This window comes from Silene latifolia, chromosome 1, assembly GCF_048544455.1.
Source record: "Silene latifolia isolate original U9 population chromosome 1, ASM4854445v1, whole genome shotgun sequence".
Classification (NCBI taxonomy): domain Eukaryota; kingdom Viridiplantae; phylum Streptophyta; class Magnoliopsida; order Caryophyllales; family Caryophyllaceae; genus Silene; species Silene latifolia.
In genome coordinates this window covers 8,024,878-8,090,945 of record NC_133526.1, presented here as the reverse complement: position 1 = coordinate 8,090,945, position 66,068 = coordinate 8,024,878, and the positions used below count along the sequence as shown (strand labels likewise).

The following is a 66,068-nucleotide window of genomic DNA, read 5'->3' as shown; positions in this document are numbered from 1 at the left end:
ACCCAATATATAAAAAGCCTTGATTTCTTTTGATAATGGAGATGATCTTTAACAACAAACTCTAGTTTTTTTTTTTTTTTTTTTTTTTTTTTTTTTTTTTTTTTTTGACAGTTGGATAATTAAGAAAGGTACCTATTACAACAGACGAACCCTTCTTGCAATGTTGTGTGCAAGACGGTTCAAAGATCTAGGAATGAACACCCATATTAAAACATGAGATCATCGCACATATTTTTCTACATGGTAACCCTATATATCTAATGAACTAAACTCGGCTTCTGAAAGTTTATTAACCACCTTTCGATATGATCAACTTCACTTAATAATCAATCATTTCTGAGCAGAAGAAATAACAAGCAGATTAATCCGTAAAGATGTGCAACTTTGTTAACGAGATTCATTGCTGAATTTGATGGTCCGATACCAAACACTGTCGAACCGTTCTGGTTTGCTGTGTCTAGCACTGATGAACTTATGCTGCATTACCCAAAAAAAAAAAAAAAACAAGCATTAGGATCATTAATACAGCAACAATCGATTTTCAGACGATAATTTGTTATGATGTTTTATATATACCTTGTCGGGGGATACTCGCATGCTCGAGAACCTGAAATATCAGAACAGAAAAAAAAATTACAACTGTTAGGGATTTTCAGACGATTTTCAGGAAAGCTAAAAAGTGAAACATACTTGGATCAATGGTGGTAATGACAGCAGTTCCGCCAAAATTACAACTGTTAGGGATTGGATTCTTCTGGTAGTAATCGTTGAAAGCGTAAGAAGCGTGATCATAAAGACTACTCGGATTGTAACATCTACCGCCTGGCTGTATGGCAGTACAGTCCGCACCACCTTTTCCACAAGCGTAATCCAATGCTGTCTGCAATGCTGCCTGACCTGCAGTTTCACTGGCAATGCACCAGCTTGTACCAGAAGACGGGGTTGGAGTCGTGAATGGGTCCCATGTTTCTGGTTTTTCAGGAATGGGATTCGAGTTCAGGGTTGGAGATGTTGTTAAAGGCGTAGTGATGTCTCTTTGGACAGTTGCTGTTGAACAGAAGAAAAGACCGAGAAACAGTGAAGTAGAGAAGTGAAGTAAAAAAAGATTTCTACCCATCACAAGTAGTTTGTGACGGATATGCTCGTCACAAATAAGAATTTGTATTCAACGAACCCCTGAACTATAAGTTGATATTCATAGGTAAGAACACAAAATGTGATAGTAAAAAAATGTGGTAATTTTTGATGTAATTATGTTTAATTTTTTTTGAAGAAGAATCATTAATGTAGAGCATCCATATGCTGTATATAAGGCTCCATTTTTATCCCTACTCAAATCTATAATTTTTGTGTTTTGAAATTCTTTTAACTGTAACCGTTGCTTTTTACTATAGTATTTTATTATTATTATTATTATTATTAGTTAATAAAGATGGCAAGACAAAATTTTCTTTAAAGCTAGAATCTTTTGACAATTGAATAAAGATGGATTGACCGTTACAAACTTTGATTGAAATTTCAATTGCCAAAGAAGAAAAAAAGGGTAAAAGCATATGCAAACATTCTTATTTTTTTTTTTTTGACAGCAACATTCTTATTTAAGAGGGTCACAAGACCAGTGAAATATAAGGGGGAGGGGAATTCGAATTGGTGGCCTATTGTCAAGACTCACGATATCTCAATACTTAACCACTATACTAAGACCTCTTCGAATTAGAGCTAGAGGGGAACCTAGTTAGTAGCAAAGGGTAGCACTCGCATCCCAAAATTTCAAAAGATTAAAATTATCGATTTTTGCTACCCAAAATTCTTATACATGGACTTTAACATGAGTATAAAACAATACTCGTATTAGAAAAATTCGCTATTCTAAAATTTTATTCCTATATTCGCCCCTATTTAGAGCACTATACTTGTGAAACCGATTTAAAACATCTCTATTCTATTCGGTGACCTACACAATAATGAGTTAATTGCAATTTTAAGTGATGTTAGTAATGATGACAATGATAAGAATAAGGGGCTCTTTTTATCTTCTTTTTTTCCACTCTTTTTTGCTTTATTTGGAAATATTCATATAAAATAACGAAGTTACAGGAGAGCACAAGTCAGATTCAAAATCTGGGATAAGCTTTGGGCAATTGCTGAGTTGAATAGTGTCAATGTTTTGTCTTTTGAAGTTTAGTTTTGTTTTACAGTAGGTCTTGGTATAGACGGGTGGAGCGAACAGACGGGTAAAGACCTCTAATAAAATGGGTAGGGGGACAAGGTGGGGCACCCCATGTGCTTTCCACTTTATGGCAAAATGGGTATTTTGTGAGGAAAAGTGGTATCCGTCTATACGTATAGACGGATAGTGTCCGTCTATAATGAGAATTTGTGTTTGTTTTAATGTTTTGTCTGAAGTGTTTTTCATTTTTAATAGTGAGTAAAAACTAAAAAGCACTAAAATAGTGAATAGCCACCAGCCGGTGCCGCAGACCGCAGTCTCATGACACGGGACTCAAGAATTCTCACGTAAAGTCCCAAATAATAGGGGGTAATGGTCAAGACTCAAAAGCCTTTCATTCCTTTCAAAATTTAATTCACAAATTCTCATTATAGACGGACACTATTTGTCTATAGTTATAGACAAATTGTGTCCTGTCACAAATATTGAAAGTGGGTAGTGTAAGTGGGTGGGAAATGAATACCGCCACTGACCCTCCCAATTTATTTTTGTGAAAGAGTCACTATCCGTCTATAGCTTATCCGTCTATAGCTATAGACGGATAGTGACTGTCTATAATGAGACGGATTGAATTCCATTTTGATAGAAAAATTATTATCCTTTCTATTAATCCACGGTAAATCTCTTAAAATACATTTTCTCACAAACTTAATAATGAGAAGTCGCGCAAATTAGGCCCAAATCATTGGACCCAAAGCCCATAGGACTCCTACCATGGCCCAAGAGCTCAAGACAAGGTATCCAAATAGCTAAGGAATGCTCGACGCCATGAGCAGCCGAGGCCTAGACCCATGACGAGCTAAGGACGGAGATGGAATTCAGCCACAACCGATGTCCAGAATTCCTGCTCCATGACAAGTCAGCAGTAAAGACGAGGTCACGTGGAACCTCCACGTAGGCACCCTCAGTCCGTACATTTGCTTTCTATAAAAAAGAATCATTATTCACCTTACAAGGTATTTAATCTCTAACCACTTTCTCTCACTATAATAATCGCCTCAATATAAGTCACACCTGGTTGCCCTAGTGAACCCAAAAACTGAATTAGACATCAGAGGGGCTTTCCTCATAACCGCCGAGGTTAGGTTTATTCCCAGTCTTAGGTGCAGGCCGAAAATGTGTAAGTTCTTTTGGCGTGCATTTCCCAAAGATGAGACCTCAATATTCATAATTTCACCAGAATGGCAAAAAGTTAAGTTTTTTTTTTGTTTTTTTTTTTAAACACGACCTTTAAAAAAAAATTCTAACACCACCTTTAAAAAAAAAGTTTGTCAAACACAACCTTTAATAAAATTTTTTTTGTCAAACACGACTTTATAGCAGGATTCCGACAACCTAAATCATTTCCTGACTACTTGCAATGTGGTGACTTTCAGTCGATGTTTGAGATACCTAACGAGGTCGGTTTGAGGTGTTCTTGGACTCGTTGGAAAGGTGAGAGTACAGGCTTTCCAGGGGTTGTCAACACAGAGGTCAAAGGTGGCCTTATGTGGAGCATTTCCGGTCACTTAAGTGTTCCGCACGTGAAAACCTACTTGGACTTTTCAGTTTTGTTTTTCCCTCCAATTCAATTTCCCTCGAACCACCACTTCCAACTTGCAAATAACAACCACCACAAACAACAATGCTACCACTTACGTTGCACTCCCCTCTACCTACACACCAAATTTCAGATCAAACAAACCATTATAACTCTATTAAAAGACTCACGAAAAACCATTGACCACGCGCTGTAAACTCAACCCTTTTTGACCAGCCTTACTTTACGCACCAATGAACCTCAATCAATAATATTATGATTTGGAACTAAGCTAATATGGTATTAAGCATAGTCGATCCACAATCAACCCCAAATGAAATCGAACTGAAATCAAAATTAATACTGGGTATTAAACCAAATGAAATTCATCCAATTTAACCCATCCAAATTCAATTTAACCCATCCATAAAAGTGTAAAGTTTATAGTAAGTTGGAGCAGTCCGTTTTGGAAAGAGTAAACATTAATTTTTGTAAGAGTTAGCATTGACCTTATGAGTTATGTTAACTTTTCGTTCCACATAATCTATGAACTTTACGAAAGAAGTCAACGCAACTTCTGAGAACACAGCCTCAAAACATCTGCTGCTGAATGCTGAATATTGCTGATACTCCAAGTCCATCATTAAATTGTGAATCAAGTCAGCTCAGTTTTCTAAACAAAATGTCAACGTAGATGACCCATAGATGAACCTCAATCCTGCTCATCTCTACACTCTCTTTAATAACACTACCCCCCACTACGCACGCATTTCAATAAATAACCCTTGCATTTTATTTTTCACTATTGTAACCCTAATTTAAGGTAATAATAGTTCACAAATTTTCATTTGTCACGGTTGATATTCGTCACAAGCTTGTGACGGGCCAAATAAAATTCATATGAGAGGATAAAGACAAGTCATTTGTGATTCTCTATGCATATTTATCCATGTGGTTGATACTTGACCCGTCACAAGTGAGACATATTGATAATAGTTTAAAGCCATCCTATGGTGCAGCGTATAAAAAAAATGACCATTTTATTATAAATGGTGATAATCATTTTACAATAATAAAACATGCTCACATATGAAGTAACAAAAATAGCCGCTTTTTAACTGGTCGCACCGTATGACGGTCTTATACTCTAATTTGCGTTAAGGTAATTATTTCAATTATTATTTACATATACGAGTAGCAAGGATGGGAATTTCTGACAATATATGGTCCTAATTAAGCTCACAAATTTTAGATCTTAGATCTTCTGCACGGCTGACATAAACCTACCCTTGCAAATTGGCTCTATAATACACTTCTGGTTTTCATTTTTTTTTGTCCAAATTCCAGTCTATGTGCTATTTTTCTTCGGTAATTCTGAGGTACAACCGTTGTACCGTGCAATTTCATAAAAAGTGACCATTTTATGCAGAGTAACAAATAGTGACCACTATATATTAAAAAGTGATCACTTTAAAAAGGGGGCTGATTTATATCGACGACGTTTTAGTAAATATCGACGACGTTTTTCATAAAAAAAACGATGAATGCCCTTTTGACTTTATCTCTCTAAAAAAAATTCTCTCAAATTCAACTAAATAAAAAACAAAAAACAACAACAACAACAACAACAACAATTAACAATATGTCGGATCTCGATTCAACGGTATGTAAACAACTTAATCATTTGCTTAATTTTTCAATTTTTTTTTCCGCATCGTTCATTCTATTCGATAGTTGAATTAATTGACGTATTAACTTAATAGTAGCGAATTTTAGAATTTGTTGCGTAATCTGAAAAATGTCCCCCGAAAGATGAACCATGGCCAAAGTTGGAAACCAAGCGTTGGACCACGGTCCAAACGTTGGAAACCAACGTTTGCCACGGACCAAACATTGATTTCCAACGTTTGGCCATGGTCCAACATTGGATTTCAACGTTTGGCCATGGTCCAACGTTGGAATTCAATGTTTGGTCGTGGTCAAACGTTGGAAATCAATGTTTGGCCGTGGTCAAACGTTGGATTTCGTTGTTTGGCCGTGGTCAAATGTTGATTTTCATTGTTTGGCCGCGGATTAAAGTTGTATTTCGTTGTTCGTCCGCGGTTGATCGATGGAAAGTAATGTTTTGCCGCGGTCGTTTATTGAGTCTCGTTGGAATTCAATGTTTTAGGCATGAATTACTCGTTTTTACATGTTTTTCTTTCGTTTTACGCAACTTATGTTGTTTATTAATCCTTTTTATTGTCTTACTATAGTCCTTATTGCTTGTAACAGGAATCGTGGGAGGATTTTGGCGAGAATCCAATTGATTACAACCCGTTGTTCGAGACTACTATAGATTTCGAAACGCGTGACGATGCTTTCAATTGGGCTCAGAAAATCGCATTCGCGAATGGGTTTGCTTTGGTTAAAGCAAATAACGGAGCTAAAAATAGGAAAAAGAACGGGTTGTTGGCAAGTTATTTTCGATGTAAAAGACATGGTAAACCAAAAGAAACGGACGATCTTGAAAAGCCAAGGAGGTCGCAGAAGTGTTCATGCAAGTTTCGTATTCGTGCCGTTCAAAATTTCGTGTCTAAAAATGATAAAGAGACGATGGTGTGGAACATTCTAACCTCCGAGGGTGGTGGACTACACAACCACAACGTAGCCGTTTATAAGGACGGGGATCGGCACTTTGCGGGATTGGACGCGGAAGAGAAGGCATATGTTAGGCAACAAACATTGGCCGGGGTTCAACCGAGGGATATTAAAAATGGTCTTCATTTGAGATCTCCCGATAAACCTCAACCGTCAAGCACCCAACTGTATAATGAAACAAGGAAAATTAAGAAAGAAGAAATGGGTGAAAGAAACACCGCTCAGCAAATGTTGGCTCTAGCGGTGGCAAATAAATACGTCCACTTCTACGAGATTTCTTCCGAGGAGTCAAAAGAGTTGACTCACATTTTCATGGCTCATCCTGAAGCGATTAAGTTGTTAGGGCTTATCCTTATGTGGTCCTCATGGATTCGACTTATAAAACCAACATTTACCAGAATCCACTCATTGAGATGGTTGGTGTGACACCGACGGGATCGTCCTTCTTAATTGCATGTGCGATGATTCCTAAGGAGAATGACGTGAATTACCGTGGTCGTTGAGAAAGTTAGTGCGATTTTAGATGCCACCGGAGTTGCGTCCCCTATTTGTATTTGTCACCGACCAAGGGGAATTGGGTTTGATCAGCGCTCTTGAGCAAGTATTTCCCGGGCTGAGCATTTGTTGTGTAGATGGCATGTGAACAAAGCCGTCAATGCAAAAGCCTTGACAACATACCAAATCGAAAGTATGAGGAAATTTGTCATCTCAAATGATGAATCCGGTTGGTTTAAGGTGATCAATTCAACCACCGAGGAATCGTTTCGGCGTGCGTGGCGGTGTTTCCAACGTAAGTGGCCAAAAATGGTGGATTATGTACGGACGGCATGGGGTCCACACGCAGGGAAGTTCGTTTTATGCTATACAAACGAGGTCTTACATTTTGGTAACACGGCAACTTCCCGTGTTGAGTCAACACATTCTCTATTGAAGGCTTGGTTGAAGTCAAAGCATCTCACACTTGACTCCATGTGGTCCCGTATCCACGGCATGCTTGAAAGTCAACACTCGAAGATTAAGAAAGAACTCGAAGATGAAATGAGTAAACCTAGGAGAACATCTCGTACTTTCTCCTTATTGCAAGGAAACGTGTCTACTAAGGCCATAGAGTTAATGGAGAAAGAACTTACTAGAGGCCTTGGTTTGGGTATCGGATTGAATAATCGTTGCCGACACGTGATGCGAACGACTCATGGATTACCTTGTGCATGCAATTTGGTATCTTTGCACGGAAAAGGTAGGAGGGTCCATCTCGAGGATATTCATGTTTTTTGGAAGACATTGGTGTATGATATTCCTCAACAAATGCCGAAAAATGACGGTGATTTATGGGATGAATTAGCGAATGATATGAGGCACAAATGACCCGGTTAAACTAAGGGCGGCCATAGACTTGTTGCGTGATTTCCAAAGACCGGAGGACCAAGAGATTTTGCCACCCCTATTAATGAGCACCGAAAGGTCGTCCAAGAGGTTCAACCACTAGAAACAGGTCGGGTTTTGAGCATGCAGAAAGGAAGTTCGGGACACCAAGTACTCACTGTTCAACAAATGCAGAGGTTCAACAAAGAATTGGTGATTTCGAATCGGGAACTCCGGTGCTCCTTTGGGAATGAACTTTACCATTGGCTTTATATCAACATGGGTCAAACGGTGGGGTATACCTGAGGTTTTGTGGGGCCACTTCGATGGTTGGGTGGATGTTGGAGATGACGGTCATTGTGGATTCCGGGTAATATCGCACGCCCAGCGAGGCCGAGAGACAGATTATATAGTTATGCGGGAATGGTGTTCGAGGGAGATGAGGTCCGACTCTATCTACGCAGAGTTATATGGAGGTTTTCTATCACCACTCAGCGGTATGTCGGGGTTAGATTTAGCGATTCGACGAGTTGAGTTTTTTCAAACAGATTGGTTGTGGCAGGACCATTGGATGTGTAGCGACGATTTGCTAGTTTTTGCAACGATGTTCAATCGGACGATATGTGTGATTGGTCATACACTGCGAGACGGGAAGAATGTTTGGGAAGGAAGTTGCAAAACTATCATGCCATTGAAGACCCGAGTTGAAGGCCGACTACCGTGTGGTATTTTGTGGTTTGTCCTACATCATAGCCATTAGATGCGGTTGCATTCTAGCAGCCCCCTTGAGAGTCTCCCTATGCCGCCACTTGATCCCGCTTGGTTGACCTTCCGAGATCCCAGCGTCGTTCACCTAGAGACTTTGTACCAACATAACATTGAGATTTGGCAAGCGTTCATGTTAGAAACTCCGAGAACACGTCGTAGAAGTCGTGTCCGATAGTGCGACGATTATCTCGATTAGTAGTTGTTCGCATTGAAAAAACTATTAAGTTACCGTTATAATTCAAATGTTACCGTTATAATTCAAATGTTACCGTTATAATTCAAAATAACCGTTATAATTCAAATGTTACCGTTATAATTCAAATGTTACCGTTATAATTCAAATGTTGCCGTTATAATTCAAAATAACCGTTATAATTCAAAAATAGCCGTTATAATTCAAATGTTACCGTTATAATTCAAAATAACCGTTATAATTCAAAAATAGCCGTTATAATTCAAATGTTACCGTTATAATTCAAAATAACCGTTATAATTCAAAAATAGCCGTTACAATTACTAGCTTATAAATAGGCCGTTCTATTTCAATTTCAATCACAACATCCAATTCTAATCACAACATCCAATTCTATTCACAACATACAATTCTAAAATGGATCTCACAAATGCACAAAAAACCAGAGTTTATCAAATAAGAATCGACTTAATTGTTCAAAATTTACCAATTCTAATTGAGCGTCTTGAATCAGTGGTTCCCAGTGCCACTGTATGGCACATGCTTGAAGAGCCTCCAATTGGTAGCCTTTGTATAATTTTACAAGAAAACCGAGAAGATGTGCTAACTCCAGCAATTACAGATGAGGTTGTCTCTGATGAAGCATTAACCGAGAAGATGTGGGAGTTTCGTAGGTTAAAAAGTGACATCTTAACATATTTTGAGCGCATTCTCACCGTGATCGATTACCCAAGACTATCAGACTTATGTGCTGGTAGAATGCCGGGCCAAGGAATTCTATATCTCTACTTGAATGATTTGTTGACTGAATATATGTCTACCCAACCTGAAGAAATTGAGGTTCATGACCATGAAGAAGATAAGGAATCGTCGTCTTCATCATCGGAAGATAATTAAGTTCGATAGTTATTTAATTATGTTATGTTTTAAGTAATAATCGTTTATGGTTTGGGGTTTAGGGTTTAGGGTATGAGGTTTAGGGTTTAGGGTATGGGGTTTAGGGTATGGGGTTTAGGGTTTAGGGTATGGGGTGTTGTTGTTAGTTTTAAATTTATGTTTTAAGTGGTTTATGTTTTAATCATATTTTAAGTGCTTTATGTAATGTCCTTGTATTTCAATTAATGAATGTTTTAATTAAATTATGTTTAAAGTCATTTAATTAAATATCGTTGCATTTACTTAAATACCGTCTCCAAACAATAATAAAAATAAAACATAAAAATTATCCATACAAAGATACTAAAAAAACCATACAAACATCATCCAAACATACATAATCCAACGAAATAGAAAAACATAAGAAAATGAAAAGAAACTAGTCATCATACACGTCTGCATAGTAAGGACGCATCCCCTCAAACAAATCCTCTAGAGTCTCTCTCTCGGTCTCCTCATCATCTTGCTGGAAGACCGTCTTCAACTTACGACTAACAACTAGGGCGACTTAGGCTCCTCATGAAACTCGACAGCCGAAAATGGACGCGGTGTGAGGGGGATAAAAGTAGGGTGTGAATGCTCTACATACCAAGCCATGTATCCCTTAGTACACTCGAAAGGCATATATGCCTTCTTTGACAGGTGTCGGAGGTGTATGATGGATATCTCGGACATCCATGTCCTATCGGGCTCTTGCCCGAAATCCAGCCTGTAAGTCCCGTTCGCGGGCCGAGACTCCTTCACCGCAATAGGCATCGAGGCCGGGACATCCTGACGGTACCCAAACTGACGCATGCATCGATCCGGCTGGTACGGCTCTACTATATCAAGATGTCTGATAAAACCCGAGTAAAGCGATACTCTGCAAGCTCCCTGAGGACGGTTCCCGTAAGGCAACCATCGGACATGCTCTGCCGTAAGATCGTCCAAACTATGACGATACAACTGAAAAGTACGAGACTCGCCCTTACTCCGAGGCAAGTTGGCCCAACCCTCAACAAGAGGACGGTTCTCAAAAGAATCCAAAGACCGGTCGGAACCTGGGAAAGTACTCGTATATCCACGCCTGGAGTAACGGTAGACACCCACTAACACCCAAACTATCTCGGCGCGATGCAATCCCTAGCTGTCGGTACAAGTAAGCCAAACAAGCCGCACCCCAAGCATATGAACCAACCCGCTCAAGACTATCAAACAAGGGCAACAACTGAGCGGACACCCTATCACCACTCTTATCCATGAAAAGAGTGTGACCAAAGAACATCAAGAGGTAAGCCCGTAACGAGTCATGCTCGTTCCCTAGGTAAACAACACGACTCAACTCCGATGTTAGTAAACCGCCATTCTTGTAGAGCGGTGGTACAACATCGGACTCAGGAACTCCATAAAACCTCGCAATCTTGCCCCGCAAACCACTGTCATCATCCTCGCCCGAACCGGCCACAAGAACCCGATCACCACTAACAGGTATCCCAAGAATATGCTGGACATCATGGAGCATGATACTAATCTCTCCAAAAGGCATATGGAAAGTGTTAGTATCCGGGTGCCACCTCTCGATAAAAGCACTAAGGAGGTTATCATCTAAACCGGTGGTAAAACACCCCTTCAAAACCCCAAGCCCGCCGCCTCTACCCTAGCCGCAACACCCTCGGTGAGAACCATGTGCCTAATCTCCTCCCGACTTTCGGCCTCTCGTAGAGCTTGATCCACGACCTCATATTCTCCGGGTTAGGGTCCGACCAACTGTTGAACGCAACGTGACCACCAAAACTCCGTAGGGTGCTAATGTTCCTAGGACCACCAGGAACGGGCTCTCTCAGGACCCAAGAACTATCCCTACTCGGCCTCCTCGACCTATCGGTGCTAGAGGACTCTCTAACACTCGAATAACGTCCTCTACTATCCCGGCCCAACTTCAGACTCAACACTCTCGGCGGTGCCGGGTTCGGTTGGACCACATACTCTCCAGCGTCCTCCTCCTCCTCCCCAGAACCGTCATCCGACGGCTCATCATCTCTATCATCTTTGGTAACTACCAAAGAACCTCCCGAGACCTCGCCTCCTCCGACTCGCTAACGACGTGACCGGGAGTAGGCATCATAACCATACCAGACGTCTCTCGAAGTGGGGGTGGCTGCTTGTGGGCCTCGCTTAACTCAGAACGACGCTGAGCTCGTAACATAACGCCCAAAGAAGACGGTCGTGTATGTTAGGCGGAAAGGAGCATTCATGATTGCCTTTCCTCTCTCATTTCGATCTGCCATCTGCATTAGGAAATTGGAAGTTGTTAGAAAACACGTTAATCGACTAAATATCATATAAAGTAAAAAAAATCGGCAAATAATAGCATAAAACACGGTTTTTTTAAAAAAAAAATTAATTTACCGCGGACAAACATTTTTTTTTTTTTTTGACCGCGGTTGAACAAAAAAATCCCTTAGTTGACGGTGGCTAAACATTTTTTTTTTTTAACCGCGGGCAAACATTTTTTTTTTTTTTTAACCGCGACCAAACAACGAAAATGGATGTTTGACCACGGCCAAACAATTTTTTCCAACGTTTGACCACGGTCAAACGTGAGAATTAAACGTTTGACCGCGGCCAAACCTCCAAATCCCACGTTGCTCTGCCCTTAAACGTTGGAATGCAACGTTTCACCACGGCCCAAACGTCCATTTCCCACGTTTGGCCGTGGTTTCGACCACAAAACGCAACAAATTCACTCCCAATCCGATTAACAACAACAAATTTCGACTCAAAAATCAATCCCAATCAACTATATTTCGCAAACAACATAGTTTGGCCATGAATTTACATAATAACAACTAATTAACATGAATTTTAATAGAAAAACTATCAATTTCTAAACTAATTCAATTAATTTTAATAAAAACCTAACACATAACCTAATTTCAATTCTAAAACAAAACCCAATCAATTTAATCGATTAACAAAAACAATAAAGGAAAGAAAACTATTTAATTTCATAGTTTAATTCAATTACTTTCAATTTTCTAAACTAATTTAACCAAAAAAAAAAAAAACGCCACTTACCTTTCTATGTAGCAGCGGCGGCAGGGGCGTGGTGTCGGCGGCAGGGGGTGGTGTCGGCGGCAGGGCCGTGGTGGTAGCAAAGTGGTGGTGTGGTGGTTGCGGCGGGGTGTGGTAGTGGTGTTGGTGGAAGGTTGATTTTTAGTTGTTTTGAGTTAGAGAGAATAAAGAGAGAATTGGTGAAAGGTTAGTGAGATAGTAGGGGCATTCATCGTCTTTTTTTAAAAAAACGTCGTCGACGTTTACTAAAACGTCGTCGATATAAACGAATCCGGTTTAAAAAGTGATTATTTTGTAATTAATAACAGAAATTCGGAAAGTGATCATTATTTATAGTAAAATGATTACTTTTTGTCTTGTGTCTTAGTGTGGAATTTGTGATTTTTCTTGGTTTTTATTCATATAATTTGGATTTTGAGAAGAAGATAGATCATGTTTTTCCAAACAACTAACAAATTGGATTAATTTGATGAGCTAATAATGTTAATGCATGTGCCATTTCACATGCATTTAGCAATAAAGAGTAGTACCTATAAAGGAAATAACAGTCTTTACTCATTCAATATGATGTATTGTTTGTTTTTCAGCAGTTTCATCATAAAACTAACGTCTTCACAAGTTGTTTGATGAGTTGAAATTATTACAATTGCATGATCACTCAGACTCTACACTGTTTCCATGCATGCACTCAATTCTAACCACAAAAAAAATGGACATGTTGTGTTAATAATACAACATGTTACTAATAATAATTCAAATATCGTTTCATTTTAGTCGGTGTCATGCCCGATTTCGCTTTTTTTATGGACTTAAGTGTTATGAACTACGCTGAATTAAATTTAATGAATCTGTCGTAACCTAATTTAACTAAACTTATTCTTAATTGAACTTATGGGACCTAATTTGAAGTGAGCTTATAAAAAATGAAATTTAGTCGAAAAAAAAAGAACCGTAGCGATTTCCATATAATTTGTGTAATGAATATCAAGTCATTAGTCATGCTCTACCTACCCATCTTGCACAGGAATCTAACCAAAGAAAAAGTACTGTTACTAGTAATTAGTATTGACTAAGAAAAATTTCAAATTAAGAGTGTTTCTTGAAATTCATCGAATTGTAATCTTGTTTAACCCAAATGTTGAATAATTACCTCAATGCGTTTGGCATGTCGAATTAGCACATTACTACTTTCGTCACCACAGATAGTCATCCGATCATTTGTTTATCTTTAATTAAAACATTACTCCAAGATAAGATAAACATGACCGGTGTAGCCAAGATTCAACACGAGATATTCACGTTTTTGCACAATAGTACCTTATTAATAATAAAATGCAATCAATTAAAGTGAAGGATCTGTGCAAGTAGAATAAGTGATTAGAAACAAGATTGTTCCAACTTTTTGCATGGAAGACTTAATGACACAGCCACTAGAAATTGTTAAGACTAGCTGGATGTTTGGTTGGTAGTTGAAACTTCAAAAATAACAATAACGTTATGATTATAAGTTCCTGGAAATTTACTCAAAAAAAAACTTTGTGGAAATGATCACTGTTGGAAATAGGGGCTACTATTTGCATAGTCTTTTTTCCATTTTGTCCCACATTGGTGAGGAATAGTGTTTGTGTTGTGTTTATATATGACCACACTCCTTACCATATCACTAGTGGGTCATGGGAGGCTTTTGTGGAAGCTTTGCGAGGTCTTAATTCCTCGACACGATCGCGCGCGTCGTCGCGTTCGAGCCCGGCCCCGGCCCGGATCCGGATTCGGGATTTGGGATTCGGGATTCGGGATTTGGCAATCGCCTGCGGCGGGCTTTGCCTATCTTTTTGGGCTAGAACCGAACCGTTTGTTTTTGTTTTGGACTGGAGTGTCCAAAGTGCTGTTGGTGGAAGACTGTCTGATGGGATGCTATAGTGCTGCGCTCCTTTAATCCCTACCACTGACTGCTGGTGGGATGCTAGTGCTGCTCTAAATGCTCCTTTATTCCCTCCACTTCGCCCTTCAGTGGAGCTTACCATCAAGTGCAGACTCCCTTCCACTAATGCTTGTTGATCTATTTTGCTATAAATAGATCACTCTTCAAACATTCAACAACACAACAAACACTCTCCCTTCTCTCTAATCTCTTCTTCTCTTATCTTTCTCGCTACGAATTTTCGGGTGAAGTAAAACTTTCGTTGTTCCAAGTCTCACGAGCCCGAGTGGGCGAAACCGAGTTGGAGGCGTAGTGTTATCCTTGGGAACTACAGGCACTAGCCGATCGCCACCACGGTCGTACCGGAATATAGTTTTCAAGGCAGTGACTTCCATACCACGTCACTACAAATCGGTTATCTCTAATCTTTCTCATTGTTACTGCAGTTTACGACTAACAATTTGAAAACTATATTATTGTTGCTGTAACAATGTCGATTATGTCTAAGAATGCTCCTGATTTGTCTAAAGTCGAACCCTTAAATGGTCGAATTATAAACGTTGGGCTCAAAAATTACCGATGTTTTTGAACAGATGAAATTGATTACGTTCTTTTTCGACCCGCTGCTATGTAAACGAAATTATCGATGATGTTCGCTTACACCTCCCGGAATTTCGTAGTAAAGTCAAATGCGAGAGGCTATTATAAAGCATGAAAAGGATAATAAAACAGTTAGGTTTCACCTCCTTAATCTTATGCATAATACCCTATTTGACTTATTTATGGTTTACAAATCTGCTAAAACCATGTGGGAATTACTAGAGAAAAATATGGGGTGATGATCTTTGGTAAAAAGAAGTATGTCGTTGGGAAATGGTGGGGTTCCGGATGGTAGATGACAAACCTATAATGGATCAAGTACATGTCTATGAGAATTTATGTCTTTGACTAGTGAATGAAGGGATGAAGCTAGATGAGATTTTTCTAGCAAATGTGTTATTGGAAAAATTCCCCCTTCCGGTCCGACTATAGAAACCATCTTAAGCATAAGAAAAAGACTTGTCTCTCCAAGAACTAGTAGGACACATGAGGACCGAAGAGGCAAATCGCCTTAAAGACAAACCTGTTAGTCAATCTATTAAATCTTCTAATGCTAATGTTGATGCTAATTTGGTTGAGTCGGTGGTCCGTCCTATCTTGAGAAGTTCAAGGGTAAGGGTAAGGCTAAATTTGGTCGGGGTAAGAACCAGGTCGGGCCAAGAAGAATGGTCCGGGAAGCACACCAAACCGGTTCCTAAGATTCAAAACTCGCTAAGGGTCCTTTTTCTGCTATGTTTGCGGAAAACTGGGCACAAAGCCTACCAATGCTCGAAAAGAAAATCGATGAAGCCAATGTCAGAATCGGATGACATCATTCTTCTTTGTGGTTGTGGAAGCTAATATGGTGGGTAATGTTCTTTGAATGGGTCTTGGACACTGGCGCTTCCCGACACCTCTGTGCTGATAAGGGGTTATTTACTGAGTTCGAGGAAGTAGCTGATGGGGGTTGCGTTTTTATGGGTAACTCTTCATCCGCACCGATCAAAGGCAAAGGCAAGATCTTTCTCAAACTCACCTCGGGAAAAACACTTGCTCTAAATAATGTTTTGTATGTACCCTCGTTACGTCGAAACCTTGTGTCTGGTGCCTTATTAAACAAAGCTGGGTTGAAGCTTGTGTTTGAGGCTGACAAGGTGGTAATGTCGCGTAATGGGGAATTTGTGGGCAAGGGTTATCTGTCTGGGGGTCTTTTTGTGTTGAACTCGATTCGATTTTTAATAATATTGCATCTACTTTCGCTTATATCACGAGTCTATTGATGTTTGGCATGGTAGATTAGGTCATGTGAATGTTGACTATATTAAAAAACTTAGAACTATGAGTTTAATTCCAAGTTTGACGAGTCAAGAATTCTCTAAATGTGTTAGCTGTGTTGAAGCTAAATTCACAAAGAAACCTAGTAAACCTGTCACAACTAGGAATACGAGTCTTCTTGAGTTAATTCACTCCGACCTGGCTGACTTCAAAAATATTGCAAGCAGAGGTGGAAAGAATTATTATGTCACCTTTATAGACGACTGTTCAAGGTACACCCGTGTCTATCTGCTTAAGACTAAAGATGAAGCAGAACAATCGTTTATAAACTTTAAAAATGAAGTCGAAAATCAACTCGACAGGAAAATTAAAAGGGTAAGGTCTGATAGAGGTGGTGAGTATAAATCTACTTATCTAGCCGACTTTTGTCCGCTAATGGTTTAATACATGAGACTAGTCCACCTTACTTACCTCGGTCTAACGGTGTAGTGAACGGAAAAATAGAACCTTAAAAGAGATGATGAATGCTATGCTTTTAAGTTCTGGCCTATCTGACGACATGTGGGGGAAGCTATACTTTCGCTTGTCACATTCTTAACCGTGTACCTCATAAGAAAATTGACAAGACACCCTATGAGATGTGGAAGGGCTATCCTCCTAACCTAAGTTACCTTAGAGTGTGGGGGTGTTTGGCTAAAGTGGGTTTACCGATTTTAGGAAACCTCTTTGTTGGACCAAAGACCTATGATTGTGTTTTTATAGGTTATGCTCAAAATAGTTCTGCTTATAGATTCATGTCTTTAAGTGATCGTTCTATATCCGAAGCAAGAGATCTTTGTGTTTTTTGAGCATGTTTTTCCATTACTGAGAAGAATGTTGATTCATCTCCTAGTTTGCCTGTTACATCTATTGATATCTCTTCACTTGCTAGTAGTAGCACTTCTACTAATCATGATCTTTGAACCTAGAAGGAGTAAGAGACCTAGATGTCCAAAGAACTTTGAGCCGATTTTGTTTCAACTTTCTTTGTCGAACATGGATACACTGTTTGTGCTAGTGATGAATTTGTTTCACCTTTTTAATAGAAGATGACCCAAAACGTATAGTGAGGCAATGAAATCCATTGATGCTAATTTTTGGAAAGATGCTATTAAAAATGAACTTGACTCTATTATGTCAAATCAAACTTGGAAGTTGAGTGACTTACCTAAAGGTAGTAAACCCATTACAAGTAAATGGATCTTTAAAAGAAAATGAGACCTGACGGTACAATAGAGAGGTTCAAAGCTAGACTTGTAGTTAGAGGCTTTACACAAAAGAAGGGTATTGATTATTTTGATACTTACTCTCCTGTGACCAAAATCTCGACTATTAGGACTCTTGTCGCCTTAGTCGCTATTCATAACCTTATTATACATCGGATGGATGTTAAAACCGCTTTTTTGAATGGTGAACTAAGGGAAGAGATCTATATGTCTCAACCTCGAAGGTTTTTTGATTGAGGGTCAAGAGAGTAAAGTGTGTAAACCGAACAAGTCTCTTTATGGATCGAAACAAGCACCTAAACAGTGGTATGAGAAATTTAACAACACTTTAATAAGTAATGGCTATGAGGTTAATCATTTCGATTCATGTGTTTATTCAAAGGTAATAGAATCGATTGTGTGCTCATATGCCTTTATGTTGATGACATGTTAATACTTGGTAATAATTTAGAGGTAATAATTAGAACCAAAGATTTTTTGTCATCACAGTTTGAGATGAAGGACTTAGGAGAAGCTGATGTTATCCTAGGAGTTAAGGTCATCCGAAACTCCAATGGAATCTGTCTAAGTCAATCTCATTATGTTGAAAAAGTGTTGAGAAAGTTTAATTGCTTTGATGATGTGCCCGCGTAACACCATATGATCCTAGTGTAGCATTGTGTAAAAACTTGGGCAAGAGTGTTTCCCAAGAAGAGTATGCTAAAATCCTAGGTAGTGTGATGTTTTTGATGAACTGTACTCGACCAGATATTGCTTATGCAGTTAGTAGATCGAAGTCGTTATACACATAACCCTAGTAATGAACACACTGGAATGCTCTTCGTCGTTTACTAAAATACCTGAAAGGAACAATTGACTTATGTTTGCATTATAGTAAAAATCCTGCTGTGTTAGAGGGATACTGTGATGCTAACTGGGTTGCAGGTAACGATGAGATCTGTTCTACTAGTGGTTATGTCTTTACCATGGGTGGAGGTGCTATATCGTGGAAGTCTTCTAAACAGACTTGCATTGCACGCTCTACCATGGAATCTGAGTTCATAGCTCTTGAGTTGGCAGGGCAAGAGGCTGAATGGTTGAAAAACCTTTTAGCTGATATACCAGTGTGGGGCGGACGGCTAACACCGGTCTCCCTGCACTGTGACTCGCAGGCAGCAATTGGTGTTGCAAAGAACAGTGTCTACAACTCGAAAAAGAGACATATTCGAATAAGACACGCTGCAGTTAAACAACTCCAAAACAATGGAGTGATTGCTTTGGACTATGTGAAGTCCGAAAACAATCTTCTTTGATCCCTTTACTAAAGGGTCGACTAGGAGACTAGTCGTTGATACGCCGAGGGGAATGGGGCTTAAGTCCTTAGGTCAAGAGTGAGACTTGACTAAGTCTAAAGCTTCTATTCCTATGACATTGTATGATTCATAGCCTTAATGGTAATGCTTTTGAGACGCACTTGATGAATCATACACCAGGTTGGACTTAGATCCTTAATGACTCATGTGAGAAGTGCTATTGAGGAGCACTTGAGTCACCTACGTAGGTGTAACGATCATTAGACTATGAGAAGTCTTCAACACATCTATCGATCGAGGTAAACGCATAACTCTAAAAAGAGCGCGTTGCACTTTCGCTGAACGACCTTAATCAAGGTATGATATGTGTTGTGGGGGTATCGACCGAAGCTCACTAGGAATTCAAATCGTAAGATATTCTCTCATTGTAAGTAAGTTGTTTCCTCATTTCACTAAAGTGTCAATTCAAATCGAAAGATATTGATACCTAAGTATCCAATCCTTCCTTTACCCAGGAATTCTTCTTTTTCCCTCTGGCCGCCCCTAGTGGGGGATTGTTGGAAATAGGGGCTACTATTTGCATAGTCTTTTTTCCATTTTGTCCCACATTGGTGAGGAATAGTGTTTGTGTTGTGTTTATATATGACCACACTCCTTACCATATCACTAGTGGGTCATGGGAGGCTTTTGTGGAAGCTTTGCGAGGTGCTTAATTCAGCTCGCACACGCGCGCGCGTGCCCGTGCCCGAGCCCGGCCCCGGATCCGGATTCGGGATTCGGGATTCGGGATTTGGGATTCGGGATTTGGCAATCGCCTGCGGCGGGCTTTGCCTATCTTTTTGGGCCAGAACCGAACCGTTTGTTTTTGTTTTGGACTGGAGTGTCCAAAGTGCTGTTGGTGGAAGACTGTCTGATGGGATGCTATAGTGCTGCGCTCCTTTAATCCCTACCACTGACTGCTGGTGGGATGCTAGTGCTGCTCTAAATGCTCCTTTATTCCCTCCACTTCTGCTTCAGTGGAGCTTACCATCAAGTGCAGCAGCTCCCTTCCACTAATGCTGTTGATCTATTTTGCTATAAATAGATCACTCTTCAGCATTCAACAACACAACAAACACTCTCCCTTCTCTCTAATCTCTTCTTCTCTTATCTTCTCTGCTACGAATTTCTGGGTGAAGTAAAACTTTCTGTTGTTCCAAGTCTCACAGTTCCGAGTGGGCGAAACTGAGTTGGAGACTGTAGTGTTATCCTTGGGGAACTACCGGCACTAGCTGATCGCCACCACGGTCGTACCGGAATATAGTTTTCAAGGCAGTGGCTTCCATACCACGTCACTACAAATCGGTTATCTCTAATCTTTCTCATTGTTACTGCAGTTTACGACTAACAATCACTTGATATGTTATTTGATCTTGGAAATAAGAACACGGTTAGAATTTCCTAAGAATTTAAAGTTTGTGATACGTTCTTCAATTTGTACATGTATATTTTGATTTTTTCTGAAGATGGTTGGACTTTTAGGTTATAAATATGGAAAATAAGACGGTGCTATCGAATTGTACTTAATTTGAGTATCACCCAGGATAAATAGTGAAGGGTAATATAAAAACTCCATTTATTGTTGTTTATATAATTACACAGATTATTTTTTAATAGAAAAATAACTAAAAGATTCAAAATCGTAACAAGGCCAATTTTCTTGGCACTCACTTAATACTCCATCATCATCATCGATAGTTAACAATCATTAAGCACTCCATAGGGGATGTTTGGTTCGAACACCTTTCGCAATCAAGTATGGGTTTGGAATGGGTGAAGCCCATACAATAATGTGTTTGGTCGGAGATTTTTTAACTTTAATATCCATACCTCAAATCTATAAAATATGGGCACGAATTTCAAACCCTCAGATATCAAAAGAAAGTTTTAAATCAAATTAAAAACGTCATTGAAGTTGCAATTCTTCATCGAAGTAATTCGTAGTTTCATACTCTAATCTTTCCAAACACATGCACAATTAACCAAAGTTGCTCTGCCATTGAGCGCGCACTACCTTTGCTCCAAACTCAATTCTTTCTTTGTTTTTCTATTTATTTGTAAGTTACTAAGGCCACTGAAGGGGAAACTAGCTAGTAGCAAAGAGTAATAATCGCTACCCCAAATTTCAAAAAAAACGTTAAAATTATCGATTTTTGCTATCTCAAAATTCTTAAATATGAACCTTAAAAAAAGTACTCGTATAAAACAACATGAGTAAAATTCGCTACCCCAAAATTTTATTTCTAGGTTCGTCCCTGAGTCCCCAAGTCGCTTAGTCAACTAAGCAACGTACTCCATGGCATAATTTCATGCATTCATATACTATGTGAACCCATTTTCGATAATAAATTTCATCTTAATACTACTTTGATAAATTTGTTGCCCTTAAACCCATTAAGTCATTTACCCTGTAAATAAAGCAATTAGAGGTAATACTCGTTAACACTAAAAACATTCATACATTATACCTTATTCCTTGACCTCAGATAAAGTTGAACAGAGGTCAGAGTGAATAAGCTCATTTGGGAAGAACAAATGAAAAAAAACAGAACAAACAAAAAGAGAAGCTAAGCATGAAAAATAAACATTCCAAAATAGAATTAAAAAGGTAATTAATGCATGCGGTGTGGCTAACCAAATACACTCAGTCAACTTTCACTTTTTATTGTCTCTTCTCTATAAATACACTCTTCTTTCTCCTTCACTCTTCATTATCATTATTCTCCTCCCTTACTACAACCCACACATTACATTACATTACATTAATCTCTCTGTTTTAACCAAGGCGTCCCGTTACCCAAACCAACAAATAATTACAACAAATAAAACTCTATAATAATAACCATGGTGTTCCCATATGTTCTTTCAAGACTAGTAGAATTGCTCTTTTATCAACTCTTAGGAAACTCAAAAATCAAAAACTATGGTTTTGATCACCTTATCAAAACCCCTTCTTTAAAATCAAAACAACAACAAAAGGAAGTTTCTCAATTATCATACCCTAATATTTCCAAACATATAAATTACGTCGAAGACCGACAATTTAACACTATGGTGTGTGATATTGATGGCACATTACTAAGAACTAAATCTTTCTTTCCTTATTTCATGTTAGTTGCCTTTGAAGGTGGTAGTTTAATTAGGGCACTTTTATTGCTCTTAAGTTATCCACTTTTGTTGGTTTTAGACTATGAGTTTCAAATTAGGGTTATGATATTTATTACATTTTGTGGCCTTAAAATTAAGGACATGTCTTGTGTTGAAAGGGCAGTTTTACCAAAGTTCTATCTTGAAGAGCTTAATTACCATGTTTATAAAGTTGTGAGTATGGCTAAGTTTAAGGCAGTTTTTACAAGTGTCCCAAAAGTAATGGTAGAGAGGTTTCTTAAGGATTATTTAAAGGTTGATCATGTTGTTGGCACTGAACTTCATAGCTTTGGAAAGTATTTTACTGGATTTTTAAGTGGCCCTAATTTGGTTGTCAAACATAAGGCTGTTAAAGAATGTTTTTGTGATGAAAGACCAGATGTTGGTATTGGAAATTCTGCCTTCCTTGATCATCTCTTCTTGTCTCCTTGCAAGGTAATTTTATTATACAAATTCTCGTATAAGACGGTTTTTTAATAATAAGATTAGTGAGTCTATTTTATTCCATAATGAGTATCTATTTTATTCCATAGGCTTAGTGAGTCTTTGTGTGATATAGATTTTATTTACAAGGATACATCTCACATTATAACAACACATAATGTTATTTACTAATTTGCTTTATTTTCTCTTAATTTTTAAGATTGCAAGTATTTTTGAATTGAACTAACTTTGCATGCATCATTATATGATACACAAGAACTCAAATAAACTTCATCTACTGATACGCATATGCTAATTCGCAAATTTTGGAATAAGACTGTCCTACAATGTAACTATGTGAGACGGTTCCTTTTTTAGAAAAATTCATTCAATTATTACTATCGATAAAAAATTAGTTTTTATACAATAGATTATCTTACAGTGTGAAACGGTTTCACGGGATAATTACGAATGCTAATTAGATAGGTATGTTAACTAGGTGAATCTAGGCCTATCAATTTGGTGTAAATGACAATTTCCTTTATTAACTTAAAAAATTCTCAAAGTACTTAAATGTTGCTTGTTGTTTATCTAATTGTAAAATGTGAATTTATTGATGATGACGCCTTCGTTGAACCTAAAAGGGAAAAAACATTACATGGAGGTACAAACCATATTTGGTAGTACTTCTATAAAATTTGTCCATAGTATTTATGAAAATGAATGGGTACCTCATTAAATTCTTAGCATAGACTTTCAGTCCATGTTGTATTATTATTACATACTAACCGATACTCCTTCTGTCTCAGTCAATAGTTTACACTTACGTTATTTTTTTCTTCACAAAATAAAACAAATGTAAACTATTCACTAGAATAATGCGTGGGAGTATTTACTTAATTTGACAATTTTCTTGATTTCTATGTTATTGCTCTTTATTTCGAGTCGGTCCAGTTCGGATTTTTTATTTCACTTTTTTATTTTTAGTTGCTATTATTATTTCACTATTTTTAAATGAAAAATGCGAAAGTTTTAGTTTGAATTTTCGAATTTTTTTCGAGCTTGTCTTATAGTATTACTTGTTCGCCCCCTAATTGTAAATTCTAGCTCCGCCATTGCACATAAGTATATCGGTTTCGGTGTATATACTTCATCAGTTCCACTGAATTGCTTACGTTTTACAAAATTCTCACATATTTTGAAAAATGTAAATAATTCACCGAAACAGAGGAATTAAGATATCGATAGAAGTCTAGGGTAGAGTGAGTAAGATAACATAGACTCCAGATATATATGTGCAACATAACAATTTATGGTCAATTGAATATTTATGAAGTGGTCCATTTTTGTTGCAGGAGATATACATGGTAAATCTGCAAGAAGATGCCAAAACTTGTGGGACATCAACCTCAAAAATGCCTAGGGACAAATACCCAAAACCCTTAATTTTTCATGATGGAAGATTAGCATTTCTGCCCACACCTACTGCAACCCTATGCATGTTCATGTGGCTTCCACTAGCCTTTCTCCTTGCCATTTTTAGGCTTTTTGTTGGGATTTACTTCCCATTTGAATTGGGTCGTTTGTTAGGCCAACTAAGTGGTGTTAGGCTTAGAATTAAAGGAATCGGCACCAATCCCGAACAATTAACTGAAAATACTCCTGGTGCTGGTGCTGGTAAGGGAGTCCTATACGTGTGCACCCATAGGACCCTATTGGACCCGGTCATGTTAGCGACATGCCTAGGAAAAAAATTGACCGCGGTCACATACAGCTTGAGTAAAATGTCGGAAGTCATTGCACCGTTGAGGACGGTTAGATTGACCCGTGACAGGGTTAAAGACGGCGAAACAATGGAAAAATTACTAAGTGAAGGTGACCTAGTAGTATGTCCTGAGGGTACAACTTGTAGGGAACCATATTTGTTAAGGTTTAGTTCACTTTTTGCAGAATTGGCTGATGAAATAGTGCCAGTAGGCCTAGAAAATAAAGTTACCATGTTTTACGGAACGACTGCAAGCGGGTTAAAGTGTTTGGACCCGATATTTTTCCTTATGAACCCGTGCCCAATTTACTACCTTGATGTGCTAGGGAAGGTCCCTAAGGAGGATACCTGTGGTGGTGGGAAATCAAGCTTTGAAGTGGCTAATCAATTGCAGAGGCAATTGGGTCGGGCTTTGGAGTTCGAGTGCACGACTTTGACCCGGAAAGATAAGTACTTGATGTTGGCCGGGAATGATGGACGAGTCGGCCCGTGAATGATGAGTGCGGATCTTTTGTCCCATTTTAACATATAGTATGTGAATGGCATGTCAGAAGGTTAAGATAGTAGACACGAGATGACACGAAAGTGGAACAGAGGTCTTCTGAGTGATGTAAATCATTTCATCTGAAATGGAATTTAATGACATTTATTTTTCTTGTTTTTTTTGTCACTTTAAATTAGAATTAGATGGGCTCGAGGTTGTAGTAAATATATCTGAACTGAAAGACTTGTTGATGTATGGCTTTTTTTCTTTCTCTTAGATCATTTTGACTGCATTTGGATGTAATAGATGGAAATTGAGTAATTATGTGTTTAGTAAGTTCAAGCTCTTAATTTGTAGGTAAAAATTTATTTGTTATTATGATAGTGATTGTGAACTTGTGATCCCTTATGCTTTTATGTTGACGCTAATAAAATAATTTTATTCGAGTTTCATATATTCCACGCTTTTCAATATATTATTTTTTAGAGATTCTAATAAATAATTGAGATCGATGAATAGAATATTTATAAAATGATTAATTGGAAAATATCTTCCATCGCGAACAAACTAATACTACTCGGTAATTCAATTACATTTGCTTGTGCCATGACTATACACTAGCTAGATCATTTTCTTTGATCTACTTATTATATATGATTATGAATGCATTAATCTGTCTCTGCTAATAATAGGTCGTACATTGTCCACTGTCGACTTAATCCAATACGTCTTACACGTACTTTCCATTTGAAATTGTGACATATTAATCGAAATGAAGAGAGTGAAAGGGAAAGGGTAATATTATACTATTCTGGAAAGTAATGGAAGTCGAACGTAGTCGCAAAGGTAGAGTTTAATGAAGTCTCATGCAACAAAGTAAAGGAAGGCAAAGTGTGTGATACAAGGGAAGCCCTTAGCTCTTGGTCGTCGTGGTTCTGAAAATGATTGAAGTTGGAACACACATATTACACTTGCATTACTCTTCTGAACATACGAGTCCAATTAATCAGCTAATAATACTCGATGATGAATCATGAATATGATAATACATTAAATTCACGGGATTAATTGGAGAAAGCAGTGTTGACGATGGTTCATCAAGACACCATGATTAAACACGTTTACCTTAGACAATGACCTGTCTTAAATGCTTTAAACACTCGAACTGGAACTGATTAATAAGGTAATGTGTTAAACTATAGAAAATAATACAGAGTACTCCGTAATGTATAATGTATGGTTCTAGATTTCCAGAGTTCCACGAAAAGGATATCACGCTAACCTCACGTTAAATGGGATGTTTAGGTGAACAGTAGACTCGTCATCTTCTCCTTTTTTAATTCTAAACTTTTTTTTTAATTAAGAATTCTGGGTATCGTTACACACTTACACCTCGGTCTCCCAGCCCCACTCCCTAAGTTTTCCCTTCATTTTATTCACGTATATGTCACAATATGTAGACACCTCATCAGGTTGCACCTCTTGTAAGCCACCCAATGATTATATGTCACAATATGTAGACACCTCATCAGGTTGCACTTCTTGTAAGCCACCCGATGATTGCCGGATAGCATGTTTAGCTTATGTCGCATTTTCTATAACATTTGTTAGTTGGTTAATAAAATGTCACTCGAGTATTTTGATCAACCTCTGAGTCGTCATCTACGTGTCGATACGGTCATTTTGACAGTAATTAGTAGGGGTGTTCATTCGATGGTTCGGACCAAAGACCGGACCGGAGCGTGTAATATGGTCCGAATCAGATCGGACACATACTTTATTTGATCTGGTCCTTGGTCCACCTATTTACGTTGGTTTGGTCTTTAATCCGGTCCTGGACCAAACCAAATGGACCATGAGCTGGATAGTATTATCTTATTATGGATTATTTAGACATTCTACTATCATATCAAACTAAAACCTAAATTTCTAATGCAAATTAAATCCACCATATAAATATAAAGTAATAAGCAATATATTATTTGGTCCAGGCTGATCCAGTTCACCTCTGATCCAGTTTGGTTCGGTTCACCTATCTATTTGGTCCAAACCGGACCAGATAAATAAAGTCCAGCCCACGGTCCACCATTTTACTCTTGTTGTCTTTGGTCTGATCCCGGACTGATAAACAACCCTAGTAATTAGAGTAAATTTCGAATTCGGCTCAAAAGTTGTCTTCACTCTGCAACATCACATCTCTAGGGAAACTCGAGAATCCTCCCCCATTTTAGGAGTCAAGAGTCTAATTCATCCTGAGGAGCGAGTTATGGCATCTTCTTTGAAAGAAGATAGACCTAGTAAAAAAAATGTGCAACGGGCTCGGTGTGACGGGGGGAGAGTACAGGGCCTGGTGGGACGACCAAAAAATGACCGACCATTTGCTCTCCTCTTGTATCCCGTAACATATCTAGCTTGCAGCGAGAAGAGAAGGCTTAAAGACTAGAAGTCAAAGTTGGCGAATCCAAATGTTAATAGGGTGCAAGCTGCACCATCTTGCAAGTCAAGGAGGAACCTCAGTTTTATCTATAGCTTTGGGGCTTTGGCAGCAAGAGCTACCTTATATGATTTTCTTTTTCATCTAGGTTCCAAATACAGCCATTTTTTTTTTACCGTATAACAGTTCTCCGGAATTTAGTATGTAACTTTACGTCAAGAAGTTTAAATCTAAAATTTTACTTATAAATTCTTATCATGAGCAGTAGCACACAAAACGTTCAGGCTCAAAACTAATATAGACTGGACTATTGAACTTTACACGCGAGTAAAGTTGGTCACCTCTGGTTTACAAAACAGTGTCACTCAATATCAGCATGTACATAATCAACAAACACAAAGTTCTTCTGAAGCTCGTGTAAAGCGTAAGCCGAGGCAGCACTAACAATGGCTAGACTGCTTAAGAGTAACCGTACCTGCAGCGCTGAAGGAATTCCGGCAGTTGCTGCAAAAATGACAGTAGCACCTATCAGAATTTTCTGCCATGTCTGGAAGCCGTTGTAAGCTCCTTTACACGATGAACACTTCAGAGTGTGCTGCTCGAATCTATCCAGCATCTGTCATTCAGACACAAGGCACGCCAAATAAGTAATTGAATCGCCAAAGTGCCCTACTTAGTACTTACTGTCTAATGTGAAATTAAGGCCAAACCTCTCAGTTTTCAAGATAATAAAATGCAAGTTTATAAGATTTGGTGTGTTTTTCGGAACTTTGGTAGCCCAGGCATACAATATGGTCAACGTCTTGATAGTCCAACCATAAAATACGGTCTGAGCATCTTATACGAAAATTTGTGTATGCCTCTTTAATTGGCAAGACCCTCATGGGTTCCAATATCTTCCAACGTGGATTCGCACCAAAAATCTCTAGGCCACACAATACTCACATCTTATACGAAAATATGTTTCGTATTCACCACAAATATTATCACTTTTTTATTAGATTATTTTTAGTTCCTCCCTCTTATATTCTCTTCCATAATTGAATTAGTTTCTTGCTTTTCATAATTTTTTGCATTCTCAGAAAATTTGGATACGAGCAATGACCTTGCTTCCTTACACATTGAATATAGTCAATAACACTATAAGTCTATAACAGACATATGCATCTTCGACTGACCTCGCGTTTGGACAAAACTGTCGATGGTAAAGGCTGCTCACCCACATCACCGAACCATTCAGGCTGCCCGTTGCCATGTCGTCTCAGCCAATTGCGAAAGGCCAAGACGAAACGATCTGCTTGCGTAGGTGTAAAAGTAATTTTTGTGTATTCCTTGTTTATATCTTCTGAAGATTTTGACAGAAAGAATTTCTCTTGACCTTGAAGTACAATCATATCTCCATCATACACTTTATTTGATGTCCAATGTTCATGCCATCTAGGAACCACCTGAAATAATCCTAAAACATTAGTAAGTCGATTTTATTGAAAAGTATTTCCACAACAACAGCAACAAAAACGCGTTATCAAAAGGGCATCGCGTTAAATGTTTATCTATCTGACAATATTTCAAATCGAACTATATAATGACAATTTGTCATCATACTTTCAGGAACCACAATTAGCTTCACGACAGTGCTTACATTCATGGTTTTAGATCTCGGACAAAAAAGCTCTCTGAATAGTTGAAGGTATAAAAAAATTTATCCACTTTTTAAGAAAAGAGGTGATGGGCACGCTCTAAAATTGCTCGATTAAATGCAACAAATGCCTAGTTTAACAATTAACAAAACAAATACCCAACACGCGTCTTGTTAAACTAAACATTTCAATCACTCACCTGCCACCAAGAAGGGCCAGGAACTGTCAACTGAAAAAAGTTTCGAGCGCTACAAACAATTGACCGCGTTTTCCCAGGTGCCATTGGTATATTGAAAGAGCAAATCCATATAGTCCACTTCTGGTCACCAACTATAGGAAGCTTTGTGTCTATCTCTATCCTGACATACAAAAGGAAATTAGCATACAAATAGGAAAATGATCTGAGTAGAAAACTAAAAAGAACAATATTTAAGGACGAATATAGTTTGCAGCAGCTCATCTTCTTTTTATGGTTAGTTTGGATAAGTTCGGAGAACGTATGCCACTCTACAAAAAACCTATTACAAAGTAATACTCAAATAAGTTCAGACGATTTCAGGACAAATGATACAAGCTCCCATAAAATACATTGTACCCTAAAAAGCTATCATGTCAATGGGGACTTTCAGAGGTTCACCGTGTATGATAAAGACTTTGGAAAAGGCGTGTCCTAGCTAAAGACATTGGAAACGGTGCACTTTGTAAATCATGTCAAAAACAAGATGAAGCACTTCAATATGATTTCTAGAACTCATAAAAACTACAGTATCCTAAACGTTGCACACCAAGAAAATGACAATATGACAGTAATTCTAATGAGAACAACCAAAACGCCAGCACATTCGTATCATCAATGCCGTTGGAAAAGCAATATTTTCGACTAACCACTCTACATTTTATTGTGAGATAGATTGTTGTGTTTAGTCATGACATCAAGGCTTCAACATAAGGAACTCCCTCGACCTCTAAATATCTTTTGCACTCACCGACTTAGTAAGGATATCACAACAACAACAACAACATCAGAGCCTTAATCCCAAAATGATTTGGGGTCGGCTGACATGAATCATCCTTTGGAACCGTCCATGGGTGAACGCACACCTCAATGCGAAAAAATAGAAAAGAAAAAGTCAAAAACAAAAGGAGAGTGAAACATTCTGTGACAATCAATTAATTGCCCCAGTGTATAGAAATTATTAACATGTACATTTTGACACACAAATACCAGAGTGAAGCATTGTCACAAGCAACGAAATGGGCTATCGCCAAATTTCATTACAGAAACAAATGAAAAGATATAAAAAAAACTTCCCCTTTGACATGACATCAAAGGTGACTCATTTAGTGTTTTTCTAAAATCAATGCTTCCTGCTATAATCAAACATCCATTACCCACACAAAGAGGCCAACACAGCAAAAATTCACCATCATTTAAGGAAGAGTCACGTACTACATCTGTTACAAGTGTATCTTACACAAGGACATGCAAAAACTTACTTATTCATATAATAACAGGGGGCAACAAATTCAGCACTTATTCGTGGATTATCATCGTTTGCTCCAGCAAACCCCCAAGGACCACTGGCTTCGACCTTGAACGGCAAAGGCTTGGCCCTGTCCCTCCTTCCTGTGACCTGGTGCACTTCATTAGTATCAGAACTCTGAAGCAATAGAGGACTGCTCTAAAGCTGGTTGAACCAAAAAAAAAAACAAAGCCTTGTCTAGTTCCAGATCTACATAGGCTAATAAGAAGTAAATCACCATGGTAGATCTTAGCCAAATATTTCAAATCACATCTACTTCCTTAATTGATCTGAACCGTTGTAATCACTTGAAATGTAGAAATGGTGGAATGGTACCCACTAGTCTGACATTGCGTGTTTATCCAGAACGCACAAATTGAAGTGATCAACCAGAGTTACGATTCCAAGTAACAAAAGCAACAATTAGCACGTAGTTCAACAATTTCACAAGTAGTCACTTATCAGTATTATTGAATTTAAGCCCTCAAAAACTATTAATTATCTCCGAAATGTAATAAGCAATCCAGATGAGGCCTGAGGGTTACACGGAAAGGTTGTCCAACTTATGCAGTTATTGGACAATATTAAAAAGGCAACGATAGGAAGAAAATACTAAAAAAGCAAACAAGGCCATTATATTCATCCACAAATTTAAAAAAGGCACAAGACGGAAGGACAGTCCATTATACAATATACAAGTATGAATTCTGTATAAATCTATACGGCTGTACGTCAATGCCTTTTATGATATACATAGTGATTTTGGCTGAAAGTAAGAATACCAAAACAGGATGAAACAATTGGCGGCAAATGATATAGTGATTAACACATTCCTTAAAATCAATACGACTACCATTATAAACTCCAAGTGTATTAAGAATACGCATGTCGTATAGATTTTACTTTTTATGCAATTAGAAGTATTTTCAGATGTAATTTAATCCAAAGGCATATACACATATACATAATATGTCTTTGGAATCTTTCATTCATAATGTGGACGATAGGATGAGATTTAGGTATATAAGGTTACTCAAATTAAGAAAATAACCTAAAGTACTAACAGGAAAATGAGCGGGTGCTTGCTCCGACTCATCCACAATAAACTAATACACTATAGTGAGAATGTGAGATCATTAATTTATATTAATTCAAGGGATACCTTGTGGTGCGCAAAATCAATGTGCGAGGGATCTGACACATTCTCCATCAAAGTATCATAGCCGTAATACAAATCACGCTGGATAGACACAGTAGCAAACTCTGGCTTATCAAAGTCGTCTGGCAACCTAACCAATAAACATTCAATACCCACTTCAGCGATAGATTAAATATAATCAACGCACCCAACTTGATACACACAATAAAGTATTAAACACTACGTGCTGCATCATCGTACAGTCGTACACTAATCCTCTGAGACCCACACATTTAATATTTTAATTAGATGGAATCCTCCCACAACAATTGAAAAATAAAAGGCACGTAAGGGTCAACTCAATTTATTTTTGAACTCGTCAGGACATATATCATAATCTTATTTTATAAACATAAATCTAATTAATAATCATATGCAATACCCCACCGCTGCAGATAAGTCAACGAATTTAATAACCAATCTTACAATGAATATGAGAAGCATACATATGGGTGATGCACTAGTATGTGACACATAGTTTGAGATAAATCACCTAGTAGGTTGAGTAACTCTGGATTTCTCCCACCCATACTCATCAGGCCAAACAAAGAGCAATCCTTGAGACACCTTAGTCGGAAACCTTACTGCACAAGCTCTAGGGGACTTCACTGCACGAGCTTCCGGCCCTTCAGACCTGGCCTGAGGGATCCGAGTACATGATCCGGTACCAGAAAAAGACCACCCGTGATATGAGCATTGCAAATCACCATTTTCATCAATCCTTCCTTCCTATAAAAAGTACCATCAGTTATCAATAACCCACCTCAACAAATTTTCCCAAAAGGGCGTATCCAGCCAGCCTAGCTTGTGAAGTCTCGAAGAGTTTAATAGGTACAGTGTAAAAAGGCCAGCTTGGCTATCTCAGCTACTGTATCATTATATCAATATCCACTGGGAAATTACTTTAACAGTTTAACTGCAGTCGCGGTCTAATTAATTCCCAACAACAGATGACATGAACTCAGCAGTATAGTGTATCCTTCAGCACTTTGATATTAGACATAATAATTTTAATTTCTCATTAAAATAGGTCATCATGGTTGCCCAATACGAACCAAGTCGCGATTCCAGGTGTAAGCAAATGTGGTAACCCACTAAACCCATAGCCAATACCAACTTACTCATAATTTAGAGGGTAGCCTCATAATCTCCCAAGTCCCACCCACCCTTCCCCAAGCACATATCAGCTCCCTACGCCGATAAACTTAGTTGACTATAACTCTATAAGCACTTGAACTGAATAACACAGATTAACTTAGTTGGCTAAGTCTCGAAAAACTGTCAATTTGAGCTAACTTAACTCCTTAAGTATCTCCCTACATTTTCTTATTCCCAAAAGCAGCTGATAAATGCTAACTAAGTTTAGCTCAATTTAGTAAGTAAACTCCTTGATTTCCTAAATTCTTTATTAATTCCACTTACCCCTTTGTCTCACGTCACAAGCTTGTGACGGATTTTGTCAGTCACAAACAACAAATACCAGATAGCTCAGCCCATAATGCGCTTATTAAATTCCTTGTAACAAACGAGCTGAAAATAATTAATTTATATTACCTCTGTTCCGATCAATAGTTATCTATCGAAGACGGGAATTTAAAAATTAAAATAAAATAAGTAAAGATCGGAAAAAGAAGGACTAACAGAAAGAGGGGCAAGGCGATGAGGGCATTTATCATCAAAAGCAACCCACTCATTATTCTTGCTATCAAACCAGAGCACAATATCACGTCCAAGTAATTGAAAAGGCGTAGGAATACGAGTATCAAGATCTTCGATTAGAGAAACTGGGTACCAATGATCTCGCCATGTGAACTTTGAACTTGAACTTTCTTCTGTTTCCTCCGTATCAACGACGTCGTTTTGGATCAAGGGTACTTCTTGTTCTTCTTGTTCGTTTTGGTTTAGAGTAATTGGGTTTGAAGGAGATGCGACTCGCGCTGTGAGAGCGTGTGAGAGTTTGTTGGAGAAGAAGGTGATTGTGGGTTTAGAGGAGGGTAAGGGGAATAGAGAGAAGGGTTTTGAGAGTGAAGAGATTGGAGATAATTGGGTGTTGATAGAGAACGCCATTGTTGTTGAGATTTTCGTGAAAATGGAGGATTGTGATTTGTGAGTGATTTAACAAAGAGAAGTGGGGGGTTGCGTGTAAATGTAGGTGAAGAGTGATTATGATTGCTAGAACAGTCGTGAGGATTTAGCAATGGGAAAAATACGAGTAATTGGGAGTTGAATGTGGAACGAATAAGGTAGACGACAATGGAAACGATTATCGTTTATCACCACATGTTTTCTTTATCAACCTTCGGAGTAAATTATTAGTCAAGTTTTCTTGGCAAAATCAGTTGATCTCTGCCGTGACACGGTGAAAAATTGTAACGGTCTTAAAATGTGATTAATTGTAAGATAAAATAACCCAAAACTTTAGAGAGACGGTAACGCTATTGAGAGACCTCTAACATGATTGGGTGAGAGGATTTACTGAATTTCTTTTTTTCCTATTATGTCTTCCACTAATTAGTGAGAGATGGTCTCTCATAAGACCTACTGAAAAAAGAAAACACTTACACAATGTTACTATTAAATAATGATCGCATTTTCTCATTAAAATGGTCATATTTGGGTCCGCACAATTTATTACAAAAAAGAACTCGTCACAAATGAGAATTTGCTTTATTCTAGTGGTGTTCATCCGAAACAAAAACGAATAAAATGTAGCTATTTTATGATAAAACTAGTTTTGTGGCCCGTGAAATTCACGGGATGTTTTGTTTTGAGTGTGATGTTTCTAGTGTTTTTATTAATTGAAATTTTATAAAATATCAAAACATATAGTAAGTTCACCTTATGAATAATTCATCATTGATTGCGTACTAAGATTACGGGCATTTACATGTTAACATAAAGATCAAAATCGATAAATTAAATAAGCCAAAGTAGGTGAATATTGCTATTTTTTCGAAGGTAAAATGATGGGAAAAAAAAACAAACAAATACCAAAATAAAAATATACATTTGAAAAAAAAAAAAAAAAAAACTATTAGTCATTCACGTTGATGTCATCAATCTTGTAGAGTTGTAGTTAGGGGGTGTTTGGTTCAAGTAATTATGGTATGAGGTATGGGTTTGGAATGACTCATACCCATACCTTGTGTTTGGTTGGTAATTTTTATATTTTGATACTCATACCTCAAACCCATGAGGTATGGGTTTTGGAAACCCATGGGGGAGGTGGGTATCACTCATTCCAAACCCTTAGGAATCAAAAAAAAAAAGGAAAAAAAAAAAGAATTGAAACAATATAGAAACCTTCTGCCGTCATTCTGCTTCTCTACTTGTCACTTTTGCTTGCTCAATTTTCAACCCTCATATTGAATCAAAGTACAAGTGGTTTAAAGATAAGTATGCAGTTGTTTCTGAAATGGTGAGCAGAACATCAGGCTTTCAATGGGATGACCAAACTAAAATGATTCAATGTGAGAGACAAGCTTACGAGGACTTTTGCAAGGTAATTGTCACTCTTGATTAATAGAGTACACTTTCTCTAAATCATTTAATTTCTTACGTTTTATATTATATAATTGCTAATGTATATGCCTCTTCAGACTCACCCTAATGCTTCATAATAAATATCGTTTACTTTGATTGTCACTTCTATTGTGGAAGTTTGAGAATTTGAATCTTACTTTGGTGAAATAATGTCTTTTTAAGTACTTGGTTTGTAAAAGTTACGTTTTCTGTTTTACACTTTCAATATTATGAGTTTATTTTGCTAATATCATAAATCATTTAATTTGATACCCATACCAGTATGTTTTTTAACCAAACACAAGGTATGGGAATGAAATTGATTCCAAAGAATGAACCAAACACATGATATGAGGAATCAAGTTCCAAACTCATACCACCTTGGAATGATTCCTCATACCAAACCCCATACCATTACATGAACCAAACACCCCCTTAGTCTCCAATATATAGTTATTTAAGCTATCCTAGTATTTTACTTCTTCATATAGTCTTCTTTTTCCAACGAATCGACCCTATAATAAAAAAAACTAACTCAATAATTAGTCTGAATTAACCAACAAAATTGTGAAATTTGTTTTATGCAATATTATCGTTGTTAACTTAAGTTTCCTCTTAAATAGTGAAAGAAAAAGGGAATGAGAATGAAGTCGTAGAAAATGAGTATTACCTTTGAATAACTCAACACCACAAATCTTGATATCCCCTAAATGAGAACAAAACAAACACAAACGATGAAATTGAAAATGTGATGAACATTTCATAACCCAATGGAACTCACATAAAAAGTAAATAAATTAGTTAGTAATTTTAAAACCTTAATACACTTGGCTTGATGTTAATAGAATAATAGGAAAGTTTAATGATACATTTAGTTCTACTGACGATAGAGATAAGAAAAATTTTGGCTTATAAATTTTGTCTTCCATAAAAAATATATAAAGAATTGAGGATGCGTTTTATGACTTTTGAGCATCCTTTTTTCATTATTATCAAAATTAATATAGGCATAAATATCAATCAAGGTTCACGACTTTTGAGCATCATTTTTCATTATTATGAAATTTAATATAAACATTAATAAGGAATAAAGAGAAATGAAATGTATAAGTTTTGCTTGATTATTATTATTATAATTTATTTTTTTACAAGATCCACTTTACAGGAGAATTATTTAAGATGTTGTCTTATTATGTAATTAAAATATGACATGTAAATGACGATAGTTAGTTTTGCTTGCCTTTTAATTAGATTTATATATTTTATATTTAGATTATTGAGTTATAGATTTGTCTCATTATTATGAAATTTAATATAGACATAAATATGGAGGAAAGGAGAAATGGAATGTTTATTCATATTTTTTTTTTTTTTTTTACAAAATCTACTTTGCATAAGAGTGGTTTAGAAATTATCTTATGAAATTTAAAATATGACATTCAGATGATGGTAAATAGTTTGGCTTACTTTTTAATTATAGATTATAGTTTTATAAATTCAAATATTATTCCATGCGTGATATATTGTCAATGTAATTAAATAATAAATAAAAATGAATAAGAATTAATGGGGTGTGAAAATATCATGTAAAATGAAATTGAATGTTCTAAGCTACCCTTTTAATTAGATAATATAAATTTCATGCAATGTTATTGATAATTGAGTATCTCATATTCCTGAAATTTCAATACAAACACAAAAACAATAACTAAATAACATTCTTACTATTAATAAATTTAAAACATAATAAGGATAAAAAGCGAAAGAATTCATTTAATTATCTATGTATGTATACTTTACCTTCCAACTTTTTGAATAAAAATGAAAATTAGGATTGTTATAATAGTTATATAGGAAACTTTTTGTTATTAATTATTGATTAAATTCAACAATTTATTCAATTTATTTGAGGGAAGAGGAACGATTTTGTGAATTAAAAGGGAGATAAAAAAAATTATGATAACTACAAATTATAATGATGGTGAGAGAAAACCAGAAAATCATCCTATTAAATAAAAGAAATTAAAGGTTAAATAAATAAGTAGATTAATAACCAAATTTATGAGAGGAAAATAAAGAGTTTGTATTAATTTATTTTTTGTGTTTGCAATTAATATTTTTTTAAATTTTTTTTTATAAGCATGTTACAGTTTTAAAGATAACTTTTTAATACATAATCTAGCCTTTTTTTTTATAAATAAATAATCAAGTAATCAATATAGATGAATTAGTATTTACCAATAAAAAATCGGCATGTGAATTAAAATTAAATGTTTTTAGTAGCCTTTTAACTATATTGTATAGGTACAATTTTTTTTTGTTTTCAACTTCATTTATTCTTCTTCGTTCTTAATTTCATGTATTCGTTTTTATTTCAAATACATATAATACTACTCCTATGAAATATCTTGAAATTATTAACTTATAATTAATGCGTATTTTTTTATTGTAGTTTTTTTAGTTAATTAAGTTTAAAGCTAATGGAATATGGATGGATTTGTAAAAGAAATAAGTGAATTAAATTAATGTAATATAATAATAAATTGATAATCCATGTCATATTAGTTTGCCAAGTCACATTGTTATTGCATACGTGGCTTTTTTTCATCCCATGTGGCATTATCTACGTGGCTTTTTTTAGACTAGCCTTTTAATAATGTTATATAGATATAAAAATATTTCCTAATAAAAAAATATCATTTCATTAAATTAGTTAGTTCTCGTGTAAGACATGCACAACATTTATAGAGTTTTATTTTTAGTATATTCTTCGTATTATTTATAAATTTTAAATTCAAAAATCATTTATTTTCCCGTTTCTCATCCTTATATTTTTGATTGGAAGAAAAAAAAATGTAAAAAGTCTAAAAAAAAGTATCTTAATTTGTTTCACAATGAAGCTAATGATATTGTTCTTCCTCAATTGCATCATATCATCATGATTTACATCCTTGTATTGTTCTTCCCTAATTACATCATCTACTATCAATTTATTCCTCCTAAAAGTTTTTTTTTTTGTCTTAATTCACTAAAAAATTTCTTATAACGAGCTATGTACGTTCTAAACACAACCTGAATAAAGCCTAAACCTTCCTCTCTCTAAACTTCCTTAGTACTTAATTAATTATAATTAAACTTACTTTTAATTAAACTTGATTTTGATGGTGTTGAGCTTGACGATACTGAACTGAAATAAACGTAGCTGAATTAAATTGTTGTACAAAAATAAGCCAAAATTAAACCGGAAAATAAAGGGACTAACACTCGACTTGGCAAACAGGTCCACCTGGTAGGGTTCAATTCAAGTCAACTCTCCGGTTTATTTTAGGTTTGCAAGAATTCAGATCAGGTCGGGTCAATTTATTTATGGACAACACGGATGGACACCAAAAATTAGGCCCATGCCATTGGGCCCAAATCAAAGCACGAAATTCTTAGGACTCCCTTCTATCAGGGCCAAAAAAAGTCTAAATAAATCGTCCAAATGGCTAAGGTATGCTCAGCGCCACGAGCAGCGAAGGCCAAGACCTATGCCGAGCCGAGGATCTGGGGTTTGGCTACGACTCAGCCTCGGAATTATCGCTCTATGTCAAGTCAGCAGTATGGACGAGGCCTCATGGATAACTCATACAGAGTATCATTCATTAAGTCTCGTGCAATTTGTATTTACCATTAATACATGTTTACCCGAAACAATCAGTATGTCACAATAAATATCCAGAACGGGTTATATTAAGTCATGTTAATTCAGATTCGGATTAAGGTCGGGTCTTAAGTCCAGAATGGAATGTGGCGCCAAGTCTAAAATGAGACTTCCCTAGTCTTTAGTCTCTACTCTCTACCGTCTACACTCTGTAGATAAGGTCTCATTTGAAGTGTCCAAAGATAAAGCTGAAGTTTTTACACAAAAACAATCAACAATGTCAGCAACAACCTCTACACTCTCCATATCATGGAGCAATTCTTCATTATTCCCTTCTTTTTCAGGACCAACTAATGATTCCCTTAAATGTCCCGAAATTGGTAGACATGTTCTTCCCATTATTGCTCAGAAGAAAACTAAGAAAATCCGCAAGGTATTTTCTACTCATTTTTACTCTTCTACACCTTTTAATCCCCATTTATTCAATTTTCGGGATTTGGGTATTGTTGGTTATTGTTTTTATGTGGAAATAATTTGGTGGGTAGTCTTATTTTTGGTGATAATTTGTGTGTGGAAGTGTGCAGTCTGTATTTCAGTAATGTAATTGATGGTATTCTCTCAAACGAGACCGATTAAGCGAATAATTGTGATTGTAATCATTGGTTTCGGCCAATTTGTGTGGAAAGGGTGTAATTGATGGACCGATTAAGCGAATAATGGTGATGGTAATCAGTGGTTTCGGCCAATTTGTGTGGAAAGCGTGTAGTTGATGGTATTCTCTCGAACGAGACCGATTAATAAGCGAATAATTGTGATTGTAATCAGTGGTTTTGGCCAATTTGTGTGGAAAGGGTGTAATTGATGGTATTCTCTCGAACGAGACCGATTAATAAGTGAATAATTGTGATTGTACTAATTAGTTTAGGTCAATTTGTGGGTTTGGTTTTGGTTGGTGTAGATAATTCTCAAGGATGATATACCAGACTTGGGCAAAAAAGGGCAGCTTTTGGATGTAAGAGCTGGTTTTTACAGGAATTTTCTGGCTCCTATGGGTAAAGCTCAAATCGTCACCCCCGATCTCATCAAGTATGTTACGGAGTCTTTGCATTTGTTGTCGCTTTTTGCAATAATTGTATTCTGCGTTGCTTTTCTGTAATCAAATGAGAGATAGGTTTATGTGATACCAAAAGTAAGAGGAGAAAACTGGTGATTGTTATCTATTGCTAAGCTGTAGCCTGTAGTTCTTGTTTATCTGGCAAGTCGTTGATTGCCTCTAAGGCGTTTCACAGGCTTCATGTCATCTTCTTTGTGTAGTCAATGATGTACATTCGTGGGTTTCTTGACATCATTCTTCAATACAACAGCAGCATTACCCTAGTGCAGTGCCTTATAGGCGCTCGCCTCTGACAAGGTAATTAGAGGTGGAATGTACGCAACCTTACTCTATGGAAAATTGTGTCTCTACTTTGAATTAAATTAGTAAACATTTTCAACTGTCTGGAAACTTAAATATATATAAGGGTCTTTGAGAAAAGCGTTTGAAAGGATGTCACTTGCCCTGGTGTTGCTGAAGTAATGATTTCATGTTCTTCGGATTGTGAACTTTGCGTTGCCTGTCATGTTGGCATTGAAAAAGGGAATCTTTTAGTTCATGTATTGGCCGAAATCCTACTATGGAGACTCGTTCACAACTTCGTTTCAGAAAAAAAAAATTGTTTACTTATGCTTATGAGTTGTTTTGATGTCAAAGGGAGATGAAAATGGAAGAGGAGAGAATTGAAGCTGAGAAGAGAAGGGTAAGTGTTATTTTATTCTAAATTCCTGCCAAATTTAAGCCGCCTGTTCTTTTAGTTATCTTATCTGGGCCTATCTCAAGCAAGACTCTCTCCGCTGTTGATTTCAAGACTATGTTTTGCTTGAGGATGAGCTACGCCATTTGCAGTCTAAATATGCATTATTAAACGACAAATAGTTTTCTCAATGAAACCAAAAGAACTGCGTTCCTTTGAGCATAACATGCTTGATCACCTACATGTACGAAATTTTAAAATGATGCATATAAAAATACACATAATTCCTTTTGAGAGTTGTTTTTTCAGTTTGGTCAGCAAAATGTAAACCAAGAACAATATTTTAATGAAAAATCAATAATGTTAGGTAAAAGAAGAGGCACAACAGCTTGCTCGGATCTTTGAAACTGTTGGTGCTTTCAAGGTGAAACGCAAAGGTGGAAAAGGAAAACAGATCTTTGGAAGGTAAATGATAAAATAACCTGTCGTTTTCTCTGTTCTCACTCTTTCATGTTAGCAACCCTCACGCTTATCTGGTGTTTTGCAGTGTGACTGCTCAAGATCTTGTTGATATAATCAAAGCTCAACTTCAGAGGTACCGTTACATACCATCATCTCAGCATGACAATCATTCTCCTTATTGTACTTTCTCTTCAGTTTGTTGCCTTTTAGCGAATGAATGCCTTTGCCGTACAAAGATGTGTGAGGATGATTATTTTAAGCAGGGGATACCAATGAGGTGGTTAAAAGAGGATACTGTGCCACACCTACCCCAGGTGGAGCGTCTATATGTAGGGTTTTGTCGGATGGTGGTGGCACATATAAATAACAGTATTACTCAGTGATTTGAATCTGTATTGACCCGACCTTGGAACTCAACTTGACCCAGCCCATTTTAGGAGCCATGAATCGTAAATTTTGGCACATGACTGTGACCCTGAGGTTATCTTAACCTGTATTGTCTCCACCCACTGTCTCGTTTGAATTGTGTCTGTTTTATTAATAACTCATTCCACTGATTCTTCCATCATTCAGAGACGTTGACAAAAAGGTTGTTTCCCTCCCTGAGATCAGAGAAACGGGTGAGTACATAGCTGAGCTGAAGTTGCATCCAGAAGTTACGGCTCAAGTTCGCATAAATGTATTTGCAAATTAAGCAAGTATTTTATTCCTAAGGTGAGCACACTAATGTCGTCTTGCTAACGAAGACTCTGTATTGTTTTTTTTTTTCTCTTTTTCTTTAATATCAATTTTTTTTCCTTTCTGTACGTTCTGTTTCCCAAATTACACAGAAGTTCCATCTCAAAATCCTGATTTTTTTTATTCGGCCTTTTTATTTCTGATTCGAAACTAAAAAGGTCAATTAGCATTTTCAGCAAAATGCTTAAAAGAGCAAACTAGGTTGTTCCAGGTCATGCCCTGAGTACAGGCCTCACAAGAATGTCTTGCATAACTTACATGTAAACCCTTTTTGGGTACGGCGAGTCAATCTTGCTGACTGCCTTAATGTAGCTAGGACTAAGTGCATTTTACCCTGACTTAATAATGATACATCCCCTGAGGGTGGCCCTCACTGTTACGACCCTTCTCTCTCGACTGGCCTTTTTAAGGTATGTTGAATTTTGGGATTGTGAATACATACCTGTCTTCACATGGAATCTCGGCTTTAGGATTTTCCCAACGCATTGAAAAACACGAACTATGAAAACTTGATACCTCCTATTTTTGAGAACAGCTGCGACCTTACTAGCACCGTGATCACGGCCACACATTACAGTTAGCCACTAATGGGACGGGTTGAATGTAGCAAATATGGCCGGTAGGGATGACGGGTACAACCGTCATGGGCTTATGAGTATTCTGCCACAGTAGTTGAGACAATTTCTTTCGTAGTGAAGGCAAGTTAATGAAAATATTGCTGGAGTCCCATCTTCAAACTCTACCTCATTGATCTCAAGCTGAACTTTGACCGAGCCAAGTTCAGTTGTGCGGGTTCAGCTCATTTACAGCTGTTATAAAATAAAAAAAATAAAATAAATAGATATAGAGGAGAAAAGTTGAGGATAAGCAGTTTTAGGCAGTTGGAAATTCTTAGTACAAGATGGTTCAGTTTCATTTAACATCACAATTAATAGATTATACCACTAGTTGTATGGCTTAGATAAGGAGCTTTGTACTAAAGTTTTCGAGTTTTGTTTTAAAGATTCTGAGCTATGCTGTTAAGTTTCTGAATTCACATAGTTAAACATAAAAAAAAATAAACTTTTGAAAAGCTCATAAAAATTACACATAAGCTCGGATAAATGTATAGTGATTATACAATGTTTATTATACAACTGGAGGTATAGTAATATTATGTAACATGGATTTTTATGTATTCTTTTGGATCTTGCGGATGTAAGGACTATTAGAATTTATTTGTGCGAGTCTCAGTAGACTTTGCCAAATAAATTCAAGAGATTGATAAATCGATTGAAAATATTTGAAGTCTCATTTGATGGACGATCCACAATGATTAACATGAAATGCATCCAAACCTCAATGCAACCTCAACCGCATTTACAGATAAATAATGTCATAAGATTTCGTTTATAATGTTCTCATATTTATAAACAACAAATAAATATGAGAACATAATATGAGGGCAGTTACGGAAAGGGTGTGAGTTAGGACTTAGGAGTGTAAGTGAGTGCATGCATTTGGCAAGTCCCTTGTTATCAACTCATAAATAATCTTCCTATCCATATTGAAAACAAACTAATAATAATACATTAATACTCCAAAGCACCGTCTTCTTTTGGGCGATTGAAACTAAACTGAATTGAGCAAAATTGAACTGAAGCAAGCTAAATGGAGCGTTTATTGGAGCTAAACTGAATTGAAAATTGCTGAATTAAATACAGTTAAAATAAGCTAAAGTGAACTGAAATGAGTTGAATAATAGCTAAAATTAAGTCGAAAAGAACAGAGTCTCTGAAAGAGAAAAAGAGAAGTAAAGTAAGGTGCAAGTGTATTTAGCCTTTATACAATCATCAACCACAAAACAACCAAATCCATGACTTTGTGTTGGATGTGGTGTGTATGTTGCTGCCTCCCTTGCTTGCCCACTCCCCACTTCATGCTTTCATTTCTGCGTCTTTTCTTCAGCTAACAACATTTTATCCGTTTTTGAGCCCATTACTCTACTTCGAGCTAACTAACTTGTTAATGGTTTGTTAGGGTCGGATATATTGGATCAGTTCAGTTCGAATATCAGTTCAGTTTGAAAGTAGGCTAGTGTGGTCGGTTATTTTAGGTACAGGTGGTATGTTTGACGATATGATTAAATTTCCTATATACAAAAATATGTCCAAATCTTAAATAGCTAGGTTAAATTCGAATCTCTTTAATCCCGTGAGTTTTAGAATATCGGTCAAGCAATGTCTAAGCAAGATGGAGTTAATTTTGATTTTAAATTTATATGAGTCTCAAATAGTGTTATTAGAATCACACCAAATCAAATCAAATGTTAAATTATAAAGGCAGTGTACTCGTATAATATAAAATTGAAATATTTTGACGTACACGTACAAAGTGTCACCATTACTCAGAAAAAATCAAAATTAATAATAAGGTCATAATTTTTGTTTCGCTAATAAGAAAATAAAATCTACGAAAAATGGAATGACTTGTATCCTAAATTACAAATCATGCAACTGACAAGAATTACATTTCGTCGTAAAATGGTCAGGTTTTATTTGTCTTGATTTTTTAGATGAAAAGTAGGAAATTATTAGTAGATGCTCTTCTCATCACTCACTTTTCGTGAATGAAAGGCAAACACCTATGCTTTTACCCAACTTACCCACTTGTAAAACTTAATCCAAAATTTACTAAAATCTAACCCACCCATTACAATTTTTATATTTTCACCAACAATATATTTCACAAGAAAATATATAATAACAAAAAAAAAAAAAAAAAAATTAATAATGGCAGTCCAGTAAAGCCGGTGTAGGAAGAATAACATGAAACATGGTGTCTACCATGTGATCATCTTCATCATGAGGAGCTGGAAGGTTAAGATCCAATGACAGAATATTCCTCGTCCCACCCGAATCAATCTCAGCCGTCGACGACGACGAGGCGACGACGACAGTTGGAGCAACAGCTGATGATCTATGCCTTCTCATGTGCCCTCCTAAGGCTTGTCCTGACCGAAATTCTGACCCACATATCGAACACTCGTGCATCTTCGCTGTATCAATATTACGTAGGCTTCGGCTTTTATTAGTTGCACCCTCATTTTGCTGGCCATCTTCGGATTTTGGTGGTGTGGTTGGTGGCGGTGGTGTTGGTTTGACGATTTTCTTGTGGCTAGTCCGATGGCCTCCTAGTGCTTGAAATGAAGAAAACGTCTTATTACACGTCTTACACTCATACACGTCATTATTATCAATCACAATTACTTTTCTAAGAGACGGTCTCTTATAACTGCCAGACGATCTAAGAAAAGAACGTCTGTTTTGAAGGCCTTGAGCCAAGAGAATAAGACAATTGGCCAAGTCTTCTTCCTCCGTCGTCACCTCGCTCATGATTTCATGATCGTCAACGGTGGATGGAGTAGCTGAATTTGATGATGAAGAACCATAACTAATATTGCCTAGCCAATTTTCAGCACCGTGAGTCGAGGTGGTGACGGTGCGTCGACGTTTGGTTCGTCTTCCTTTGGTTGTGAAGCTTGTTGAGCCGTAGAATTCTTCATCCGTTATTGAATCCATGAGAATAATAATTTTAATTTTAATTAAAATAATATTTTGATCAAGGGAGTGTGAAGAAAAGTGATAAAAGAGGAAGTGTGACTATGTATATGGAGTATATATATTGGTCGAGGGAAAACTGAAAAGGCCGACCTTTTTTAGTTTCGCAAATTCTAGCCCGTCTGAAATAAGACGGGTTAAATATAGTCTGATAAAATGTTACAATTATTTTTTGGGTAAAAAGTGATAGCTTCAGTTATAATATTTTTTTGTCATTAAATGATTACATTCTATTAAAAAATGGTAATATTTAGTCTGTTTTATTTCAAGACCGTTTGAAACAAGACTTATTATTTTAGTTTATGTCATTTTAGTTTGTGTGATGGAAAGAAGACTTTATTGGCTTTTTGCTTGTGTACGTTTCTTTCATTCCCAACTTTATTATTCGTGTATGAAAAATGAGTTAGGATATCTTATTTATTTATATAAGTCGGGCCGTATGAGTCGTTTGTCCAAATCTACAAAACAAATTATCTCCATTTTAATATAATTGACGTAATAATTGTTGAACACGAGATATCAGTCTCGTTTTAAATTATTAGCACAACTGTTCTAATGGATTTTACATGTAATTGTTTACGGTTAAGATGTGCTTGTTTAATACGGAGTAGTGTATTGTGATTAGTGTTTTTGGGAGTGATTAGTTAGTTAGGACACCTAATAAGGGTAGTTAGTTGACGGAGTTAGAGTGCGCGTTAAGGGAGGACAGAAAATGAGTAGCAGTCACGTAGTAGCTAATTAGGCAGGTATGTGTAAATATTCTTCTGAACTATTTTCTTCAAAAAAAAAAAAAAAAAAAAAAAACAACTTGTCACTTAATTCCACGACATTATTACAAGTGTTAGTTCATTGAACTAGTATTATTTCATGGGGTAGAAACTGATGTTTTTAGTACTGTGTGTGTTATTGCAATTCTTGTTTTGAATTCCTTGTATCTAAGTAGAGTATTAATCTCATTCCCGAGTTACTGTGTGCGTACTGTTGTATAGTAGTATATACTACAATGGATAAAAAGTGATCATTTTATGATAAACAATGATGATTCTATGCAAAAAAAAGCAGCCTATTTTTAAAATTGGCCACTTTTTATGTGTTTGCATCATACGACGATCTCATAGTATAATTTACAAATCGGATTATTTTAGCATGTGTACAAGTGCTGTCTATTGTGTTCACCAAAAAAATATCTACCTTGCTTGTAATATGTACTATAGGAGTTGGTCTCCCTTCAGAGTTCAAGATGCGGTATTTTGATCTGAAACAATAAGACAGAATTTTGAGGTCATTTTACAGTCAAATGATGTGACCACTTTTGAAAAACAAGTTACCATAAGCCGTAACACTAGTTGAACCATTACCATTGTGACACCATAGGCATTAGCTTTACCAGTTAATCAGTTAATAAGCTGCATGTAACACTAGTTTTGAAACCCCGTCTTATTTATTTCAGACGGAATTGACCCTCTTAAACAAGAATTTGTAGTACTATAGGCATTAGCTTTACTAGTTACCACTCTTAAATTGATAGTCAGTGTGTCAGTCACTACCCGTAGCCGCTAACGACCTAGGTTCATCGGTGTATTCCGAATTTTCCAAGCTTACGATTCATAATACAAGATGATATAGTCACTACCCGTAGAAGCTAATTCGTACACAAGATGATATAGCCTAATCAAAATAGTCAGTCCTATTGTCCTAAAAACATTGGATAGAGTTACATCTATACCAGAGAGGTCGAGTATCAAACAGCAATCATCTTGCAGTCATAAAGGAAAAACTCAAGTCTCTCGGCACACGCTTAAGTGTATGCACATTCACGGAGGGTAACCAAACGAACACAACTGAAACGGAATTTCACCAAATACATGGAAACCATCACATCTTTATTAAATCAAGAAGCTAAATGGCACAATGAAAAACATTCTCAACAAACTTAGAAAGTGCAACCAAGTACCAAAGTTCATGGTTCACATTAAACCATGTTTTAGGCTTATACCTCCAAGGTTTATAAGATTACAAAAAAACTTTCGACAATCAGTTTATGCAGTTTCTTGACTCACATCTGGCGGACTTTTACAAAAGAATCAGCCGATAGAATCAGAGAGAGATGATCACAGGGGAGTCAAACCGACAACACCTGCATCAAGAGTCGAGACATTAACAGTGTATAAGGGATCACAGTTAGATAACTCCGCAACAATTTTCAGAAGTTTTGAAATCATATTTTCAAATGATTTTCCAGCGACTTGACTTTGATTGTCGACCAAGCTAATTGAAAATCCAAATTCGAAGCAACACCAACAGGATACAAGGAATCATCACAGTGAAACTCACATTCTAACGAGTTTATGGCCAGTGCTTAGATATTTGCCGGAATAAAGGAAAAACACATAATAATATTACCCGTATGCCTTACGGGCTCCCGCCTAAGGCGGGGTAAGAGGGGGTTGATGTACACCACCTTACCCCCAAATTTAATACCACAAAGGGGTTGTTCCCAGAGGACCCTTGATGAAAACTATGATGATACTTGCATGAGTGACGGATAGTTCACAATAAAAAGAATAATCAGTTTTGTGAGTCAATATGCTTTATACTATTATAATCCAACACAAAATATAAGGACTCTAGAACTGAGTATACTGAGAAGAGACTAGAGTAACAACAAAAGAAGAGAACCGACAAAAGAGATGTTCATGATGAGAAACCATTAGTTCAATCAAGAAAGAGCACCATGTCTAGTTTCTTCGAAACACAACTGGATTTTCGGGCCACTATATCTAAACAAGGCCGCACAAAAATTAACTCTTTCAGTCTTTGTTTTAAAAGGTACGTGGTGGACCAACGCGGCAAAGGCCCATGGCGACAACCTAAGGCTCAAGCGAATTCGTGTGCGTCCGGGGGCACTTAAGTCAGGTGCTAGCGCCTGACTGTGTCTTGACCACAGGAGGCAAACTAATTTTGCAGTCACCAATACCGCTTTCTTAAAGTTTTGAAGGCTAACATGTAAGGAAGTAAAAGAGAAGTGATAAGAAGACAAAGGAAAGGGCATATAAAAGAGCTAGAAAAAAGTGGAAACTACACAACAGTGCACAGAAGATGCGTGTAAGGCAGCACAAAGCAGTTTGATGAGTGCCTCACTGAGTTTTGATTTTTGCATCTCCGTGTGCCCATGGCGCTTATTAAATTCAAGCTTTTAGTATCAGAAAAAAAAAATTAAAAAAAAAGGGCCTTGAGCAAATATTAAAAAGAATATAGCTAATAGATTTGAAAGAAAGATGTGCCTGATTTGGTTTCTCTCAAATATCAGAGGAATCGTATACGTCAACAAGTTCCTTAAACATTAAACATGATGGCTACATTGAAGAAGTGATTATAACAAAATTGAATGGAAAAAAAATAAAAAAAAATTGGAGGACATTGCTTAAATAATGGGCGAGTGGAAAACCTTTGATGGTCTGGTCACTCATCAGGAATGTATTCTTAGGACATAAATGAACAGGGATGAATAGATCCACTTTTATGCTCCAAAACTTAAAAAAAAAAGTCTCCACCCATTGACACACAAAAGATGAAAGACTAACAGAGCAATATTTCCAGAAAGATGGATCAAGGCATCAAGCAGCTCACGAAACTAAGTATACATATGTAGAAGATTCAAAATATTTCCAGAAGAATACTGCTTCACTACATGTCAGAGTGCCAGAAAGAGCTAAACCTTTTGAACATTTTACTTTCACCAAGGAAAACCATAACCTTTTGAAATTCAAGATGCACCATGATGCTATTTGCCAATTTAAACAGGCGATTTAGTACATGAAAGGTGAGCAAGGGCAGACTTATATTGCAAAAACATAAGATTGTTCATAAAGACTGACAGGCTGTACTGCTCAGACACTAATCAAAGTATATGTGGAAAAATTGCTTACCACATGCCAACCTTCCTCCAGCGTTTCCTGTGGTCGGACTGAGTTCATGTCCACCTGTAAACAAGGCATATCATTATACCAAACTGACCTTAGTATAAACAAGACATCCAGTCAACCTTTTAACAGCTGATACGCGAAACATACCTTTCCCAAGATCATCTTCAAGTTCATGAACCACCAAAGCTCTTCCAACAACAGAATTTGGCCCACAGAGTGGAATCTGTATACCACAGGGAGTGCAGGTTTAAATATCCCCGAAGTACAGTAAAATATGCATAGAATTGAAAGTCCAAATTCCGCATTATTTACTGGTGTATACAGTCAATCAATTTATACCTGACTATCAATGATGGTAGCCTCAGCTACTCCTGAAATGTGCAACAACACAGAGTAAAATAATTAGCAAATGAACTTGAATAAATCTAAATCCAACTAAAAATAATCTGCAAAATTGTTTTACCATCTGTGTTAGCAACAATGTTTCCCAGGTCACCCGCATGCCGGACTTCATCCTCCGGAGCACCATGTGTCAATTTATTTGGATTGAAATGTGCACCTAGATTTCAGATTCAATACAAGGACATTTAACAATCAAATGAAACAACCCCATGAAATAATAGCTTTTCATTATAAGTCAAAAAAGTTGATGAAATACAAACCTGTTGAGATGCACCCATTTGTTGTATCACCATACTCATGCTAATTAAGTTCCAGCACCAGCAGAAAACACAAGTCAGAAAACCATCGTCATATTCCAAGCTTCCCACATAGTATTAAATCTCGGGTTGGGTTACACTATCGGTTGTCGCGGCCTAATCTCGGTAAATGCGGTTAATATCGCCTTAAACCGCGGTAAAATGCAGTCACGGTAAACTCGAAAAACCTTATAACTCAGTCGGATATCCGTGCGATGACCACTATTTAAAACTATGCTTCGCCCTCATAACATAATAAAAATCTGAAAGAAAGAAAGAAAGAAAGAAAGAGACTGACCAAGTGGAACCCATGCTTCCCAGGGGTAAGCCCTGTCAAACGAACTTTCACTGTGGTTGGACCTGGAAAATGCATGACCAGAAAAATATGTTAATTTCTAATTAACAAAAGAACAAGCAATACAATCCTCTTCGTGATTTAATTTCCCATGTTCTACCATGAACAATTGAAATTTGCAGATAACAAGTATAAAGGGTTGGCGGAAAAGTACAAATATAGCAACAGGGTTGTATAACGATGCATAAAACAATCTAAAAAATCAACTTTCAATGGATTATCCAAAATGAGAACCACCACCAAAGACCGCAACATTTTAGATATAACTAAGACTACCCTTAACAGTATATTTGTGCAATGAAACTTGGAAAGGGTATAGACTTTACAGTTTACAGTGAACATAAATAAACCTTTAGGGGAATGAAAAAAAAAAAAGTAAGAATCAAGTATGCAATGCAATCAAACTTCCAAAAGCATCAAAAGTAGCAAACTCTACAATAAATTTATGATGTACGAAGTGAGATTGAGAACGCCCTTAAAAGTCAAAACTGCATATAATACTAAAAGTATGCGACAGCAAGAACATTACAGCAGGTAATGTCGAAATTGTGGGTTTCAACTTTCAACTATGTGTTCTAATCAAAATCCTTTGAACTACATGAAGTGTTATACACTGGTAAGAAAGAAAAAGAAACAGAAGTGTATAGAAGCATAATATCATCATCTATTGTCAACATAAGAAGGCACTCAACACTAAACTCGCAATTTTTTGGTGTCAAAGGAAACACAAGGCCAATACAAAGTGGACAGGTGTAATCAAAGCTTCAACCTATCATCATTCATTATCCATAGTACCTTCATCTCTGTCTCAACCACTAGGCTTAAGATATCTTCCGTACACTGGGTTGACGGGTACTCAACACTAAACTCACAAATTTTTGGTGTCAAAGGAAACACAAGGCCAATGCAAAATCTTAAGTGGACGGGTGTAAACAAAGCTTCAACCTATCATCATTCATTATCCATAGTACCTCCATCTCCGTCTCAACCACTAGGCTTAAGATATATTCCTTACACGGGGTGACGGGTTCACAATTAACATAAGTATCCACTTGTGCAATTCACACAGCAATAGAATTGAACCAGATTAGCACAAAACTTTCATTTTTCAATAGATTTAAGAATCATAGCATCATCTAAGCAGGTCAAAGTAACATGTTCGACATCGAAAAGGGTAATGAAGCAAATGCGGGATCAACTATCAACTACTATATATATTACGATTAAAATTTAAAAGTAATCATAAAAAAAGTCTCATTTTGAAACCCAGAAAAAAGAAAAATACCATCATCTTCTTGTGTTAAAGTGACAACACCCTCAACAACGGAGGTACCCTTAAGAACAGCAACAGCTTTCTTGGTGGCAGCAACAATGGTGAGGGGTCTTGTAGAAGCACTAGTAGAGAATGAGACAGATTGGAATTGAGAGACTTTGAAAGAAAGGCCGCCATTGATAGAGGAAGAGCGAAGAGAAGAAAAGAGGGGGGCAGAGGGATGTGATGATGAGGTTGAAGTTAGCAAAGTTTGAACTGCCATGGCTGACATTGTTAGGTTTAACCCAAGAGATAGATTCCTTATGGCGTAGGTGAGTGTTTCTGGTGAAAGTATAGATACACCTTATCAGGTCGTTGTGGACTTCGGTTTTTTTAACACAAAATCTTTGTTGTGACTTGTGACGGACATTTTTATTTTGTCCGTCACAAACTCTTAACGTCTTAGAGACGGTAAGTAGGAGAGTAGCTAGGTAAACAAGTGGGAGGGGTTTTGTGAGATGTCACAAATGTGTGATCGTCGCACCTCACAAGCAAGACTTATAGTAATTTGAGTTTATTATTTTTCCTCGGACCGGACCAAATCGGGTCGTTGCTGGTCATCATATTTCTGTTGAGCTGGAGATCGGACCGGTTGGTCTGGGTTAGTCCGGTCTAATTTATGTACAGCCCTATTTGATCAACATAAGAAGTAGCGTCCATAATTAAATAATTTTTATTTTTATTTTTGAAGGGTAAGGTATGAAAAAATAATGACAATAAGGAACTCGGGACGAGCCTATGAAGTCGACGGAGGCTTAGTGGTGGGCATAGAGTAGGCATTTCGAGCCGGGCCAAGGCGGGTGCGCACGGATTCGGCACAACACACTGAAGAAAACGAGGTGGCCCGAGTCTGACACGACCGGGTAAGAGGCGGGCCGCGACGCCCAATTTTCAAAAAAATTGCGCCTTAGCCCGGCCCGGCACGAGGCACAATGGGCCTGACGCGATGTTTTTAGGGTAAATAATTAAAAATATCCCGAGCACAACAGGCGGCACGAGTCTGACACGACTTTGCCTGGACCAAGGGGCAGGTCGCGGTGGGGGTGGGAAAAAGCAAACCGGCCCGATAGCACTATTGATCGTGCCTAGGTCGGGCCAAAATTGTGGCTAGGCACGACGGGTCGGGACCCGGGACGGCACGACACGACCATTGCCTTCTCTAAGTGGTCGCGACTGGTGGTGTTTGTTTGATGAATGGTGCTCAATTGTTATGGATAGTGTTGGGTTGATGTTGGTGTTTTGGGAGTGGAGTGTGCCTGGTGGCAGATCAGAGGCGATGATTTGGTGTCGTTGGGTGGTTGTCGTGGCCTTGTTTGTTGCTAGCTGGAGGTAGATGGTTTTGAGGTGACTTGATGGTTTGTAAAGTGGTGGTTTGTGATTTATGGTTTGTTTGATGTTAGTGGAGGGATTAATGCTTCTTACGTAAAAATTGGGATCCACATGAACATTTTAACCTGATTTAGCGGGTTAAAAATTATTTAGGTGCAATAATAAGGTTTATTGTGGGTTAAAATGAAGTTCGCAGTATTATGAGAAGACGACCAATAATACGGAACCATAGATTATTGTTGCTGATTAATCTTATTTTATTCCTTTTAAAAGTCAAGCGAGGAAGTTTGTGTAACACCCCGGGTTATGAAGGAGCCTTTGGCAAGACATTCCCTAATAAACCGAACTGTTACCATCTCGGTTTCCCGAGGTAGTGAATAACAAATTAAACTCCAAGGCAATTTATTTAACATTTTAACTTAACTATTACAAATTCTCCTTCTAAATTAAATTACAAGAACTGACGTAAATAAAGGTGAAGTCTTCTAGATGATGAACTAGCCACTAGGTCATCCGATCCGATGTCTCACGCCCATCCGGCTCCGTCCTATCTCATAAACCCGTCAAGTCCGCTCCCCATAAAACGGTTCATCACGGTGTTCACGAATACACGGTGGTCAACCACGAGGTTGAGTAGGAAAACAATAAAACAAGTAAATATGATATGCATGATACTCCGTCACCTCCATCTCCATCTCAACTCATCACACACAACCCCGCACGCCCACACCATACCGATCCCCGGTAGACTATATATATCGACCGTAGTCGATCCGCCGCTCGCAGCGGAGGACACCAGGGCAAGTCCTGCAAAACCGCACTGGGCCTTATCACAACATCACATCATATCTCATCATCGTCACCACCACACCATCCTCCAACTCCAATGCATATGCAATGCTCCACAGTAATCAATGCAACATGATATGTATATCTGTTCCGGGTGTAATTCCAGAGCAGTGATTAGTTACCACCCGTGGCTTGTAGAATAATGTCTTGAGCTGAATCCTTCTTGCTCCTATCATCCCACTCGGCCTCTCCCGCAACAATGAACGAATCGAGGGCTTGGCGTGTGCCAAGCGTACTCACTCCGACGCTCAAGTCGGTAAACTTAAAGGATTAAGCTGTGTTACTTGGCTAGATGCGTATTGTAGAGAGATAAGGGAGATATTACAGGATGAATAGTGTATTTAGGTTATAATTGTGAGATCCTTTCCTCGATGAAGGTTGAGGAGTATTTATAGACTTTCACCTTTTGTCACGTAGTGGCCAAGTGGCCAAGTGGCTAGCGGTGGAAAAGATCGATCTACCCCTCGCCGAGGGACCTATGGCAGGCCGGCGGACAATGTTGACTCGCCGCCGAGGGGTCTTGGATATGAGTACGCGGATGTGTGTACCGTGCAAAGCGGGTTGTCACGCCGAGACCCAGTGCGAGCCGATGGGATGCATCGGCTAGGCTATCTAAGTCGTTGACTTCTTTGTGGATATCTTTGACCTTGCTCGGTGTGTTGACTTGGTCGGCGGTGCGAGAATATGCCCCATCAATTTGCCCCGGCGTAGTCTATGCCGTGGTATGGGCTCCGATGTACGTTGAGCATGTATTCTGCACAAGTAATTTTTAGAAATTTTTTGCATCGGCTTCTTCTTGTGCATCGGCGTGGCTCTTGCTAGGCCGTGCCGTATACCATATCCTAGGCCGTGCCGTATACCATATCCCCCCTCCACATGGATGCGTAAAGGGCACTCGATGTGGAAAAGAATATGACGCCGGCCGTGACCAAAGGCCGAGAGTCGGTTGATTTTGATTGCCCCCGCCGTGCTTCCTAGCTTGGTTGATCGGTGGCGGCGGAGACCGGATACCTAGGAATTTGTTGAGGAAGATGAATAGTTGAAGGGATGTGAACGGGCGTGTTGAAGACGCTTGGTCACTGTTGCATTGATTGACGTTTAAGCGTTGCGACGATTGACATTCCGTGGTTGCATGCTCGACACGTGTTTGCTCGTTGATTGGTTTGTTGCTTCATGGGTCGTGCTCGATTGGCCCTTTATTATGGGCTTTTTCCCTATAAATAGGCGGTTTTCGTGATTTTGGTCACTAATTTCATTTTCTCAAATTTTCTTCAAAATTTCATCTTGCTCAACTGAAGGGCTTCTTTTTTCTTCCAATCTTCAGAGTTTTTGATCCGGCTAGCACTTTTTCCTTTGAAGGTAAACAAACGAATTTTTCTTTTCTTTGCTAGTAATTTGTTGTGAACATGTCTTTCGCCGATCTTTGGACCTAGTGGGCCTGTGTCGGAGGGTCCTAGGTCTCCTTCTCCGGAGGTTGATCCTCGATTCGGAGGAATGGGAGGATGAAGATTCTTGTGGTGATTTTGGTGATGATTTTGGTGAGGAGGAGGAAAGGCCTCGTCCTAATGAGAGGCGAGACGTCATGGATCACGGTGGCGCTGTAAGGTTCGCCTTGACCGTGTTTGGTCCCATAAGCTTGCCGGTTGTTCTGGTGAGAAACTTTTCGAGGGCCATTTTTTCTTCGGTAGTGGATACGAAATTGTCATCCAGGGAGGGGAGGGTCGATCCGTCTGTTGTCCTCCGCCAGGCCACACCGGTGTGTACATGCGGCATTTGGAGTATGGTCTCCGGTTTCCCCTGAATGGGTATGTTATGGCCATAATTAAGGCCATGAACGTTGCCGTTGCCCAACTGCACCCGTTGGCCATGAGAACCATAATCGGTTTCGTGCGGCTTTGTCTCTTCAAGGGAGAGGCTCGACGGTGAATTTATTCCGTCGACTTCATTATCGAAACCATCAATTTCGGCCGTGTCGGATGGTACGGCGTGCAAACGGAGCAAGGTTACGTCTCTGTTGACAAGCTCTCTTCTTGCAAGGTGGCGGGGTCGGTGGGTGTACGTTAAGTGCCAGGACGACTATCCGCGCCCGCTCCTTCCAAAGACCAGGTTAATTTGCGGTGTGAGACTAGGGCGGAGCATGACGGATGGGTCACCGGAAACATCGAAAATGGATGCCGGCGGGGGTCCATCCGAAGGAGGATGAGAGGTTGGCGATGAGGCTCTTCGAGGTGGACAAGAGTGGGGTGCCGAAAAGATGGATTCCCCGACGCCTTGAGATCATTCTCCGGGATGAGCCACTTTGCTACGTCGGCCTCATACCGGCCCCTGGCGCGGGGTGAGTGGGGTCGGTGTGAGGCCCGTCACCGCTCTCAATGCTCTGTTTTCTCGGACTTCGATTTATTTCCTCTTCTTGATTCTTTGTTTCTTTGCGAGACCACTTCGGACCGGACCTATCGAGGATCTTCTTCGGAGAATGGGGTGCATAAAGACAAAACCGTTGCTAACTTGCATCCCAAGGCTCGGCCCATGATCGCGGGGACGTCGCCGAATGACCTCATGGGCAATGGTGAAGGGCTTGAGCAAGGAGGAGGCGCGAGCCGGGTGATTAGCGGCGTAGTGCGTCGGACGCGGAAGACGGCGTCGAAACCGGTTTCAACTCCCGTCCTCTCCCCTAAGAAGGTGGAGATTGTTGATATTCGATGAGGGGGACTCACGATGCGGAGAGGATCTCCCTTATCGTAGGAGGAAAAGGACGGCCTCGCCTGGCGGCAAGGAAGTGCCTTCTCCGCCAAGAAGGCCGGACATGGTATCCGTCTATCCCGTGGTTTAAACTTAGCCGTGCCATTAGGTGTTCACGATAAGTCGGTTGATACCGATGCTTTAATTGAATTTTCGCGGATCGGCCCGTGATCGGCCATCGCTCACGTTGGGCGGCGGGCGGTGGGCTCTCTCTGCGCGAGCTCGCGATCGGGCGCCACCGTCACTTCTTCATCCCGGAAGGTTTCTTCTCCGGCCCTGCAGTCGGTGGCCAAAAATACCACCGCTAGTTCCTCCCCCCAGGAAGGCTTCCGTCTCCCGACTTATAGAGGAAGGCACAAAGCGATCGGGGAGTGGCGAGGTGGAACGTGGCTACGGGGCTCGCCTCAAGGAGCGGGGAGAGGGTCATTGCTCGATTTGTTTCCGAGTGTAATGCCACTAAGCGGTGGGCTGCGTCGGCGAAGGCGAGTCTCCATAATGAGCGAAGCTCGGGGGAGATCTTTGAGAAGGCGCTCTTGGGTGAGCGAAAGCTCCAGGGAGGACGCCGAAAAGGAGGTCCTTCGAGAGAGCTAAGGCCGAGGCTGCAGCAACCGAAGGCGCGAAGGCTTTGGAGGAATGTTGCCTTGCTCGAAGCGTCGACCTCTGTCTCGGCAGAAGGATCAATACAGGGGGCATGTTTAAGGCCCAGCCGAGTGATTCGTGGCAAAGAGGCCATCATCAAGCAAAAGGAGGCGGACGTCGATATGCTCCAAACCGTCATGCTCCCCAAACGTGCGCCGAGTTAGGGACTTGGCCGAAGATCTTTGCCGGGGAAGTTATCGGGGAGCTTTTCCCTCTTGATGGCTCCTTCCCGTGGGACAGGTTCGACGTCTTCGCTTGATGACAGAGTCGCGGCTAAGGAGAAAGCCGCGGTGGAGGCGGCAAAGAGGCGGCGAAGGCGAAGATGGGGGAGGCGGCGCGGAGAAAGCGGCTCTTCTTTGAGGGCTAGAGTGGCTAAGGAGGAGGCCGAAAGGATGAGGCGGTGAGGATCGAGGCCAAGGCCGAGGCCGCTGCTAGAGAAGCTTCTTTGGGTTGCCTCTTTGGGGAAGACGGCCGCCGACATGCGATGGCGGGCGACGAGCCTAAGAGAGCAAGTTCACACAGTCTGTTTGACTCCTCACTAACATGTCTTTGCTTGATGAGAACAAGTTCTGGTGATCGAGTTTCATTTGTCCGTGGGCCAATTACTCGGCTCTTCCTTCCCGCTATCTCTTGGTATAAGCGTAGCCTTTGCTTTTTGTACAACTTTTAGTAGGTTGTGTCTCGGATTATCCCGGGGACAGCGTCGTCTGTATTCTTCTCACTTGTAAATCTTGTAACTTATCTTCTAATAATAATTCGTTTCTTTCGCTGCGCTTTGGCCGTGGTCTTTATCTCATCTCTATCGAGTTGTCTTCTGTATTCTTAATTGAGCGCCCTTCTTGTTTTTCGCCTCGGCTTGGCGGGCCGTTTTTAATACGTATCTGTTGTGTTTCAACGCTTCCACGACACTTTGAATGTTTTTGCGAGTGTAATGTGCGATGGCTCTTGTTGGATTGGCCGGGAAGCGGCGTTGGTTCTTAATAGCGTGTTACGTGGCGTCTACCACTTGGAGGATGGGCCTTGTAGTTCTTCGCAACGATGCCGCTCTTGTCGGTATGACAGTGTGAGCCGGCGTCATTTCTTGATAGCGTGTTACGTGGCGTCTACCACTTGGAGTGACTGCGACGGAGTCTACCTCTTGGGGTGGCTGTAGTGGCGTCTACTACTTGGGGTGGCTGCGACGGTGCTAATGTCTTCGCAACATTGCCGCTCTTGTCGGTATGACAAAGGTGTGGCGGCGTCGGTATCTTGATAGCGTGTTACGTGGCGTCTACCACTTGGAGTATTTGCGACGGAGTCTACCTCTTGGGGTGGCTAGTGGCGTCTACTACTTGGGGTGCTGCGACGGCGCTAATGTCTTCATACAGCTGCCGCTCTTGTCGGTATGACGGTGTGAGCGCGTCGGTATCTTGATAGCGTGTTACGTGGCGTCTACCACTTGGAGTGGCTGCGACGGCGTCTACCTCTTGGGGTGGCTAGTGGCGTCTACTACTTGGGGTGAGCTGCGACGGCGCTAATGTCTTCGCAACGGCTGCCGCTCTTGTCGGTATGACGGTGTGGCCGGCGTCGGTATCTTGATAGCGTGTTACGTGGCGTCTACCACTTGGGTAGCTGCGACGGCGTCTACCTCTTGGGGTGGCTAGTGGCGTCTACTACTTAAGGGTGGCTGCGGACGGCCCTTGTAGTTCTTCGCAACGGCTGCCGCTCTTGTCGGTATGACGGTGTGGCGGCGTCTGTTTCTTGATAGCGTGTTACGTGGCGTCTACCACTTGGGTAGTGCGCGACGGAGTCTACCTCTTGGGGTGACTGTAGTGGCGTCTACTACTTGGGGTGGCTGCGACAGCGCTAATATCTTCGCAACACTCCGCTCTTGTCGGTATAACGGTGTGGCGGCGTCGGTATCTTGATAGCGTGTTACGTGGCGTCTACCACTTGGAGTGGCTGCGACGGCGTCTACCTCTTGGGGTGGCTGGCTAGTGGCGTCTACTACTTGGGGGGTGCGGCAGCGCTAATGTCTTCGGCAACTGCCGCTCTTGTCGGTATGACGGTGTGAGCGGCGTCGGTATCTTGATAGCGTGTTACGTGGCGTCTACCACTTGGAGTGGCTGCGACGGCGTCTACCTCTTGGGGTGCTGCTAGTGGCGTCTACTACTTGGGGTGGCTGCGGCAGCGGTTTGTAGTTCTTCGCAAGCTAGCTCTTGTCGGTATGACAGTGTGAGCGGCGTCATTTCTTGATAGCGTGTTACGTGGCGTCTACCACTTGGAGTGAGCTGCGACGGCGTCTACCTCTTGGGGTATTTGCCGTGGCGTCTACTACTTGGGGTGCTAACGACAGCTTTGTAGTTCTTCGCAACATTGCCGCTCTTGTCGGTATGACGATGTGGCCGGCGTCATTTCTTGATAGCGTGTTACGTGGCGTCTACCACTTGGAGGAGCTGCGACGGAGTCTACCTCTTGGGGTGGCTAGCAGTGGCGTCTACTACTTGGGGTGGCTGCGACAGCGCTAATGTCTTCGCAACTTGCCGCTCTTGTCGGTATGACAGTGTGTGAGCGGCGTCGGTATCTTGATAGATAAGCGATGGGAAAATTTCGCTTTGATCGAAGGCTTGATGGTTTCTCATTAGGTGAAAACATGCGTTGGGGTGTCCACAGATATTTTGGACACCTCCGCGGCTACATAAATTCTTACGAGATTACCGATGCCCTACGGCTCATTACGGGCGCACTTCCTCGTCGGCCCCTAGTTGTATCCATTTGGTCGTCCTCTCTTGCTGAGGACGGACTCTTCCCTTTTCGGACTTTCTCGCCTCTTTGAGGGATTTGCATGTTGCATCCTCGGGCAGCTATACGGGCGTTGATCACCTCATCCTTCTCGTCTTTGGAGACGAGCTTATGCGCTTCCCCCCGGTCCGAGACGTACATCGGTGTTAGGGCCGGATGGACATCACTGCGTCGGCCTCGCTTAGGGTGACCCGGCCTATGAGGACGTTGTATGCGGACGAGCCGTCGATGACCACAAACTCGGCTAGGGCGTTCTTGGGCGCGTCTTTTCGCCGAATCTCACCGGGAGCCTAATTGACCCCGGTGGTACGGTAGGCCCGGAAAAGTGTATAGCGGGTTGGTGCGGGGCTTAAGTCTTTGATCTTGGCCGAGGCCGAGGAAGCATTCTCTAAACATGATGTTCGTGTATGCGCTGTGTCAATCAGGCACCTCTTGACCAGGTGGTGGATATATCTAAATTGACTACGAGCGGGTCATTTGTGAGGGGCGATGACCCCTTCGTAGTCCTTTCTTCCAATAGTCATGTCGGGGATGCTTGCAGAGGGGATCCCTGAGTTGGGCACAAAGTTGATGGCCTGATATAGCTCGTTTAGGTGTCGTTTGTGCCCATGAGCGGACCCCCCGTTCTCGTTGCCCCCGATGACAACGTGAATCACTCCTATCCGTTCGAAAACGGACTTTTTATCTGAACTGCCGGCGTCAGTCTTTTGGCCTTTTGCGACGTACTTGCCGAGGCTTCCCTTAGGATCGGTTCCTCATGGCATTCTTGGATGGCGGCGATCGTTGGTTAAATGGCGGTGTGGCCGTGGTACTCACGATCTTGGCTCGTGTCACCGTCACTTTTTGGCTTGGGGGTCTCTCCCACTTCCGGCCCTCGTTTTTGCTCGGGCGAAGACCTCGGCGGGCGATACGACGAGGGGGTTTTTTCACTATACCGCCTGCGGTGGTACGTTCCCGAATTCCACCCGGCGCCCACCGAGTCTTGCCTCCGGTCGGATCTGTCCGACCGTGATCTGTTATTCTCACGGCGTTTTCCATCGGACCGCGAACCGTTGTTGTCGCGGCGTTCTTCGTCCTGGCTGTCCTGCCGGTGACTCCTCTTTTCCCGAGTGCTCGGCTTCGCCGGGATCTACCCAGTCTTGTGATAGTCTTCTACCTTGATGGCACTGGTCGGCCGGCTTCCGGCGGCGTCCCGGCCTAGGCCTCCGCTCTTGATGAGCTCGTTTTTAAGGCTCCCTCGGGAGGCCCTTCATCGCGCGAAGGCCGCCGGCTCGGGATTAATTTCTCGAATCTGCTGGACCTTTCCATCAAACCTCTTCACGTAGCTCCGGAGAGACTCGCCCCCTCCGTCGATAGTTAGGAGGTCGGAGGTCTCTACGGCCCTTCTCTTATTGCAGAGTCTTTGGGTTAGGAAAGCGCCCTTGGTCGGCGTAGTAGTACACCGAGCCATCGGGAAGCCCTTTGTACCGGCTCCGAGCCATTCCATGCGAGTTGTTGGGAAAATTCGGCACGGACCTCGTCGGGCTGCTCCCATACCGACATGTAAGACTCGAAAGCCTCGGCGTGGTGGTGGATCGCTATCCCCCTTGTATGATAGGGGTGGCGGTTAGCTTGTTTGGCAGGGACTTCTAGGACGTAGGCGTTGAGGGGTTGCGACCACGTGTTGAATGACACGTGGCGATCGGCTCCTCGCATCCCTATCCGGGCTTCTCCCCTCGTAGCGGGAGGGGCTCCTTCTTCGACTATGACTCCTTCTCCAACTCCGAGTCGGACTCCTCGCTCCTTTGGGGTATGCCTCGTTCGTGTGGCGGGGACGCTGTCCTTCCGCGAGTGCGGGAAGGACTTAGGTCTACCGCGCCCACTTTGGGCTCCCCCGGCGTCTTGACTGGGTCAACTTCTCCTAGTGCTCCGTTCAGATTTCTCGGAGTCACGTTTTGGGCCCTGGTCTCCTGGGTGGTTTCCGCCGCTCTTGTCGGTGTGACGGTGTGTGAGGACGCATTGCTAATTAGGTCCAGGACCATTTTCGGTTTGCTATGTCAACCACATGTCCCATGATGGTGACTGGTTGGTAGCGGTGGCGTATCTGGTATTATCGGCATCCCGAACTCCGGTTGGATTACTCCGTAGGTGGAGGGCCGCTCGACTCAATTATTGAAGGTATCATCACGGGTGGAGGGGCTCGTCGATTCGAACACCTCTTCTTTGTTTCGACATTTTCTTAGCTTTTTGGGTGGGTTTTTTGTTTTTTTTTTTGTTTGGGAATGAATGTGACTAGCTTCTAGTGTCTCTCCCCACGAGGCAGGCGCCAATTGTTCGGGTGTAATTCCAGAGTGATTAGTTACCACCCGTGGCTTGTAGAATAATGTCTTGGTGAATCCTTCTTGCTCCTATCATCCCACTCGGCCTCTCCCGCAACAATGAGCAGGCGAGGGCTTGGTTTGTGTGCAAGCGTACTCACTCCGACGCTCAAGTCGGTAAACTTAAAGGATTAAGTTGTGTTACTTGGCTAGATGCGTATTGTAGAGAGATAAGGGAGATATTACAGGATGAATAGTGTATTTAGGTTATAATTGTGAGATCCTTTCCTCAATGAAGGTTGAGGAGTATTTATAGACTTTCACCTTTTGTCACGTAGTGGCCAAGTGGCCAAGTGGCTAGCGGTGGAAAGATCGATCTACCCCTCGGCCGAGGGACCTATGGCGGCAGCCGGCGGACAATGTTGACTCGCCGCCGAGGGTCTTGGATATGAGTACGCGGATGTGTGTCCCATTGGCAGGTTGTCACGCCGAGACCAGTGGCAGCGATGGGATGCATCGGCTAGGCTATCTAAGTCGTTGACTTCTTTGTGGATATCTTTGACCTTGCTCGGTGTGTTGACTTGGTCAGCGGTGCAGAATATGCCCCATCAATATCAATGAATGAAATCATGCCAGCTATCAAAATAACGAAATAACATAATCAACCCGAACAGTTCAGTCAACCACACTCCAGTGTATGAATCATAACACAAATTACAACCACACACAAGTCATCGATCACAGCTCGGTCACATGTAACACAACAACTCAACACAATTTAACAACACCGGTAAGTCAAGTGTATTTCCCTACCTCGATCTGCGAGTCAAATAGTCGGGTGCTCGGTGATAATCCACAATAATTCGCCCTCCGAAAGATAATGAAATGATAACCAATTACTTAACTATTCCAGTTCCCAAAATAGAAATTACTAAAAATAGAAACTTTCCGATATAGAAACTTTTCCATTTTAACAAACCGACTAAAACCCGTCCCACTAATCAATTATTATTAATTATTATTTTATTTTAAATAACTCGGAACTTAAACAAAAACGATAATCAAAGGTTTAAACGAACAATACGATAAAGCGAATCAAACATTAGTAGAAGTAATTTAGCGACGACAACTAATTTGTTCACTAATAACATACTAACACTTTATTTTGTAAATAACTAAACCCGACTTATGCACTAATATAAACACGTTACAACTATCCCAGCGGTTATCGTCCCGACTCAAATTACGAACTCGAAACAAGGCTTTGTAACCCGTTTCAAACCGGCCCCCAACTCCCCAACCCCTGACCGGATGCCGCCACCAACAGTGGCTGCCGCCACTGCCACCGTGGTCCCCCATCTGCCCTGGACCCTACTGACCCCCGCCACCGTGGTCGACTCAGGCAGGCGAGTCTGACCACGGTCACCAACATCACCGGGGAGCACAACAACCCCACAAACCCCTTTGACTACCCCTGTCGACAATACCCCCTGCCGCCAAATCCACCGCCCAAAACCTGCCTAACCACCACCAATAGGAGCGACTCCAACCACCCATCACCAACACCCCGACACCAACCACCCTCATCGCCTCCCTAGGACACGCAACAGCCGCCAAAAGCCCGACAGGAAAACAAAAACAGAAGGGGAGGTTGTACTCACCTTTCTTACCGCCACCACCGCCACCGGGGCCGCTCACGACGTCGACAACCACCGTAGGGTCTTCCTTGCTTGCGCCGTCAACCACCCACACGCACTCTCCTCTCTCGATTTGTGTGAAGGTTGAGAAAGGTGTTGAAGAAGGAGGGTGGCGGGTTGAGGGAGTAGGTTGTGTAGAATTAGGGTAGATGGGTTAAAGTTTAGGTTAGATGGTAAATGGGTCATGGGTAATCGTGCCCGGGTAAAAGGGTAAATGTCATGGGTCAGCGTGGTTGGTAAAAGGACTAACTATCGTGACTTCGTCCAGTTAAACCCGTCTCGACAAGCTTACGAATAACTCACTCCTACGATATTAATACGACCAAACAATTACTCGACTCAACTATTATCCCGACATAATAGTAACATAAAATACATAATAATAATATATATAATAATATCCGTTTACACGATTATATAAAATACGGGGTATTACAGTCTCCCCCCCTTAAAATGAACTTCGTCCCGAAGTTCGCTCATCTACCAAACAGACTTTCTAGTACAAGGATTCATGGACTCAAGCGGTTGAAACGGAATGTTACATTCTACCCTCCTAAAAAGAAAGTTACGTCCCGGAACTTACTTCATGCAAACCAATCACCACTCATAAAATCATGCAAACTATCAGAGCACCATAACAGCAACAACTTAATTACACAACATAGCGGACTCATTTGTGTGGGTACCACGCAACGAAACATCAGCTTGGTCAAAACTACGATCTACAACTTGATCAAAACCACAATCTATAAACAAGTGGGACATAAACATTAAGATTTTACAATCCTACCCAACTAAAAACATGGTTACGTCCTCGTAACCTCTTCTCAACTTTCATATTCCTATGTAACAAAACACATCAACAACATGTGTGAGAAAAGAACACGTGATAAAAGATTGCGCAGAAACATTAACGTCGAAAACAAGGTTTTGTTATGGGATTAACTGATTGTCAACAAGTAACACTTATTACTTAGCTCATGCTTGACTTACAACACAACATCAAACTAAAAGAACAACAAGAAGGAGCCAAAGGTTTACACGGTTTCATAACAGGTCGATCATGGTGTTACTAGCCCTAACCTAACGGTTCTTAGGTCGCGCTTCCTCTGTTTCTGGTGACTTCTGTGTCATTCCCTTTCTGGTTCACCTCTTCCCCGAAGTCTGGCATGGGTGGTTCAGTCGTACTTTCGGCATCAGGTACATTAGCGTAAAATTCGTGTCTCAGTGCTTTGCTATGAAGTCAAAGGTATGCTCGGGCGGGTATTTGGCCCCGCCGCATGGTGGGGTCACGGAATAGCCTCATGCAATGGGTGGTCAACTCTCTCATATAAAATCGTTTGCTGTCCTTTAGTGTGCGAGTCGGGAATAGAATCGATAAGGGTATACGCTCTTAAGCGAGTATTAGTTAAATACTCGGGGTGCCCATTATGGCCATACATGTCCATGGCGGTGCAAAGTCTCTCACAATGCTCATTAAAGTCGAGCATCAAGTGACATGTGATCTTGCGGGTGTACATTGTAGGGATCCATCCTACAAAATGGAAAGTTAACAAATTAAGACACAAGGGTGTTAAGACAAGGATTCGTCCTCGAGGTTTAAGTGGGCGAAAGCTATATAACAAGTTTTCAGGGTAACTGTTGTAATACCAGGGTTTTGGTCAACTCAAGATCATCACAGTTCGCATTATCTACCAGGAAACAACCACTTAGGAATATCAACCGCAAGAATACACGTAAACCATCATACAATTTTAACATTGACTCTACCAAATTCCTCTCCCAAGCCAAACCATTACCAATTTCGAACAATTGACCCGCCCTACCACTAATAAATCACCAGGAGTATTAAAACATGCGGTACATAAGCACTACTTAACACCTTGAAATCATAGAAGACATAACACGTAATCAAAACATTTTGACTCCTCAGACATACAACACGAATTAGTCCATTTGTTTGATATAAATTCTGAAACATACTCGCTAATAAAAGTAACAACAT

At 39.7% G+C, this 66,068-nt stretch overlaps 7 protein-coding genes across 7 annotated transcripts; 3 read left to right on the top strand and 4 right to left on the bottom strand.

Annotated features, from left to right (window-relative positions):
• Window positions 1-63: 63 nt before the first annotated feature.
• On the bottom strand, window positions 64-1,340 carry LOC141596199 (major pollen allergen Ole e 10-like). Its single transcript, XM_074416305.1, has 3 exons — window positions 691-1,340; window positions 577-607; window positions 64-477 (listed from the first exon to the last, which is right to left on the bottom strand). The coding sequence occupies exons 1-3, from the start codon at window positions 1,115-1,117 to the stop codon at window positions 327-329; spliced, it is 609 nt and encodes a 202-aa protein (XP_074272406.1). The 5' UTR covers window positions 1,118-1,340; the 3' UTR covers window positions 64-326.
• A 4,051-nt stretch (window positions 1,341-5,391) lies between these two features.
• On the top strand, window positions 5,392-6,815 carry LOC141632864 (uncharacterized). The gene is made up of 2 exons (XM_074445387.1): window positions 5,392-5,412; window positions 6,024-6,815. The coding sequence occupies exons 1-2, from the start codon at window positions 5,392-5,394 to the stop codon at window positions 6,813-6,815; spliced, it is 813 nt and encodes a 270-aa protein (XP_074301488.1).
• Window positions 6,816-21,825: 15,010 nt separating this feature from the next.
• Window positions 21,826-25,237, top strand: LOC141596149 (glycerol-3-phosphate acyltransferase 1). The gene is made up of 2 exons (XM_074416238.1): window positions 21,826-22,655; window positions 23,999-25,237. The coding sequence occupies exons 1-2, from the start codon at window positions 21,918-21,920 to the stop codon at window positions 24,899-24,901; spliced, it is 1,641 nt and encodes a 546-aa protein (XP_074272339.1). The 5' UTR covers window positions 21,826-21,917; the 3' UTR covers window positions 24,902-25,237.
• Window positions 25,238-27,549: 2,312 nt separating this feature from the next.
• LOC141596191 (pheophorbide a oxygenase, chloroplastic) lies at window positions 27,550-34,035 on the bottom strand. Its single transcript, XM_074416295.1, has 7 exons — window positions 33,329-34,035; window positions 32,181-32,416; window positions 31,652-31,778; window positions 30,464-30,600; window positions 29,166-29,325; window positions 28,505-28,774; window positions 27,550-27,942 (listed from the first exon to the last, which is right to left on the bottom strand). The coding sequence occupies exons 1-7, from the start codon at window positions 33,752-33,754 to the stop codon at window positions 27,688-27,690; spliced, it is 1,611 nt and encodes a 536-aa protein (XP_074272396.1). The 5' UTR covers window positions 33,755-34,035; the 3' UTR covers window positions 27,550-27,687.
• A 4,971-nt stretch (window positions 34,036-39,006) lies between these two features.
• Window positions 39,007-41,965, top strand: LOC141596185 (large ribosomal subunit protein bL9c). Its single transcript, XM_074416283.1, has 6 exons — window positions 39,007-39,285; window positions 39,811-39,938; window positions 40,603-40,648; window positions 41,010-41,107; window positions 41,190-41,237; window positions 41,678-41,965. Exons 1-6 carry the CDS (start codon window positions 39,130-39,132, stop codon window positions 41,796-41,798), a joined length of 597 nt encoding a protein of 198 aa, XP_074272384.1. The 5' UTR covers window positions 39,007-39,129; the 3' UTR covers window positions 41,799-41,965.
• Window positions 41,966-44,599: 2,634 nt separating this feature from the next.
• LOC141596177 (zinc finger protein ZAT5-like) lies at window positions 44,600-45,453 on the bottom strand. Its single transcript, XM_074416272.1, has one exon. It carries the CDS (start codon window positions 45,400-45,402, stop codon window positions 44,608-44,610), a length of 795 nt encoding a protein of 264 aa, XP_074272373.1. The 5' UTR covers window positions 45,403-45,453; the 3' UTR covers window positions 44,600-44,607.
• Window positions 45,454-47,293: 1,840 nt separating this feature from the next.
• On the bottom strand, window positions 47,294-52,115 carry LOC141596168 (superoxide dismutase [Cu-Zn], chloroplastic). The gene is made up of 8 exons (XM_074416262.1): window positions 51,706-52,115; window positions 50,364-50,425; window positions 50,030-50,069; window positions 49,831-49,926; window positions 49,707-49,738; window positions 49,515-49,590; window positions 49,371-49,424; window positions 47,294-47,578 (listed from the first exon to the last, which is right to left on the bottom strand). Exons 1-8 carry the CDS (start codon window positions 51,962-51,964, stop codon window positions 47,553-47,555), a joined length of 645 nt encoding a protein of 214 aa, XP_074272363.1. The 5' UTR covers window positions 51,965-52,115; the 3' UTR covers window positions 47,294-47,552.
• Between the last annotated feature and the right edge of the window lie 13,953 nt (window positions 52,116-66,068).

Bases quoted from the DNA above. Each gene is read 5' to 3' on its own strand.
- LOC141596199 (XM_074416305.1), bottom strand. From the start codon at position 1,117: ATGGGTAGAAATCTTTTTTTACTTCACTTCTCTACTTCACTGTTTCTC. The intron at 608-690 runs GTATGTTTCACT...CTGATATTTCAG, and splicing joins CATTACCACCATTGATCCAA to GTTCTCGAGCATGCGAGTAT. The intron at 478-576 runs GTATATATAAAA...TGGGTAATGCAG, and splicing joins TGCGAGTATCCCCCGACAAG to CATAAGTTCATCAGTGCTAG.
- LOC141632864 (XM_074445387.1), top strand. From the start codon at position 5,392: ATGTCGGATCTCGATTCAACG. The intron at 5,413-6,023 runs GTATGTAAACAA...TGCTTGTAACAG, and splicing joins TGTCGGATCTCGATTCAACG to GAATCGTGGGAGGATTTTGG.
- LOC141596149 (XM_074416238.1), top strand. From the start codon at position 21,918: ATGGTGTTCCCATATGTTCTTTCAAGACTAGTAGAATTGCTCTTTTAT. The intron at 22,656-23,998 runs GTAATTTTATTA...TTTTTGTTGCAG, and splicing joins TCTTCTTGTCTCCTTGCAAG to GAGATATACATGGTAAATCT.
- LOC141596191 (XM_074416295.1), bottom strand. From the start codon at position 33,754: ATGGCGTTCTCTATCAACACCCAATTATCTCCAATCTCTTCACTCTCA. The intron at 32,417-33,328 runs GTTAGTCCTTCT...TACTTTTTATAG, and splicing joins ATCGCCTTGCCCCTCTTTCT to GAAGGAAGGATTGATGAAAA. The intron at 30,601-31,651 runs GTATCCCTTGAA...GAAGTGCACCAG, and splicing joins TTGATTTTGCGCACCACAAG to GTCACAGGAAGGAGGGACAG.
- LOC141596185 (XM_074416283.1), top strand. From the start codon at position 39,130: ATGTCAGCAACAACCTCTACACTCTCCATATCATGGAGCAATTCTTCA. The intron at 39,286-39,810 runs GTATTTTCTACT...TGGTTGGTGTAG, and splicing joins AAACTAAGAAAATCCGCAAG to ATAATTCTCAAGGATGATAT. The intron at 40,649-41,009 runs GTAAGTGTTATT...CAATAATGTTAG, and splicing joins TTGAAGCTGAGAAGAGAAGG to GTAAAAGAAGAGGCACAACA.
- LOC141596177 (XM_074416272.1), bottom strand. From the start codon at position 45,402: ATGGATTCAATAACGGATGAAGAATTCTACGGCTCAACAAGCTTCACA.
- LOC141596168 (XM_074416262.1), bottom strand. From the start codon at position 51,964: ATGTCAGCCATGGCAGTTCAAACTTTGCTAACTTCAACCTCATCATCA. The intron at 49,927-50,029 runs GTTTGTATTTCA...TCTGAAATCTAG, and splicing joins AAATGGGTGCATCTCAACAG to GTGCACATTTCAATCCAAAT. The intron at 49,425-49,514 runs GTATGTTTCGCG...CCTTGTTTACAG, and splicing joins TGAAGATGATCTTGGGAAAG to GTGGACATGAACTCAGTCCG.